Source organism: Enoplosus armatus, chromosome 8 (genome assembly GCF_043641665.1).
Source record: "Enoplosus armatus isolate fEnoArm2 chromosome 8, fEnoArm2.hap1, whole genome shotgun sequence".
NCBI lineage: Eukaryota > Metazoa > Chordata > Actinopteri > Centrarchiformes > Enoplosidae > Enoplosus > Enoplosus armatus.
Genome location: NC_092187.1, coordinates 26153474 through 26225562, shown reverse-complemented (window position 1 = coordinate 26225562; position 72089 = coordinate 26153474). Strand labels below are relative to the sequence as shown.

Below are 72089 nucleotides of genomic sequence, written 5' to 3'. Positions count from 1 at the left end.
TCAGCAACACAATGAACAGCACCCTGCAGCCACACATTACCCACAATGCCTCAGTGCAGAGTCCCACTACCCACAATGCTATAGTGAGTCCAGGCAGGCGTCCTCGTCGCTCCTCTTCTTCCCACCTCCCCTCCTCCCCTCTGGTCTACAGCATCCTGGTGGAGGACAAACAGGTACGTCTGATCAGATTATTGATTATTGACGACTGTGTGAAAGTGAAACTCATAAATATTTAAACGGTAAATGCAGCGCAGATTAATTTGAGTTAAAAAGGCAGATGTTTTTGAAGTCATGTCACAAACACACTCATTCAAACAGGCGGAGCCCGCCTTTGCACGTGCACATGGTACACACACACACACACACACACACACACACACACACCTCTGACCTCTGCTCTTCTCTCTTTTCTCCTGTATGTATCTTCACCTTCATCGTCTTTGTCCTGATTGGCCAGCCTCGTTACAGCCTAAGGAGCAGAAGATCAGAGACTCGCTGAGTGTCAGACTGACTTCGTCTTCTCTGCTGAATGTTTTAAACACAACATTTTTTCTAAATATTAATAAAACCAGAATTTTAGACTTTAAACAGAAAAGTGAAAGTGTTATTGATGCATTGGTGTGTTCATCACTTTAATGTTGCTGCAAAGTAACTAAAGTAAGTTGAGTAGAAGTATAAAGTAGCACAAAATGGAAATACGTATGTCAAAATTGTACACAGCACTAGAGTAAATGTACTTGGTTCAACTGTCCAAGATCCTCCATTAACTTGTCGGCTGGAGGACGGTGGAAGCAGACAGAGCTGAATCTGAAAACAGGTTTATGTTGTTTGTTTTGATGTATTTGTGCTAACCACTGCAACTCCATGCCACCCTAACAGTCAGTAACAGTAACTAACAGTCAGGAACAGTAGGTAACAGTAACAGACAGTAGCAGTAATAGTAACAGTCAGTAATAGTAGCAGTCAGTCAGTAGCAGTCACAGTCAGTAACAGTAACAGTCAGTAACAATAACAGTCAGTCACAGTCAGTAGCAGTCAGTCAGTAACAGTCAGGAGCAGTAACAATAACAGTCAGTAGCAGTAACAGTCCGTAACAATAAAAGTCAGTAACAGTAACAGACAGTAACAATAGCAGTCAGTAACAATAACAGTGTAGCAGTCACAGTCAGTAACAATAACAGTCAGTAGCAGTAACAGTCCGTAACAATAAAAGTCAGTAACAGTCTGTAACAGTCAGTAACAATAACAGTCAGTAACAATAAAAGTCAGTAGCAGTAACAATAACAGTCAGTAGCAGTAACAGTAACAGTCAGTAACAATCAGTAGCAGTAACAATCAGTAACGTAACAGTCAGTAGCAGTCAGTAGCAGTAACAGTCAGTAACAATAACAGTCAGTAGCAGCATCAGTGAGTAACAACAGTCAGTAGCAGTAGCAATCAGTAGCAGTAACAGTAACAATAACAGTCAGTGACAGTAACAGTCAGTAGCAGTAACAGTCAGTAACAGTAACAGTGAGTAGCAGTAACAGTAAGTAACAATAACAGTCACTAGCAGTAACAATCAGTAGCAGCAACAGTCAGTAACAGTAACAATACCAATCAGTAACAGTCAGTAACAATAACAGTCAGTAACAATTAGTAACAATAACAATCAGTAGCAGTAACAGTCAGTAGCAGTAACAGTAACAGTCAGTAACAATAACAGTCAGTAGCAGTAACAGTCAGTAACAATAACAGTCAGTAACAGTAACAATAACAATCAGTAGCAGTAACAGCCAGTGGCAGTAACAGTGAGTAACAATAACAGTCAGTAGCAGTAACAATCAGTAGCAGTAACAGTCAGTGACAGTAACAGTCAGTGACAGTAACAGTCAGTAACAATAACAGTCAGTAGCAGTAACAGACAGTAACAGTCAGTAACAATAACAGTCAGTAGCAGTAACAGTAACGGTCAGTAACAATAACAGTCAGTTGCAGTAACAATTACAGTCAGTAATAGTAACAATAACAGTCAGTAGCAGGAACAGTAACAGTCAGTAGCAGTAACAGTAAGCAACAATAACAGTCAGTAGCAGTAACAGTCGTCACAGTAAGTAACAGTAACAGTCACAGTCAGTATCAGTCAGTTGCAGTGACAGTAACAGTCAGTAACAATAACAGTCAGTAGCAGTAACAGACAGTAACAGTCAGTAACAATAACAGTCAGTAGCAGTAACAGTAACGGTCAGTAACAATAACAGTCAGTTGCAGTAACAATTACAGTCAGTAATAGTAACAATAACAGTCAGTAGCAGGAACAGTAACAGTCAGTAGCAGTAACAGTAAGCAACAATAGCAGTCAGTAGCAGTAACAGTCGTCACAGTAAGTAACAGTCACAGTCAGTATCAGTCAGTTGCAGTGACAATAACAGTCAGTAGCAACAGTCAGTAACAATAACAGTCAGCAACAGCAGTAGCAATAACAGTCAGTGACAGTAACAGTCAGTAGCAGTAACAGTTAGTAACAGTCACAGTCAGTAACAGTCAGTAGCAGTGACAATAACAGTAAGTAGCAGTAACAGTAACAATAACAGTCAGTAACAGTAACAATAACAGTCAGCAGCAACAGTCAGTAACAATAACAGTCAGCAACAGCCAGTAGCAGTAACAGTCAGTGACAGTAACAGTAACAGTGAGTAACAATAACAGTCAGTAGCAGTAACAATCAGTAACAATAACAGTAACAGTTAGTAACAATAACAGTCAGTAGCAGTAACAGTCAGTAACAATAACAGTCAGTAGCAGTAACAGTCAGTAGCAGTAACAGTCAGTCACAGTAAGAAACAGAAACAGTCAGTCAGTAACAGTCAGTAGCAGTAACAGTCAGTCACAGTAAGTAACAGTAACAGTCACAGTTAGTATCAGTCAGCAGCAGTGACAATAACAGTCAGTAACAGTAACAACAGTCAGCAGCAACAGTCAGTAACAATAACAGTCAGCAACAGCAGTAGCAATAACAGTCAGTGACAGTAACAGTCAGTAGCAGTAACAGTCAGTAACAGTAACAGTCAGTCAGTAACAGTCAGTAGCAGTGACAATAACAGTAAGTAGCAGTAACAATAACAGTCAGTAACAGTAACAATAACAGTCAGCAGCAACAGTCAGTAACAATAACAGTCAGCAGCAGCCAGTAGCAATAACAGTCAGTGACAGTAACAGTCAGTAGCAGTAACAGTAACAGTTAGTAACAATAACAGTCAGTAGCAGTAACAATAACAGTAACAGTTAATAACAATAACAGTCAGTTGCAGTAACAGTCAGTAACAATCAGTAACAGTAACAGTCAGTCACAGTAAGTAACAGTAACAGTCACAGTCAGTAACAGTGACAATAACAGTCAGTAGCAGTAACAATAACAGTCAGTAGCAGTAACAGTAATAAGTCAGTAGCAGTAACAGTCAGTAACAATCAGTCGCAGTAACAGTCAGTAGCAGTAACAGTAATAGTCTGTAACAATAACAGTCAATAACAGTAACTGTCAGTAACAATAACAGTCAGTAGCAGTAACAGTCAGTAACAGTCACTGAGGAACCTGCAGAGCGGTGGTGCCCCCTGCTGGGTGTGAGAGACTCAGATGATCCTGAAACTGATTTAATCCCTGCTAGTTCAAACTTTGAAAGTGTTATGAAAGTAAAGCTGTGATGAGGAGGAGGAGAACCAGCACAGCTCAGACCGACTTTTTGGCTTTGATGGAAGAAAAAGAGAAAAATAAAAACACTGTTGGAATTTTTCTCCAGTTTTCCTTTTGCTTCAAATTTCAGCCTCAAGAAAGCCAAAAAGAGAGAAAATGAGAAACAGATCTCAGAGGGAGAGAGAGTGAGAGGAGGGGGAGAGAGAGGGAGCAGGCCTGGGATCAGATGTCTGGGAGGAGGAGGAGGAGGAGGAGGAGGAGTTGTGGTGTCGGTCTGCAGCTCAGATCAGATTTTCTCACAAAAGCTGAAGCTGCTGAGCGAGACGGCTGACCGTCTGTCTGTCTGACCGACTGTCTGACCGCCTGTTTGGACACACTGACGCTGGAATGAAAGAAGTGAAGCTGAAGCGGCGGCAGGCGGAGATTTCAGGAAAAGTGAAGCCAGTTCTGCATTGGAGCTGAGTCGGCACATTCTGGATGAAAACTTCTGCAGAAACAGAAGAAACGTTTGATTTCATGAGATGACATCAACTCTGGATCATGTTTCAAGTTATTTTTCCCTTTTTCTTTGCTTTTACTCTGATCTGATCTCTGAGCAGTTAGAGCGACAGGAAAGCAGCTGAGCAGCAGCAGCAGCTGATCTGGAGATGGTTTTTATTGTTAAATCACGAGTTGGATTCTTCTGACTGATTCTGAGAGGAGACAGAGATGGAGAGGAGACGATCGTTCAGTTTTCTTAAAGAGTAAAAGACGCAGAAGAAGAGGGGAAGATGGGAGAGAGGGGGAGGATGAAGGAGGGGAGACTCTTCTGCTCCGTCCTGACATCCTCACGACTTCAACCAGAGAACAAACAGCAGAAACATGAGGTTTGTTCTGTAGATGGAAGACAGAGTTCATCATGTTGTGAAGCAGATACACGATGCTGACTGCTTGAAACAGACTTCATTTGACCTGGTGATGAACTCTGAGTCAAACAGGAAGTGACAATCAAAACTGATTTCAAGCAGAAAATTTCAGATGAAGTTTTCAGTAAAACACAGCGAAACATGAAGATGAACTAAAACGCATCGAACAAACACAAACCTCTGACCTGCGTCCAGGTGTCTGACGTACCTGTGCAGGTGTCAGGATGCAGCTGAACCAACCTCACAGCTGCCCGCACGGGTTCAGCCTCCCTCCTCCTCCTCCCCCTCCCCCCTCTTTCTCCAGTCAGTTCAGCACTATGAGGTTCTCCTACCACCTGAGCACCACCTCACCACCACCACACAGCAGCTCTACCTGCAGGACCGGTGAGTGAACTGCAGCTTCTGTGTTTATGTGTATGCAGTTGTGTTTCCACCACTCTGCGTAATAAATGATCCATGCAGAAGTTCTGCAGCTGTGAGGAGGTCAGACTTCGCATTCAGATTAAATCTAAAAAACATGTTTGTTGATTAAGTTGAATTTCTTTCTTTCCTCTGGTTTCTTTCTTGTGTCTCTTTTCATTCATGAAGTTATGAGAAACTGAATTCTAGCTGAAAGTTGAAACATTTTCTAATTGAACAGATTTAGAGACAATCTGTCCTCTTGTTTTCAGCAGAAACATTTATATGTTGAATTTGAGATCAGACTTATTTCCACCTCCAGCAGCTACAGAGTAACATGGTCCTCCATGTGGAGTCGTGTTTGTGTCCCCTGATGAATGAAGTCCAGTCTTCTCTCTCTGTTATCTCTGGTTCTGGTCTCCTCCACCTCCTGAGGGACACATCAGTCTCTTTAGCTGCTAAAGGCTGCACTATGTTCAGCAGCTCGTCTTTACCTGAGTCTGTCTGCTGTCGAGCAGCTCGTGTTCAGTGGCAGTGTAAAGTCTATGAGCTGATGAAAATCAGAGTTAAACCCAAAGAGAAGCCACTAATGTACATTAACAGGTCAGAGGTCAGGAGGGAAAGAGACAGACAGAGAGACAGAGAGAGAGAAACAGACAGAGACAGACAGACAGACAGAGAGAGAGAGAGACAGGGAGAGACAGAGAGACAGAGAGACAGGGAGATAGAGAGACATACAGAGAGACAGAGAGAGGGAGAGAGATGGAGATACCGACAGAGAGACAGAGACAGAGAGACAGATAGACAGTTGGAAGTCCCACCACTGCCTGAGACTGCTAAAATCACCCTTCCTCTGTCTAAAAACACCCCAGAAATACACAAGAACCTCCCTGAACTTTTTGTCAAATGTTAAAACTGAATTAAAATGCCAATACGCACTTTTTGGCAAAATATTTCAAATAAAAACACAACATAAAAGCAGGGAATGATCCGTAAAACCACCAGGTATAATTCTGCACATTCTAAGTATATTAAAATGATGCTTAAAACAATAAATACGGTCAAGTCTGGCTGAGGAGATCCTACTCTCTCTGAGGTGGGACCATGTGTACTGTCTGCTGTCTGCATGCATCCTCCACACGTCCACCAGGCCATGAGAGTGGACCAGCTCAGAGCATGCTGGGATGCTGGATGAGGCTCTGCATCGTTGCGATCTAAAGATGCATTTTCGGTGCAATTAAAAACCCCACCCAAGAATAAAAAATCCTCTGAGGCACAGCTAGTTAAGACATTGTTGACTTTTTGTAAAAAACAGCTTCCTCTCTGCACCGTTTGTTGGAGCGTACACGTTGATAAAAACAGCAGTGAAATGTTCAAACCGAGCTTTAGTTAAAAGTAACCTCCCCTCAATAAAATGCTCGACCTCCAGCGAGACTGGAGAGAAGTTCCTGGAGAAGAGGAAGCCCACTCCTCCACTTTAAAATGGCTTCCCCTTCCCACTCTCTCCTCCAGTCTGCCTCATTTCCAGTGTCACTGTGTGTTTCTTGTAAGAACATGACATCAATGTGTTATAATAATAAGTGCTCTTTTTCCTGCTTCTCTGTCACATTGACATTTAAACCCCCCACTCTAAAAACGTCCATGTTAAGTGAGATGTTAAAAACAACATTTAAAACCAATAAGTTCATTAAAACACACATTGGAGCAGCGTGCACTCAGACAGAGAGACAGAGAGAGAGAAAGAGAGAAAGATGTCCACCAAACCAAACGTGTGAAGCTATTCTTTTTAAAAGGATCTCATGTGATTTTGGACATGTGTTTAGTAAGTGACGTTAGTGAAGTGGTCTCACTGCCCCCCCCTTCTCCTCCCAGCATGCCGTGCAGCTGGAGAGGCAGATATGATCAGATATGAATGACGAGCTGAAGGTTAAAAATAAACGCCTGGTTGAGCTGCTGAACAGGAACAGAGTGTGTTACTGTTGGTGGGAGCCGCTACAGAGATGCCTGCTGATACTGCAACAGTCGAGGCTCCTTTACTCTTGTTTCTACGTTGTTTTTACATTTTTCTATTATTGTTTCAAGACTTTCAACTGTTCATTTTGGATTTTCTAGTGATGTTTATAGAGTTTCCACTGTGGTTTCTACTGATGTTTCACATGAATTAGATTAAAACACACTCAATTCCAGCTGGGACTTTTGTTACATGTTGGATGCCTCATATGTCTCGACTTTAATATACATCAGCTGTCCAACAAAGCCCCCTCCCAAAAAATACAAATAAATAACTGTCAGCTACAACATAAAAGTGTTCACATCCTCTGTTCTCAGTTTTAAACCAGACGAACAGCTGAACTGTGTACACACACACACACACACAATCTCTCTCTCCATTCATATGTCCTGGGGGGATGGACGAGCGAGCTTGTCTCTCTTTGGGTCACTGGGTCACTCACTGTTGCTCTGGGGGGAGGGCAGCTGTGTGTGTGAGGTCAGAGGTCAGCCTGTAGTTTCATCTCCTCCCCTGCTAGATGATAACAGTGTTTGTTTTTTCAACCCTCAGATTTGTTGAAGTGTTTGGGTGTGTTTGTTTCTCAGCCTCAGAGAGAGGGAGCTGGGTGGAGTTTAACTGTCTGTCAGCACTGACAGTTCAGTAACCGTAGGCTGCGTTTAATTCCTTGTTCTACAGTCGTCATTCTCCTCCACCTCCTTCTTCAGTAACCGGGGTGTGTTTGTTTTATGTTACACTGACTGGTGTGTTTGATTCAAACGTAGACAATGACAACCTGGGGGTGGGGGGTGGGGGAGGTTTGTTTTTGCTGTCTTCTGATCAGGAACGCTTGTTTTGCTGCAGGGAGCAGCCTGATGAGCAGCACTCAGGAAGAACACATTTAATTTATGAAATTCATTCATCCGTGTGAAAGACAGTTTTAGCTCCTGGTGGGCTTTTAATTTGAAAAACCTGCACGAAGTTTTGAGTTTCAAAATAACAGCTTTACTGTATTGATGTGGAAATAAATATATAAATATGATAGATATCATACTGAAGTGCCCGCTAACTCCACCTCTAAATGTGTTGACCAGGGCTTTATTAGAAACTTGGCTTTTATTTGATAATTATAATAACGGTGTTTATGTTATATAGAAATAATCTGGAACATCGAGTGTGAACACAGAGACGTGGATTAAATGAAGGAGAGCAGTTTTATCTTTTTAACACAATACAATCAATCAGTGACACTGTGTGTGTGTTACTGAGTGTGTGTCACTGTGTGTGTCACTGTGTGTGCGTGTTACTGTGTGTGTGTGTGTCACTGTGTGCGTGTTACTGTGTCTGTGTCACTGAGTGTGTCACTTTGTGTGTGTTACTGTGGGTATGTTACTGAGTGTGTCACTGAGTGTGTGTTACTGTGTGTGTGTGTGTGTGTGTGTGTGTGTGTGTGTGACTGTGTGTGTCACTGTGTGTGTGTGTGTGTGTGTGTGTGTGTGTTACTGTGGGTATGTTACTGTGTGTGTGTGTGTGTCACTGTGTGTGTGTTACTGTGGGTATGTTACTGAGTGGGTCACTGTGTGTGTGTCATTGTGTGTCACTGTGTGTGTCACTGTCTGTGTGTGTTACTGTGTGTGTGTGTCACTGTGTGTGTGTTACTGTGGGTATGTTACTGAGTGTGTCACTGAGTGTGAGTAATTGAGTGTGTGTTACTGTGTGTGTGTGTGTGTGTGTGTGTGTGTGTGTGTGTGTTATTGTGTGTGTGTTACTGAGTGTGTGTGTGTGTATGTATGTGTGTGTGTGTGTGTGTCACTGAGTGTGTCACTGAGTGTGTCACTGTGTGTGTCACTGTGTGTGCGTGTGTGTGTGTGTCACTGTGTGTGTCACTGAGAATACGTGTTACTGTGTGTGTGTGTGTGTGTGTGTCACTGAGTGTGACACTGTGTGTGCGTGTTACTGTGTGTGTCACTGAGAATACGTGTTACTGTGTGTGTGTGTGTGTGTCACTGAGTGTGTCACTGTGTGTGTCACTGTGTGTGCGTGTTACTGTGTGTGTGTGTGTGTCACTGAGTGTTTCACTGTGTGTGTCACTGTGTGTGCGTGTTACTGTGTGTGTGTGTGTCACTGTGTGTGTCACTGAGTGTATCACTGTGTGTGTTACTGTGGGTATGTTACTGAGTGTGTCACTGAGTGTGTGTTACTGTGTGTGTGTGTGTGTGACTGTGTGTGTGACTGTGTGTGTCACTGTGTGTGTGTGTGTGTGTGTGTGTGTGTGTGTGTGTGTGTGTGTGTTACTGTGGGTATGTTACTGTGTGTGTGTGTGTGTGTGTCACTGTGTGTGTGTTACTGTGGGTATGTTACTGAGTGTGTCACTGAGTGTGTGTTACTGTGTGTGTGTGCCACTGTGTGTGTCACTGTGTGTGTGTGTGTTTGTGTGTCTTACTGTGGGTATGTTACTGTGTGTGTGTGTTACTGTGTGTGTGTTACTGAGTGTGTGTTACTGAGTGTGTGTCATTGTGTGTCACTGTGTGTGTTACTGAGTGTGTGTCATTGTGTGTCACTGTGTGTGTGTGTGTGTGTGTGTGTGTGTGTGTGTGTGTGTGTGTGTCACTGTGTGTTTGTGTGTTACTGTGTGTGTCCCTGAGTGTGTCACTGTGTGTGTGTTACTGTGGGTATGTTACTGAGTGTGTCACTGAGTGTGAGTAACTGAGTGTGTGTTACTGTGTGTGTGTGTGTGTGTGTGTGTGTGTGTTATTGTGTGTGTGTTACTGAGTGTGTGTGTGTGTGTGTGTGTGTGTGTGTGTGTGTGTGTGTGTCACTGAGTGTGTCACTGTGTGTGTCACTGTGTGTGCGTGTTACTGTGTGTGTGTGTGTCACTGTGTGTGTCACTGAGTGTATCACTGTGTGTGTCACTGAGTGTGTCACTGAGTGTGTGTCACTGAGTGTGTGTTACTGTGTGTGTGTCACTGAGTGTGTCACTGTGTGTGTGTGTGTGTGTGTGTGTGTGTGTCACTGAGTGTGTCACTGTGTGTGTCACTGTGTGTGCGTGTTACTGTGTGTGTGTGTGTCACTGTGTGTGTCACTGAGAATATGTGTTACTGTGTGTGTGTGTGTGTGTCACTGTGTGTGTCACTGTGTGTGTGTGTCACTGTGTGTGTTTCATTGTGTGTCACTGTGTGTGTCACTGTGTGTGTCACTGTGTGTGTCTTACTGTGGGAATGTTACTGAGTGTGTCACTGTGTGTGTGTGTGTGTGTGTGTGCGTGTGTGTTACTGTGTGTGTGTCATTGTGTGTCACTGTGTGTGTCACTGTCTGTGCGTGTTACTGTGTGTGTGTCACTGAGTGTGTGTGTGTGTATGTGTGTTACTGTGTGTGTGTGTTACTGTGTGTGTAACATTATGTGTCACTGTGTGTGTCACTGTGTGTGTGTTACTGAGTGTATGTGTTACTGAGTGTGTCACTGTGTGTGTCACTGTGTGTGTGTGTTACTGTGTGTGTTACTGAGTGTGTGTGTGTGTGTGTGTGTGTGTGTGTGTGTCACTGTGTGTGTCACTGTGTGTGCGTGTTACTGTGTGTGTGTGTGTGTGTGTCACTGTGTGTCACTGTGTGTGTGTGTTACTGTGCGTGTGTGTGTCACTGTGTGTGTCACTGAGTGTATCACTGAGTGTATCACTGAGTGTGTCACTGTGTGTGTCACTGTGTGTGTGTTACTGTGTGTGCGTGTTATTGTGTGTGTTTCATTGTGTGTCACTGTGTGTGTCACTGTGTGTGCGTGTTACTGTGTCTGTGTCACTGTGTGTGTCACTGTGTGTGCGTGTTACTGTGTGTGTGTGTGTCACTGTGTGTGTCACTGAGTGTATCACTGTGTGTGTCACTGAGTGTGTGTCACTGAGTGTGTGTTACTGTGTGTGTGTCACTGAGTGTGTCACTGTGTGTGTGTGTGTGTGTGTGTGTGTGTTACTGTGTGTGTGTTACTGAGTGTGTGTGTGTGTGTGTCACTGTGTGTGTGTGTGTTACTGTGTGTGTGTGTGTCACTGTGTGTGCGTGTTACTGTGTGTGTGTGTCACTGTGTGTGTCACTGAGTGTATCACTGAGTGTGTCACTGTGTGTGTCACTGTGTGTGTCACTGTGTGTGCGTGTTACTGTGTGTGTGCCACTGAGTGTGTCACTTTGTGTGTGTTACTGTGGGTATGTTACTGTGTGTGTGTGTGTGTGTGTGTGTGTGTGTGTGTGTGTGACTGTGTGTGTGTGTGTGTGTGTGTGTGTGTGTGTGTGTTACTGTGGGTATGTTACTGTGTGTGTGTGTGTGTGTGTGTCACTGTGTGTGTGTGTTACTGTGGGTATGTTACTGAGTGTGTCACTGTGTGTGCGTGTTATTGTGTGTGTTTCATTGTGTGTCACTGTGTGTGTCACTGTGTGTGCGTGTTACTGTGTCTGTGTCACTGTGTGTGTCACTGTGTGTGCGTGTTACTGTGTGTGTGTGTGTCACTGTGTGTGTCACTGAGTGTATCACTGTGTGTGTCACTGAGTGTGTGTTACTGTGTGTGTGTCACTGAGTGTGTCACTGTGTGTGTGTGTGTGTGTGTGTGTGTTACTGTGTGTGTGTTACTGAGTGTGTGTGTGTGTGTGTGTGTGTCACTGTGTGTGTGTGTGTGTTACTGTGTGTGTGTGTGTGTGTGTGTCACTGTGTGTGCGTGTTACTGTGTGTGTGTGTCACTGTGTGTGTCACTGAGTGTATCACTGAGTGTGTCACTGTGTGTGTCACTGTGTGTGTCACTGTGTGTGCGTGTTACTGTGTGTGTGCCACTGAGTGTGTCACTTTGTGTGTGTTACTGTGGGTATGTTACTGTGTGTGTGTGTGTGTGTGTGTGTGTGTGTGTGTGTGTGTGTGACTGTGTGTGTGTGTGTGTGTGTGTGTTACTGTGGGTATGTTACTGTGTGTGTGTGTGTGTGTGTGTGTCACTGTGTGTGTGTGTTACTGTGGGTATGTTACTGAGTGTGTCACTGTGTGTGTGTGTGTTACTGTGTGTGTGTCATTGTGTGTCACTGTGTGTGTCACTGTGTGTGCCTGTTACTGTGTGTGTGTCACTGAGTGTGTCACTTTGTGTGTCACTGTGTGTGCGTGTTACTGTGTGTGTGTGTGTGTGTGTGTGTGTCACTGAGTGTGTCACTGTATGTGTCACTGTGTGTGTGTGTGTCACTGTGTGTGCGTGTTACTGTGTGTGCGTGTGTGTGTCACTGTGTTTGTGTGTGTCACTGTGTGTGTGTCACTGTGTGTGTGTGTGTGACTGAGTGTGTGTGTGTCACTGTGTGTGTGTGTGTCACTGTGTGTGTGTGTGTGTGTGTCACTGTGTGTGTGTGTGTGTGTTACTGTGTCTGTGTCACTGAGTGTGTCTCTTTGTGTGTGTTACTGTGTGTGTGTGGGTGTGTTACTGAGTGTGTGTGTGTGTGTGTGTGTGCACGTGTGTCTGTGTGTCACTGTGTGTGTGTTACTGTGTGTGTGTCACTGAGTGTGTCACTGTGTGTGTGCGTGTTACTGAGTGTGTGTGTGTGTGTGTGTGTGTGTGTCACTGTGTGTGTGTTACTGTGTGTGTGTCACTGTGTGTGTTACTGAGTGTGTGTGTGTGTTACTGTGTATGTGTGTGTGTGTTACTGTGTGTGTGTTACTGAGTGTGTCACTGTGTGTGTTACTGAGTGAGTGAGTGTGTGTGTGTGTGTGTGTGTGTGTGTGTGTGTGTCACTGTGTGTGTTACTGTGTGTGTGCGTGTTACTGAGTGTGTGTCACTGTGTGTGTGTTACTGAGTGTGTGTGTGTGTGTATGTGTGTGTGTGTGTTACTGTGTGTGTCACTGTGTGTGTGTTACTGAGTGAGTGAGTGTGTCTGTGTGTGTGTGTCACTGTGTGTGTGTGTATGTGTGTGTGTGTGTTACTGTGTGTGTGTTACTGAGTGTGTCACTGTGTGTGTGTTACTGAGTGAGTGAGTGTGTCTGTGTGTGTGTGTCACTGTGTGTGTGTGTGTGTGTGTACGTGTAGTATGTGTATGAGTGTATAGAGCAGAGACAGATTAAATGTTTTTTATATTGTTTCATACTGATAGAGTGAGGGGGTGGGGCTTATCTCAGGTGCTCCGCAGTATCAGTCCTGATCAGGTGACTTATCTGTGATCCATCAGTTTAAATGCTGATATGTCTGAACTCACAGAAGAGCAGCTGTCATGAACCTTATTATATCATAAAATAATGATTTGTGCGTGTTAACTTGCGTGACTATTTCTGTTCCATCCTCGTTCAGTTGTCATGACAACAGAAACAGAAGAAACTGTGAATGAGAACGACGTTATGTTGAAATGAGCTGCTGAAACACAGTGAGGTGTTCAGGTTAACACTGGGAGTAACAGACTGTCTGCAGCTGCAATGTAAAGAGCAACTTCTTGTCGTCTAACTGTCTCTGTGATCAGTTTAAATATTGATCCATTGATCACACAGCTGCTGACAGGATCTGGATTCATGTTGATTTTGTCGATGACCATGAAATTGTTTCGCCAGCTGTCTGTCTCACTCCTTTTGTTTTGCTGTTGTCCACGTGTCTCTCTGTGGACAGACGTCTCTACTAAACCACCTTGAAACTCTGTTAATGTGGACGCAAATCATTCTCACATGAAAACAATGTTTTTAGATTTAGACGGCTTCATGTAGTTTTAGACAAACCTAAATTGATATTGAAGTTAGACTTGTACTGGTGTATTGCTGAAGATTGAGGTTGTCACTTAGACTCCATGTTCAGCCCTCGATGTGGTCCTGGTCTCTGGGTGGTGACTGACAGAATGAGATGGTGGATCCAAGATGTTGGACTGAGTTTCCTCTGTTGCTGATGTGATGAATGTTACATTTTCCAGGTAGCTAAGCTAAAAGGAGCTATATCCGGCATAATATATCAAAAAATGTCAGTAACGTGTCAAAAACATATCAGAATCAGAAATAGTTTGTTGGTCCCCAGGGGGGAAATTAGACAAGTTATAGGTGCTCCCATTCAAGAGTAGAAGAAGTAGCGCTAGCGTAGAGCTAGAAATGGGACGTATGTAAAAATATAATATAAAATATAAAAAACATGTACATTTGCTGTATTTAAGTGAAAAATAAAAATATATACAATAACCATGTATATGTATTTTGTGAATTATTGCACAGATTATTGTAATTTTAAGTCAATAACAGTCAGTAGTACACAGTTCAAGTATATATATAAATAAATAAATAATAGTGAGGTAGTATATGGCAGGTGAAGCAGGTCCAGAATCAGTCTGTGTTAGTCTGACACTCAGAGGGAGGAGCTGAACAGTTTGATGGCCACAGGCCACCACCGTCAAAGAGAGTCCAGCTCCACCCCCACAACCTTGCGGCTCAGTTTGTTGAGTCTGTTGGATATCAATAACATATCAATAACATGGTAAATGGACTTCACTTATATAAATCTTTTCAAAGCACTTTACAGATGAAGCCACATTCACACACCGATGGCGACCGAGCTGCCATGCAACTTAGGGTTCAGTGTCTTACTGACGGGGGGGGGGGGAGCCGGGGATTGAACCCCCAACCCGCTCTACCTCCTGTGCCACAGAGCAAACAACTGCACCACCATGACGCCCATGACAATAACATGTTAGCTCTCTGTCTCTCTCTGCCCCCCCTCTCTTTCTCTCTCTCTGTCTCTGTCTCTCTCTCTCTGCCCCCCCCTCTCTTTCTCTCTCTGTGTCTCTGTCTCTCTCTCTCTCTCTCTGTCTCTCTCTCTCTGCCCCCCCTCTCTCTCTCTTTCTCTCTGTCTCTCTCTCTCTCTCTGTCTCTCTCTCTCTCTCTGCCCCCCCTCTCTCTCTCTTTCTCTCTCTCTGTCTCTCTCTCTGCTCCCCCCTCTCTCTCTCTGTCTCTCTCTCTCCCTCTCTCTGCCCCCCCTCCCCTCTCTCTCTCTGCCCCCCTCCTCTCTCTGTCTCTTTCTCTCCCTCTCTGCCCCCCTCTCTCTCTCTGTCACTCTCTCTGTCTCTGTCTCTCTGCCCCCCTCCCCTCTCTGTCTCTGTCTCTCTCTCTCTCTGCCCCCCCTCTCTGTCTCTCTCCCTCTCTCTCTCCCTCTCTCTGCCCCCCTCCCCTCTCTCTCTCTCTCTCTCTCTCTCTGCCCCCCCCCTCCTCTCTCCCTCTCTCTCTCCCTCTCTCTGCCCCCCTCCCTTCTCTCTCTCTCTCTCTCTCTCTGCCCCCCCTCCTCTCTCTGTCTCTTTCTCTCTATCTCTCTCTGTCTCTCTCTCTCTCTCTCTCTGCCCCCCCCCCCTCTCTGTCACTCTCTCTGTCTGTCTCTCTGCCCTCCCCCCTCTCTCTCTCTGCCCCCCCCCACTCTCTCTGCCGCCGCCCGCCGCGCACACCGGGCAGCCCTCTGAACCAAACCGAGCGGATCTAACCTACTTATCCATCTTACAGCAGCAGCCTGTCGGTCTGTCAGCAGGTCCGTCAGCCGGTCCGGACCGTCGGTGTGTCTGTGGGTCCGAACCGTTCCGCTCCGGTCCGGTGTGTGTGTGTGTGTGCGTGTGCGTGTGGAGCTGACCCGGTTTCTTCTCCGTGCTGTGGACCGGGAGAGCCGCTCTCTCCCCGCACCAACATTTTCTTTAATGACCGGATTTGTGTTTTGCTGCGCGATGTACATGGACAGAAGCAGCCTGACCAGGGGTGAGTCTGCACACTGTCACAGATAGGCTGCACGTACATCTGCACCGTGCACGCACAGATACCTGCTGATAACCGCTGCACTCGCACTCGCACACAAGCACACGCACACGAGCTCGCTCACAGCTGCAGCCTCATCACACCACTGCATCTTATTTTTATTTGTTTTCTGTCGTTAAATAATCATGATAATGATAATAATCCATGGTGTGTGTGTGTGTGTGTGTGTGTGTGTGTGGGGGGGGGGGGGGGGTGACATACGCTCGTTCACACGGGCTGCCTTGCACGCGCACACACTGACCGACATCTCGCCGCAGTGAATGTAGGCTAGTATGGCTGCATGATACTGCGTCTGCCAGATGTGTGAGTCTCCGCTGCTCTCCGGTCAGTTCAAATGATCTTTAATCAAATACAACATAATGTTACTGGTTGTGATGCAGACACGTGACACATCTGGTGATTATTATTCCACTATGAATGATCCGATCAGCTGATCAATACTCTGCTGTCTGTATGTTTCATTTCATCATTGACACGAAATCCACTTCAGTCCGATTTTAAAGACAGGATTCAGTCAGGAGGTCTAGTTAAAACCCAGATTGTGTGTGTGTGTGTGAGAGAGAGAGAGAGAGAGAGAGAGAGATTTTATTGATTGACTCCTAATCCATTGATTTTAAATGGGCACGCTGATTGGAGGCTGATGGAGATGAACAGCAGGATGGAGGTGGTGTCAGTGATTATTGTGTTTCTGTGTGTGCAGTGGGTTTGTTTCTGCAGACAGACAGACACACCCCCTCCACCACTCACGCATACACACAACCTTGTACTTATATGCTTGTGAGGACCTTCATTAACACATTGCATTCTCTAGCCCATTACCCTAACCCTCAACCATCACAACTAAACGCCTAACCCCAACCCCAACCCTTACCCTAACCTAAACCTAATTCTAACCTGAACCTTAAAACCAAGTCTGGACCTGAACAGCCCTTTGAATGTCCTCACTCCCAAGGTCTAAAATTAAAATTAGTACTCACAAAGATAGCTGTACAAGTACATGCACACACACACACGTTCTGCAGTTGAATCTGGTGAATCTGACAGGGTCTTCTGTGTTTGTGTAGCTTCTCTGTCTGTCTGTCATCCTGTCTGTCTGTAACTTGCTTGCAGTGAATCCTCATTGTTACTCATCATCTGTTGACCTCGTGTCCACCTGTGATCTGTACCTGGTATCTGATCTGGATCAGGACAGACTAATGTTAATGCAGCAGAACACCTAATAAATCCAGATCAAATCGTCCAGACCACATCTGGAAGTCTGGCCTGTAATCAAAGATAATGTATCCAAATACAGACCAACACCCTAAAATCTCCTTAAGGCCCTCTAAAACTACTTAACAGATCCAAATAACCAAAGACAACTACAACTTCCTGCAAGATGACATGAACCATAACCTCCAAGGCGTATTCAGTGACCACTAAGACCTTCTAAACCTTTTTTTCAAAAGGGCCTCTGCACTGACATCACATGTCTCTACTGACATCACATGTCTTTAGTGACATCACATGTCTGCACTGACATCACATGTCTGCACTGACATCACGTCTTTAGTGACATCACATGTCTGCACTGACATCACATGTCTGCACTGACATCACGTCTTTAGTGACATCACATGTCTGCACTGACATCACATGTCTCTACTGACATCACATGTCTTTACTGACATCACATGTCTCTACTGACATCACATGTCTGCACTGACATCACATGTCTCTGCTGACATCACATGTCTCCACTGACATCACATGTCCCCATTGACATCACATGTCTCCATTGACATCACATGTCTGCACTGACATCACATGTCTCTACTGACATCACATGTCTCTGCTGACATCACGTCTCTACTGACATCACATTTCTCTACTAACATCACATGTCTCTGCTGACATCTCATGTCTTTAGTGACATCACATGTCTTTAGTGACATCACATGTCTGCACTGACATCACATGTCTCTGCTGACATCACATGTCTGCACTGACATCACATGTCTCACATGTCTCTACTGACATCACATGTCTTTACTGACATCACATGTCTCCACTGACATCACGTGTCTCTACTGACATCACATGTCTCCACTGACATCACATGTCCCCATTGACATCACATGTCTCCATTGACATCACATGTCTGCACTGACATCACATGTCTCTACTGACATCACATGTCTCTGCTGACATCACATGTCTCCATTGACATCACATGTCTGCACTGACATCACATGTCTCTACTGACATCGCATGTCTCTGCTGACATCACATTTCTCTGCTGACATCACATGTCTCTGCTGACATTGCATGCCTGCACTGACTTCACATGTCTCTGCTGACATCACATGTCTGCACTGACATCACATGTCTGCGCTGACATCACATGTCTCTGCTGACATCACGTCTGCACTGACATCACATTTCTCTGCTGACATCACATGTCTCTACTGACATCACATTTCTTTAGTGACATCACATGTCTGCACTGACATCACATGTCTGCACTGACATCACATGTCTTTAGTGACATCACATGTCTGCACTGACATCACATGTCTTTAGTGACATCACATGTCTGCACTGACATCACATGTCTCTACTGACATCACGTCTTTAGTGACATCACATGTCTGCACTGACATCACATGTCTGCACTGACATCACATGTCTCTGCTGACATCACATTTCTCTGCTGACATCACATGTCTCTGCTGACATCACATGTCTCTACTGACATCACATGTCTGCACTGACATCCCCCTGTGACATGTTGTAGATTCAGTTCATCATCACCTCTCTGAACTCAACAAAGTGAGAGAACTGAAGTCTGTATGAGTGTGTGTTGATTATCAAGCTGTTTGTTCTAACACAGTTTATATTCTGCAGTGTTCATTTATATTCCACACAGAGATCTTACAAATACACTGCTGCACAGAACAAAGCAACGCCTCTATGCTGTTCTGTTCTGTGCAGTAGAGACAGTCTCTGCTGCAGCAGCCTCTTCTGACGTGTTGCCTGTCTGCAACACAACATATATCACTGACATACGTGTGTGTGTGTGTGTGTGTGTGTGTATGTGTGTGTGTGTGTGGAGGGGGAGGGGTTTGCTCAGTAGAGACATGAATGTGTGTGTGGTACAGTCTGTGATGCAGGACTGTTTCTGTTGAAGCTAAATGTAAACGTGTGTGTGTGTGTGAGCTGTGAAGGTGACAGTGGTGCTGCAGCAGGCTGGATGTATTAAAGGAACAGTCCAACATATTCAGTAAATCCTCTTGTTCTCGGTCTTCTCCAGACTCCAGATGTTTCAGAGCGATGTAACCTTCTTGTCTGTATGTCCAGAACAGAGAGAGTTCCAGGACGTGATTAGCCTAAGACTGGCAGGGGAATCTGCTATCCTAGCTTAGCACAAAGACTGGAAGCAGTGGGATTTTCTGGGAATTCTCATCAATATCAGTGTCTGTGTGTTTGACTCAGCATTTGCATATTGAAAATATTCACGTGTAGTGAAACGAAGACGCTGATCTACCAATCCAGCTACTCCAATCCAGCTAACAAAACTATCTCCCTACTGACCAACCTACAACCTACTGAACTACCCTCCTTTGGACTGACCTACCTACCAACTCACTACCAACCGACTTGCCTGTCTACCTACCTATTGTTCTACTGACCTACTTACTGGCAGGCCCGACTACCTAAACCACCTGCCCACCAAATACCTGCCAATCTACCGAAAGAACAATGTATCTATGTATGTTCCAACCTACTGCCTTGCCCACCATATTTTATGTATTAATATTGTATGAACTACAACAGCCAACAAGCCAACTACCTGACAATCGAACTACTTATAGTGTGGCTGACATACTGACCTGTTACTTGACCCCAAGACCAACTGGCCCGTTGCCCTACACACCTTTGACCAACTATTGAATACTTAACTTCCAAACTGCCTACTACCTGAACTAACTACTGACCTACCTACCCAGAAATCTACAGATCTACCTGCCGAATTACTGATCAACCAACTGACCTACCCATCTACCCACCTACCTACCCAAACAACTAGATAACACACTGTCTACACACACACTCATAGCTCCCATTACTGTTACTATTATTATTGTTATTTTTGGAGTAAATCTGCTTTATCTGTATTATTGTTTTAAGAACAGAAAATGTGTTTTATCAGACAGTGTGTGTGTTGATGTGTGTGACTGTGTTTTTACAATCAGCTAATTTCATCCTTCCACACACTGCCCACATCCATCTGTCTGCCTCTCTGTCTGTCTGTCTGTCTTTCTCTGTCTCTCTCTGTCTCTCTCTGTCTGTCTTTCTGTCTGTCTGTCTGTCTGTCTCTCTCTCTGTCTGTCTTTCTGTCTGTCTGTCTGTCTCTCTCTCTCTCTTTCTGTCTTTTTCTCTATATATCTGACTCTCTGTCTGTCTGTCTCTCTCTCTGTCTGTCTGTCTTTCTGTCTGTCTGTTAATTCAATAAAAAGAATACGATCAATATATTCATTATCAGTTCCACATGTCCTTTTTGATCTGAGTTTGATTGTTTCAGGTTTCTGATCCGTTCTTTATTTCTTCTCCTTCCTGTTGACCTACGTGACGAGCTGCTGCTACAGGTCCATTTAGTAGCTGTTGTGGGGCTTTCTATCACATCACATGATTTTCATCAGCAGGTGTACTTTTCTCTGTTATAATTGAAGGAGAAGGACTCACAACATTCACTGATGGTCAGCTATGTTGTGGCATGTACTTCACCTGAACACAGGTGTGTGGAGTCAGACTATGTATTGGTTTGTGTTCATCGTGAGGAAGACAAGCGTGCCGACACGTGTTGGTGTATCTTTACAATGTCGCAGTCTTCTTTGAAAATAGAAAACACGAGTCATTTGTTTGGTTTGCTTTTCTCATGAAAATCAAAAAAGGCCTTTATTTTGGCAGTCTGTGGGTGTGGCCTTTATACCATGTGATTACCATTCTGACCTATCTGTTCCCCCTCCTCAGGTCCCTCCTCCTCCAGTCCCACATTGCTGACTAAGAGTCTCTCTCTGGAGCCGTCCTGCTCTCCATGCGGCCACCAGGGGGCGCTAGACGCTGACACTCCCCAGCGGCTGAGCTCCGACCCGGGGCCCAGCTCTTCCTCATCAGGCCCCGCCTCCCTGGGGGGAGGGGCTGAGCTGACGGAGCGCTGTGGCTCTGCTAACGGGCTGCTGCTGGTCAACGATTCGGGGCCACCGGGACTGCCAGTTACCACAATAACACCACCGAGCAAGAGCAGGCCGCCGCTGCCTGGGCCGAAACCTCAGGGTAACAAACTTTATTTAAATTTAAATATTCACATTGATTTTATGTAAGATTGAAGAGATTGATGAGTTTATGTCCTCACACTCTACAGTCCCCCCAAAGCCCCCCCACCTCCAGCAGCAGACGGGGGTGTCAAGGCCACGCCCCAGGGCTCCAGACAAGCCCCTCCCACCTCCCCCACCCTGCAGACCCCTCCCGGCGGACCCCAGGGGGGGCCGGACTCCCCCCACCCGCTCTGACGGCACCGCCTCCCCCACCTGTGTCCTGTCACTCATCGAGAAGTTTGAGCGGTGAGTTGTGATTGGTCAGAGGAGGAGTGATGTCATCGTTAAAGCATTTATGGAGATTTTAATGTTTGTGTGTGTGTGTGTGTGTGTGTGTGTGTGTGCAGCGAGCAGATCATCGTGGTTCCTGACATCACTGGGGGGGCTCTGTGTCCCCGCCTCCCTGACCCTCCCTCCTCCCTCACTTCCTCCCGACCTTCATCACCAACATCATCGTCATCACCCGCCCCTCCCCCTCCTGATGAGGAACCGCCCACTGAGCTCAAAGGTCATGATGACACACTGGGGGGTGAGGGGGAGGAGGGTGACGGCAACCTGCACGATGACCATGATGATGATGATGATGATGATGATGATGAAGAGCTGGTGGCGGCGTGTCGTGATGACCTCCATCAGAAGCGTCTCTCCATGGAGTCGGGTTACAGCGCCTCAGAGAAACACCTCGAGGATGATGTGGTTGCTGTGGAAATGAGGGAGCAACAACAGCAACAGCCACTGTTGATCGACCAATCAGAGCTCCCCTCGGAGCGTCTGTCCCTCCCCTCCTCACAGACGGATGGGAAGCTGGCCAATCGGGACAGTGGCATTGACAGCATCAGCTCTCCGTCACACAGCGAGGAGCTGTGCTTTGCCGGCGTGGATGACGGGGGCGTGGCTTATCCCTGCAGCCCCGCCCTCCTGCCCCGCCTCTCCAGCTCATCGTCGTATGCAGGGGAGGGAGGGGAGGGGGAGGGAGAGGAGGCGCGGGGAGGAGCCAGGAGGAGGAGGGAGTTCTCTGAGGAGGGAGACAGTGACCTGGAGGAGGAGGAGGAGACTGAGCTAACACTGGTGCTGCCCCCCCCAAAGACAGACAGACAGGACTCTGCTGAGGTGAGACAGGAAGAGAAAAAAACATGGCGCTCAGCACTTTACTAAGAAAAAGGACTAGATGTTTTATGAAAGCAACATTCAGGTCTCATCAGACAACAGCCCCCCTACAGTCAGGAGGTCACATGACACAAAATGACACTGTTATCATCCTTCAGAGCCTTTAGAGTTAATTTACACCAACAGATCTTTAGAGGGGACCTATTATGCGTTTCCTTGTTTTCTGTCATATATATATAATGTTACAGTGTCGGATGTTCACATCAAACATTGCCAAAGTTTCAGATAATGAGGTAAACGTATGTAAAAGTAATCTCTGTGAGCAGAAAGCTTCAGGCTGCTCTGAACACGTTTCAACTTTGGTGTCGAGCTGACGTCAGATAGACACGGATGTCCTTATATGGTCATCTGCTCCAGACACAGCAGTGACAGCACGCCTACGAAGAAGAGGGACGCCTCGTCCACCCGCCCAGTCTGTCTGAGTTATTCTGCCGCTCTGCTCAGGACGACTCTTCAGCTGTTTGCAGGTTGTTCAGTTTGTCTCAAAGAAAGTTGGTCAGTTTCTTGATGGACAGATGGCTTTACTTGTTGCTATAGTCATTGCTAACTACTGCTAACTGTAGCTGCAGAGATCCTAGTCCGGACAGAGTCAGCTAAGCTAATAGGGCTGCCAAAAGCAGGGCTAACTGAGCTAACTGGGCTAACTCAGCTAACGGCAGCTACAGTTAGCAGCAGTTAACAGTTGCTTTCTAAAGGTTTCTGTCCATCAGGAAACTCCATAAATCACAGAGAGTTGAGGCAGCCCAGTCCCCAGAAACACTATGGTCTGATAAACAGGAAGTTCATCACATTCAGTCCCCATATCTCTATTTTCCAAGCTAAGTTACTGTTGCTGTCCTGCAGTCGGCCACAGCGGCTCAGTATGAAGCGGCGCGCTGTGCTCAGGGCTCAGAGGCGTCTCCCTGGTCCTCGTGGGCTGCAGGCCGGCCAATCAGAAGAAAGTGGGCTTTTAGGGAGGCGGGCCTTGAAGAGACAGGAGCTCAAACGGCTTGTGTCAGACAGAGGGTGAACTGAGGGGCCGCATGAAGGGCCACAATAAGATTAATAAGAATTTTAACTGTGAATCATGCAAAGCTGCTCTAGTGGAGTCCCAGAAGAAAGATATAGAAATGAGCATAGTAGGTCCCCTTTAATTAACCACAGGGACTGAAAAATAATAACAAGATGGAGGCTCCACATGTAAGAATCTCATATCACACTCACCACTCTGGAACTTTGTTCTATTCAATTCAATTCAATTAAATTTTATTTCTATAGCGCCAAATCACAACAAAAGTCATCTCATGACACTTTACAAATAGAGCAGGTCTAGACCGACTCTTTATAATGTTATTACAGAGACCAACAGGTCCCACCATGAGCAAGCACTTTGGAGACAGTGGCAAGGAAAAACTTCCTTTTAAGAGGCAGAAACCTCGAGCAGAACCAGACTCTAGGTGGGGGGGGGTCATCTGCTTTGACCGGTTGGGTTTGAGAGAGAGAGAGAGGGAGAGAGACATAGAGAGGGAGGGAGAAAGAGAGAGGGGGAGAGACAGATAGACAGACAGAAAGAGACAGAGAGAGAGAGAGAGATAGACGTAGAGACACAGACAGACCGACCGACAGACAGACTGACAGGCTGACAAGCAGACAGGCAGAGATGTATGGCAGCACTAGCAGTAGAAATAGCAGCTATAATTATAATAATAATGGAAATATGACTGATAATAGTAGTTACAGCTGTAATAATAGCTGAGATTAATAATAGCAATAACAGCTTTAATAGCAACAGAACTACGACTAAACATAATAACTGTAGTGATGAGAGTCAGGCAGGCCCATGGCAGCAGCAGCCAGGCGTACCAGGACCATGATCCACAGGAACCTGCGAGACGACAAAGCACAAAAAAGTTCTGACTCACTGAAATCTCTTTGTCAGTTTTTGATTTGGAGTTGAGCTCCTGTCAGATGTTTAACACAGTCTTTCTTTCTGTCCAGCTGTCTGTCCAGCAGAGAGTCTTCAACATCGCCAATGAGCTGCTGCACACAGAGACCGCCTACGTCTCTAAACTCCACCTCCTGGACCAGGTGCGTCACCTGAGCTCTGACCCTGCTAACAGCCAGTGTCTGGACAGGTCGCCAGTTTATTGCAGGGCTAACACATAGAAACAGACAAACCATTCACATGCACACTCAACCTAACCTGCAAGTCTTTAGATTGTGGGAGGAAGCCAGAGCGCCCGCAGAGAACCCATGCAGGCACGGGGAGAACATGCTTTCACAAGACTTTCACATTACTGATTATGTCACTGTTACCACGGAAACCTAAAAAGTATTTACCCTGCAGGACTGACTGCTGTGTGAACTATTTCCTGTTTATTTCTCCTCCTGCAGGTTTTCTGTGCCCGACTCCTGGAGGAGGCTCGGTCTCGCTCCTCCTTCCCCTGCGACGTCGTTCAGGGAATCTTCTCCAACATCTGCTCCATCTACTGTTTCCATCAGCAGTTTCTGCTGCCAGCACTTCAGAAACGGATGGAGGAGTGGTGAGGACGCTTCTCCTCTTCTTCTCCTGCTGGTTCTCCTTCTTTAGCAGCTGCTTTGACTTCATTCCTCTTTTGTGTGCAGGGACCTGAACCCGCGGATCGGCGACATCCTGCAGAAGCTGGCCCCCTTCCTGAAGATGTACGGCGAGTATGTGAAGAACTTTGACCGAGCCATGGAGCTGGTGAACACCTGGATGGAAAGATCGGCTCAGTTCAAGACCATTATCCTGGAGATCCAGGTCCAGATTCACTGCTGCTCTCAGTCTGTCGTCTGGATGTTGTTTTGTTTGTTTCTGTGTTATAATGTTTGTGTTGTGGTTGTCTTTATGCAGAGGGAGGAGCGCTGTGGTAACCTGACTCTGCAGCATCACATGTTGGAGCCGGTTCAGAGGATTCCTCGCTACGAGCTGCTGCTCAAAGATTATCTGCACCGACTGCCAGAGGACGCGCTGGACTACAGGGACGCCCAGAGTACGTAAAACGAACACACACAAACACAAACATCAGGGCAGTGACAAGGATGCCCACGACTTCCATTCATGTTCTATGTTGACATTAAGTGCACTCATATTTTAATAACACATTGTCATCGATCAGCTGCAATTACTTCTGTCCCACTGCAGGAACTCAACAACCTGTCATCTGGTTCTTCACAGAAACCGAACCTCCCAGAATTTCACTGTATTTTACAAATTGGGACATTTCAGGAAACAGTCGTGTTCATGTTTATGACAGTGAAAGGCTGCAGGACAGACAGTAGAAAAATATAAGTTGATATTGTTATTGATTTTCTTTCAACACAAGCTGGGCACTGGACCAAAATAAGCATCCAGCTCGTCGAACCACTTCGTAGTCATTCAGTTTGCTCTGCTGTATCGTTGTGGTCCTTCATGTGTCTGTAATCGTCTCCAAAGCGGACTTAGGACAGTGGAAACAAAGACAGCAGTTTGTGTTCTTGCAGTGGAAAAGATCCAGAATCACCGCCCTCGTTCCTTCAGGACACAATCAAAAGTAAACATGGAGGAGCTTTCTGTGTCTTTAATCATCAATCAACAACAAATCAAACTGATTATATGTAAATCAAACCAGCATCCAACGGCACAATGAAGTCACCTCAGTGTGAATACATCTAAAAAATATCATGTTGAGATCGCTGCTGTGATCGGTAATAATATTGGTAATAATGTTAAACCGCCGTTATTGTATTTAATAAATGGTCTTTTTGGGGTTTCCTCTTGAGTAATATGTATATTTATTTATTTATGTTTCTCTCTGCAGAGTCTCTGGAGCTGATCGCCACGGCAGCAGAACACTCCAATGCTGCCATCAGGAAGATGGTAAGTTTCACACAGTCGACACCCAGAGCTGTCAGCCATAATCAGCATGGTCATCATGGTCTGCCACGGTTCAGACCACATCACACACACAGTCAAATACATGTGGCTAAGACCAGATTAAACGCTGTCGGTTTGTCATTAAACTTCATCTTTAATTAAACTTCTCTGATTCCGTTCAACAGTTCAGTTGCATCATGTTTAGTTCAGCTACATCATGTTTAGTTCTGCTGTGTCATGTTTAGTTCAGCTGTGCTGTGTCATGTTTAGTTCAGCTGCGTCATGTTTAGTTCAGATGCATCATGTTTAGTTCAGCCGCATTGTGTTTAGTTCAGCTGCGTCATGTTTAGCTGCATTATGTTTAGTTCAGCTGCGTCATGTTTAGTTCAGCTGCATCATGTTTAGTTCAGCTGCGTCATGTTTAGTTCAGATGCATCATGTTTAGTTCAGCCGCATTGTGTTTAGTTCAGCTGCGTCATGTTTAGCTGCATCATGTTTAGTTCAGCTGTGTCATGTTTAGTTTAGCCGTGTCATGTTTAGTTTAGTTCAGCTGTGTCATGTTTAGTTCAGCTGTGTCATGTTTAGTTTAGCCGCATCATGTTCAGTTCAGTTGCATCATGTTTAGTTCAACTGCTTCGTGTTTAGTTCAGTTACATCATGTTTAGTTCAGCTGCGTCATGTTTAGTTCAGCTGTGTCATGTTTAGTTCAGCTGCGTCATGTTTAGTTCAGCTGCGTCATGTTTAGCTGCGTCATGTTAAGTTCAGTTGCATCATGTTTAGTTCAGCTGCGTCATGTTTAGTTCAGCTGCGTCATGTTTAGTTCAGCTGCGTCATGTTTAGCCGCGTCATGTTTAGTTCAGTTACGTCGTGTTTAGTTCAGCTGCGTCATGTTTAGTACAGCTGTGTCATCTTTAATTCAGCTGTGTCATGTTTAGTTCAGCCGTGTCATGTTTAATTCAGCTGTGTCATGTTTAGTTCAGCTGCGTCATGTTTAGTTCAGCTGCGTCATGTTTAGTTCAGCTGAGTCATGTTTAGCTGCATCATGTTTAGTTCAGCTGCGTCATGTTTAGTTCAGCCGTGTCATGTTTAATTCAGCTGTGTCATGTTTAGTTCAGCCATGTCATGTTTAATTCAGCTGTGTCATGTTTAGTTCAGCTGTGTCATGTTTAGTTCAGCTGCGTCATGTTTAGTTCAGCTGTGTCATGTTTAGCCACATCATGTTTAATTTAGCCGCATCATGTTTAATTCAGCCGTGTCATGTTTAATTCAGCTGTGTCATGTTTAGTTCAGCCGTGTCATGTTTAGTTCAGCCGTGTCATGTTTAGTTCAGCTGCATCATCTTTAGTTCAGCCACATCATGTTTAGTTCAGCTGCGTCATGTTTAGTACAGCCGTGTCATGTTTAATTCAGCTGTGTCATGTTTAGTTCAGCCATGTCATGTTTAGCCACATCATGTTTAATTTAGCCGCATCATGTTTAATTCAGCCGTGTCATATTTAATTCAGCTGTGTCATGTTTAGTTCAGCCGTGTCATGTTTAATTCAGCTGAGTCATGTTTAGTTCAGCCACATCATCTTTAGATCAGCTAATTTGCTATGAACTCTGGGTAAATTAACTTTACAACACCTCATCAGATCACTCAGCTGTGCTCACTCCACAACATGCTAACAAACCACAAATTATCAGCCATGTTTTCCTTTGTGTCACTGATTGTTACCACGGAAACATGGCTCTTCATTTTAATTTGGAGGAAGGATGGCTAACATTTTATTATTGAAATAAGTTTTCATTAAACTGATCTGAGAGCAAAGTTAAGATCAGTCTGAAGTGTGAAACCAGACTTCTGATGTTCAGTCTGTTTCCACACAGACGTTTTCACCTAGATTTAAAAACTAAAAATGTCTTTTTATTCTCTTTGCTGTCTCTACCTGTCTCTCTGTGTCCACCTTTCTCTCTGTCTCTACCTGTCTCTCTGTTTCCACCTGTTTGTCTGTCAGGAGCGAATGAGGAAGTTGTTGAAGGTGTACGAGTTGTTGGGAGGAGAAGAAGACATCGTTAACCCGACAAACGAGCTCATTAAAGAAGGACACATCCTCAAACTGTCCAATAAGAATGGGACCACGCAGGACAGATACCTCATACTGGTACTCTACTGTCTTCTACTCTATGCTACTGGATTGTTGATGCAGTCTGCAGTGATAAGTGACGCCAGTCTCTCTGCAGTTTAATGACAGGTTGCTGTACTGTGTCCCGAAGCTGCGTCTGATTGGTCAGAAGTATGGTGTCCGTGCTCGCATCGATGTGGACGGTATGGAGGTGAGACATCATCAGCTGATAAACACAGATTACTGAGTGGAGCTCCGCCCTGATTAAACCTGTCTACCTGTCTGTCCACCTGTCTCTCTCTCTCTCTGTCTGTCCACCTGTCTCTCTCTCTCTCCACCTGTCTCTCTGTTCACCTGTCTCTCTTTCTGTCTGTCCAGCTGAAGGAGACCAGCAGTGTTGCAGTTCCCAGGACATTCCTGGTGTCTGGGAAACAGAGATCCCTGGAGCTGCAGGCCAGGTACAGACAGACAGACAGACATAGACAGACACAGACAGACAGACAGAGACATGGGCAGACAGACAGACAGAGAGAGACAGACAGACAGACAGAGTCTTTTGTGACCTGAGTGATGTCATCGGGACAGAGGTTCTAGGGGCTGATTTCCTTGAGCAAGAATGTAAACAAACATGGCATCCGAAGACAAAAAAGACAGACGAATCGACTGCGAGCTTTCTTCTGTTTCACAGTTCCAACAACACTTGTGTACAGGTGAAGAGCACTCTGTGCTCTCATTGGTCAACGTCATAAACACGTCTTGGAACAATTCTGACACGCTCGACTTTCTGTTGGGACGTCGGTTCTGATAAAACCATCAACAGTTGTGTCGTCTGAAGTCTGAACCCAACAGAACTTGAGTTTGTTTTGCAGTTCATTTCAGTATTGAGGTGCATGTTACTGGAACGCAGTCATCCCCACAGACAGATGGTGTTTTCTGATTGGCTTTCTGTGTGATTGTGTCTCTGTAGGACGGAGGAGGAGAAGAAAGACTGGATACAGGTAACACTGTTCACAATGCAGCTTCGCCTCACAGACAGGTGTAATTCAACACCTCCCTGAAAATCTGATTTCTGTTGACCTCCAGTGGTTCAACTTACTTACTACCTCACCTTGCTGCCGTGATGTCACGGTGGACTGGAGTACACATCAACAGAGCACATTTCTGAGCACATTGATCAGTGATTCTGGCTGTGAAACAGCCTGCGCTGAAGTTGTAGGAAAGAGTGCAAATATAAAAAATATATAAACAAGGTAAACATTAAGCATCAAGTTACTCTTCAAGCTGATGTCAAATAACAAGCAGAAGCTCAAAGTATGTATCTCCCCTTTTCAGGCAGGCTTTTAACGTGAAACGTCTGCAGGAAGTGTTTCTCTGACAACACTTTTTATCACTTTATTATATGTTTATTATATGTTACTCCAGACTGGCGTTTATTTGTTAGTGTGATTATTTTATTTGTGCGTGTGTGTGTGTATTGTCAGGCCATCCAGGCTACCATCCAGAGACACGAGCAGACGATGGAGAGCTTCAGACATCTGAACTGTTCACTACGAGACGACGAGTCCACACCACCTCACTCCCCGGTAACATGCACACTAATAACTGTTCACAGATCAGAGCCTCGTTCCAAAAGCATCTTAAGACTGAGATGATCTTAGAATCCATCTGATGAACCGTCTTAAGATTTAGAGACATTTCCCAAAAGCATCATAACTGAAGAGGCTTGAAATGAAGACTGTTCACTCCAGGATTGATTTCAGTTTTTATAGTTTTTGTTCATTTTGAACTCTTTTATCACAAACACTGATGTTCTTTAAGTGACATTTGATGTCAAATGTGTGAAAATATTTGTTAGAAAATAAGTTGTCCTTCTCTGATATCTTCATCTCTTCTGGCTGAAACTTTCCTCGTGACATATTTTCAGTTTCATATCTTCTGTTTTCTTTCTGTCATTTATGGTCACGTGTTGAAATCCAGATGAGCTGCATTTTCATTAACTTATAGGAACCAACGCTGCTTCCTCTCAGGTTTAATGTGAGTTTCAGAGTAACGTTATCCTGCAGCAGATAAACCAATCAGAGTTTCTTAAGCTGACTTTACCCTGGAACAAGAATAATAAATTGGCAGACGGTTTACTGACATTAAGCTTTGGTTACCCCCGTAGAAATTTAAGAGCACAGCGTGGAAAACCCTCTTCATTTCTAATGTTGATCGTTATCGTCCCTGTTCAGTGTGTCAGGGTCAGACCTGCCGCCTGTTTGTCCCGGTGGATAACTGCAGTACTGCAGGCAGGAGACCTCCAACTGCAGAAAAGGTAAATTATAACTCTTCATCGTTGTCTTTCTGTCTCAGAGCTGTGTGGAGTTGGGAAAGAGAGCTCCGACTCCGATCCGAGAGAAGGAAGTCACTCTGTGTATGAAGTGTCAGGAGCCATTCAACTCCATCACCAAGAGACGACATCACTGTAAAGCCTGCGGACACGTATGTTCACGTTATCCTTAACAGCTGCTGACATTTAGAACATCTGCAGGTCGGCTCCAGACCACGTTCAATGTGTGTGTGTGTGGATTATATATCTTTAATGAAACAATGGTTAACTTCAGCTTCAGGACCGTCATTTATCAGCTGTTTGTCCGTGTTGAATCCAGGTGGTTTGTGGGAAATGTTCAGAGTTTCGTGCTCGTCTGTCATACGACAACAACCGAACCAACCGTGTTTGTGTCGACTGCTACGCCATGCTGGTAGGAGTGTCACCCTCCCCCACCACGCTAACCAGCAGCACCCACAGAAGGCGCTCCATCCTGGAGGTTAGTGTGACATCACTGTGATGTCACCATTTCTCTGTGTGTGTTTTTGGGGTCCGTATATGACAACGTTTGTCCCACTGACAAATTCTAGTTTCTTTTTCATTGCTCACTTTCCAATGTGAAGTTTTCCAGCTTTCAGCTCTGTAAGCTTTTAGGAATTTAGAGTAGTTAGCACAAAGTACTACCAGAGAACTATAAATTCTATATTACATTTGGCAGTTTCGTGATTTATGATTTGGCGCTATATAAATAAAATTGGATTGAATTGGAATGCTAATATTACCAAAAGGTACAACAGATAATAAAAATAGAAGAACAATGACATCACTGAAAACTCAGAAACAAGATTGAGTCAGAAAACTAATGCATTCTTCATGTGTCTCTTGTTGCCATAGAAACAGGCCTCCCTGGCAGCAGAGAACAGTGTGATTTGTAGTTTTCTTCACCACATGGAGAAAGGAGGGGGGCGGGGCTGGCAGAAGGCCTGGTTCGTCATCCCTGAAAATGAGCCGCTGGTGCTCTACATCTACGGAGCTCCACAGGTACGTTAATATAAAACACTGTGCAGCAGCCGGAGAACACATGCAGGACCAACCAGCCAACCACCCAGAATGCAACTACAAACCAACCAACCAGAACACAACAGGAAGGAAATGATGATGATGATGGTTTTAGGTTTTCGTTTCCTTTGGCCATGGTATAATGATGCACTCTAAGGCGTCTCCATGTAGAAAATAATGGACTATTTATTATCTTCCCACCAGGACGTGAAGGCGCAGCGCAGCGTGCCTCTAATTGGCTTCGAGGTCTCTCTTCCCGAGTCATGTGACCGCCTGGAGCGGCGCCACGCCTTCAAGATCTCCCAGAGTCACCTGACTCTGTACTTCAGTGCTGACGGAGAGGAGCTACAGCGGCGATGGATGGACGTCTTGTCAAGGGCTGGAAGGGGGGAGGAGCATCAGGTCCACCGGTCAATCGTGGAGAGTCTGGAGGAGGAGGGGGAGGAGCTAGCAGCTGCAGCACAGGGGGATAACACGTGATTCTATTGGACGAGGAAGGATGGCGATGGTGAAGGCAGGATCTTATCAATATCTAATGGAAACCAGTACAAAACCAGTACATACAGTCGAAGCTGATATTTAACACACACACACACACATACACACACACACACACACACAAACACACACTCTGAAGCTCTCTGTGTATTTAAAGTTGCGTGGTTCGTCTGCATGATTCCTCCCCACTCTCAACACAAGATGGCGTCTCTCTCTGTCTTCACCTTTTTTTCACCTGTGTCATATCACAGTGAGGTGGGCGGAGCCTCTTCTCCCAGTAACAAACAGTAACATCAGAACACAGAACCACTGCTGTTTTTCTCCCCTCAGTTTGGTCTGTGGCATGGCTTCAAACATTACAGTACCCATAAGCCTCAGCTGCCGTTGCTATGGAGACACCTCCACCCAGAGCTGTGACATCATATTCAGAAAACTGATGCAAAATTATGATGAAATTGTGAATGAATGAAGGTTTTAGTCTAAAGCTCTCTGATTGGACGTTTCCTGGAATACAAACAACAGGTTTTGCAGAATCGTCTACTGTGACCGTTCCTATGTGACCATGGGGCTGATATGATCTGGACCCGGACTGACTCAGGTCCATGTTTTGGTCTCTGATGCGAGAGTGTGAAGACTTCTACTTTCATCCGTCAATGAAAACACGAGCTAAACGGAGGAACAAGCACAGAAACACACGGAGTCGACCTGGACAAAAGGTGGATCTTCTGCTGTCGCTGTCGAGGTTAAAGAAGAGATTCTCCCCGTTTTTCAAAAGATTAACAGTGCTGTTTCCTGAGCTCAAACAGAAAGTTGATAAAGTGTCAGACTGTTGAAAGAACAGAGGAAACGCTGGGAGACTTTTAAAACACGAAGGAAGAAAAAGACTGATGTGTCCTCAAAAGACTTTTCCACTTTTAATCCCAAATTTCCCCTGAAGACAAAACTCACCAGATTTCTTTTTGAATCTTGATTCTTGATTTTTAAACTTCCCCTCAGTAACCCCACTGCTGCTGTCTGGCCTCCACACCTGCCAATCAAATCACCTGTCTGAACTGCATTTCCCAGCAGCCTCTGCTCTGAGGTGTGGACTCATTTTACCTGAAGCCTCTCTGCCCCCAGCTGCTGAAGTCGGGTACTGCAGGATTTTATACAGTCACTGAGGCGGCTCGTGGCGGTCCTGAAGAAATCTCACTCAAACATTCACTGCCTGCAGGTTTATTTTTCTAACCTCAGTTACAGATTTTCATTGTCAGTTTATCTACACATTATTAGTATAATATGTCTTATAATATTATATATTATTCATATTTCTGTTTAGTTCTCAGAGTTCAAACTGTTTCTTCAGTCAAAAACACGAGAAGATTCAGTTCATAAATACAGGAAGAAACTGGAGATGACATTTCAAGAGAAATGACTCATTATTAAAACTGCTCTTTGTTATAGCGCCCCAAATCCCCAAACTTCCTCCAAGATCACTTTGGAAAAAAAGATGAAAAGTTTGGAATGATACAAAGCATTTTTATTTTATTTGTATCATTCCAAACTTTTCATATTTTACTCTAATAAGTCAAGATTCGGACTTTCAAAGTCATTTATAGTGATTAATTACAGCTTGCTGTTTTCTGGTGGTTGTGTATCTCAGTGAACTGAATCTCATTGTGCTTTGGACAAAACAAGACATTGTCACCGTAGACTGTGAGGGACATTTACTGACCTTTATTGAGCAGATGACTAATTGATTAATTGAGAAAATAATAACTGAAAATGATAATAATCATAAGTTGCAGCCCTAATAACCTGTAAGATATGAGGCTTCTGCAGGACTCTGATGATCCCAGTCCTAGATGATGATGTGTGGTAGTGGGTTTTTTAATTTTTGGATGTAAAAAGTTTGAAAGAGTTTTTAAAGATGAACGGAGACATGAAGAGTCTCTGAGAGGAACCAGAAACCAGACTGGACTGTAAACCTTCATGTTTCTGCGGAGTTCAGACTGAACACTGAACCATTCCACGTCAGATGGACTCGATGGTTTCTGTTTCCTGGATGCTGGAAATTAATCCAGCAGTTAGACGGAGCCGATCTGAACTGAACCCAAAAGAAAAAAGTTTAGTTGTTTTTATCATCTTCCCTTCCAGTGGTACAGTATTTCTCTCTGTCTCTATAAACACCTTTTGGAAAAAGTGTTTTGATAGTGAAAAGCAAATATTATTAATATTGATATTGTTATTCTGATGAATCTATCTGATGATATGATGAACTGAAAAGACTTCTTGTTGGATATTTCGTGATTATGAGTCGGGTTGTATTTCATGTTTGCTTGATGCAAGTTGATGCAAGAAGAAAAAAGAGCTCAACGTTCAACTGTGTCAGAGTAACAAAGAGTAAAGTTTTTGTAAATATAATTTATTCTCCTGTTACCCCTCGGTCATGTGACTATGTAAAGGTTAAAGGTTAACGCTCGCTGTTCCTCCACACTCTGCAGACCTCCACAGAGCCAGAGCCAAACAGACAGTTTGGGTTTCAGTGGCAGCCATGTTGCTCCACAGTTTAGATTAACGGCTAACAAGGTGAAGGTTAAAGGAACAATCTGACATTTCAGTAAATTCTCATGTTGTCTGGCTTCTCCAGAGTCAGATGTTACAGTTTCATCTCTGCGTACCCAGTACAGATACAGGACCAGGAAGTGACTCTGTTCAGCTAGCACTGCTTAGTGTGCAACCTTAATTTAGCATTTAACTAGTTAGCTGCCAAGTTCTATACTTTGACCTAAAGGATGCAGTTTGTGCTCTATGCTAACAACACAATTCTAATCTCTGGCTAAATGGTAAACACTAACCCAGTGCTTTGTTAGTTGTTGTTGGAAGGTGAAACTTTCTCTTTTGATGGAGCTAGGTTTGCAGTTTCTCCCTGCTTCCAGTCATTGTGCTAAACCAGACTAAACATGTCCTGGACACACAGATTGGAAACTGATATCCATCTGAAACATCTGACTGTGGGTTACAAAATGTTTTGAAAACTGGATTTCTCAAAATGTTGAAGTCTTTCTTTAACTTCTACCTCAGCTCTGTCACGAACATGGTGCTCAGTCTGTGCATGGCTCTGGTTATCACAGCGTGTTTTTAGCGTGTTTCTGGCATGTAAAGCAGACTGCAGTGGTGTGTTGTCCTCCTCCCTCAGTGGGAATGGAAGCAAATGGCCAGTAACGCAGCCTTATAGTTCCCATCATCATCATCATCTGTCTTGATGTGGTGAAACAATGCTTTTAACTTTCAGTCTGAATGATTTGTGTTGGGGAATTGTTGATTATTTTGCTTCTTTTTATGAGTTTTATTTTTTGGGAGACTGGTTCCAACCAATCCTGACTGGTTCTGACTGGTTCTGACCAGTGTGTGTATGATATAGTTTAACAGTGGTGTGTTGTATCAGTCCAGTGTGCACTTTCTCTTTGTGCCAAAGCACGTATTCAAAACTATACAGTATTCAGTACACAGCGCTAGTGAAGTTGTTGGTTAATATATCAGATCTGCATTATGTATTTAAGTATTTCTTGTTGTTTCTTTTTTTGGGCTGGATACCACACGTCAGTTTATAGCCTGTTACAGTTTCACTTTGAGCCACTTATAACTAGAGATGAGCATCATTCAATTATTATTTAGGTGTGAAATTATCAGCTAAGAGTTCTAATATGTGGTTGATTTCTCAATATAACGCCTACTGGAATATTTGTTTTTGGAGATGTGAGGGCCCATTGTGCAAGCTAGCTCTAGCTAGGAGGCCAGCTACCAAAATGACTCACCACACTTAATCAATATTAATAAGTGTATATAATTGAAAACAAATAGAGGCAGTGTATATTCTATTTTTCTGCACCCTGATTTAAACTTGCCAGGTTCAGACTCCCAAGAACATGATTAGGAATGCGATGCACAACCTCAGTTTCCCAACAAGCAAACATTGATTACCATGTTCGCTAAATATTCATGATAGACCTGTCATGTTTTTTAGCTATGGGCTTTATACCACTGGGCACTACAAGCTAATGTTAGCTGACTCTTGCTAGCAGACAGATTTTCCCTGTTGTTTATAATGGTGGAGCTGCCACTTGTCAGCAGGCTAACAGTATTACTTTATTTTGCTTATTAGTACAGTAGTTTTTTAGTTATTGTTATGCAATAATTCAGAGTTGTGGTTTATGAAGACGTGTCCTTCTTTCAGAGAGAGACAGACCGGACAGAGAAGCTTGGTGATGTAGCGACTACTAGAGCTAGCGACAGTAGAACTAGTTGGCAAAATAGTGTAGCTGACAAGCTAACTGCTAACTTGCTAACCAGCCAGGAACATTACAGCACTAGTAGTCACAATTCCCTTAATGTTAAGACAGTTAGTGTTGGTCACTGCCAGAAATTACTGTCAAACTTCAAAGTTAACTTGACGTAAAATATTTATATGAATTTACTTTGTCTTTACGTGCGAATCCGCTAATCGTAGCGATGTGAGGTATAATTTAGTTTATATGCACATCAATGGTCTGACACATAATCTCATTTTTTAAATTTTACCCTGCTGTGATCTACTGTAAGGCCACACCCATTTAAGTGTGTGATGAGGTGCAGCCAACTATGACGTGTCCATATTTCTGAACAAAAGCATTTCGTGTAGTCGTTTTTATTACTGTCCATTTAAATTTCAGTGTAAAAACTGGATTTGCTCGTCTCTAGTTATAACCTGTCATCTCCTGTTAGCAGCAGTTACAGTAAGCTAGAGACAGTTATTGCCTGTTTAAACCAATATAACAAGTTTTAACTGGTTTAAGCAGTTAGAAAGAAATATTTACAGCCAGTCTGGACCAGTTAGAGCCGGCTCTAGTCAGCTATAACCAAATGCAGCCAGTCAACGTGAAACTACAGTTGTATTTACCACAGCTGGTTAGAACTGGTTTTAACTGGTTCTGTCCGGTTAACGCTGGTTCTGTCACACTGGACTACTGTTCTTTGTCAGCCTGGTTTCATTACAGTTGATTCAGTATTTCGCCTTACAGTTTCTGAATTCTATTGAACTTTTGCTTGTGCCAAATCAGACGATGCGGTCGCTGTCAGTGTTCAACAGTTAACGTATTCATTCATCGTTTTTAATCCAAAGTGTTATTATTGATTTTGTTTTTTACTTCCTGTTCTGATCTCAGTGGTTTTCAGGAGGGTTCTGTGTGTTTCTATCGTCACACTGTTAAATCAGTCTTGAGTGACACTTCTTCACCTTTTCAAACCATGTCAGTCTGGTTCCTCCTATCAGAGGGTCACAGTGTTGTGGACTGTTATTGGCTGCTGTTACCATGGAGACCATCAGGACTTTCACCTCCATTTATATTCACACAAGCGTCATTCGCTAAGATGAAGCTGAAACATGCATGAAACAAACCAAATTTGTTTTTTTGGCATGTGGACTGTGAACGTCACCAAATATTTAAAATACGGAGAATTATTAAGAACCAGTGAGAGGAAGACTGGGCAGTGATGTCATTAAAAAACATTGTTTTCGTAACCAAACCTCTTATCTCCTGACTCGTTGCCATGGGAACCGCTGGGTTTCTGGAGCAGTATGTTACCACAGGAACCACCAGGCTCCCAATCCTCATTCAACCTCTGAGTTCCACAGCTGCTGGCTTCACAGTGCTGTGGGGTCTGGAGCTGCCAGCCCCATGTTACCATAGCAACCACTGCACTCTAGTTACCATGACAGCAACATCCACCATCTTCTCTCTCTCCGGGTGTAACAGCAGCATGGTTGTGTATTCTTCTTCTTCCTGTTGTAGTTCTGGTATCTTGTTATTATTGATTATTGATTATTGATTGATTGCAGGTTATTGGTTAGTGGCCGGCCACTGCCTTCCATCCTGTCCATGTCTGTTTCCCATCATGCCCTTCTGTAAGAAAACACAATGAGAGATGTTTATAAGGTTAGAAATGAAATAAAAACATAAAAACTGACCATGTGACTGTCTCGAAGTATATTTACAACTACTACTACGTTTATCACTACCTCTACTACTATTTCTTTCAGAAAACGTTTCTGTGATGCTATAAAACCACTTAGGAATGAAGCAACAGCACCATCCAGTGACGAGACAAGAAAAGAGTGATACATGAAAGTTCAACTGAGTGAATACATAAATAAAAGCAGGTGCAAATGTGTTATATATGTGTATATGTATATTTGTGATATTAATGGCTTTTATGTTTTTTATGGGGGGGCAGGGCAGTTGTAGCTATATAATATTCCTTAAAATGGCCTTCAAAGAAAAAATATTTATAATATTTTTTACATTTTGCCATAAACAAGAATCAAATTTATAAAGAAAAAAAACATACATACAGTTAGGGCCAGAAATATTTGGACATGATTTGACTCTGCATGCCACCACATTGGATTTGAAATTAAACAACTAAGATGCAATTGAAGTGCAGACTTTCAGGTTTAATTCAAGGGGTTGAAGAAAAATATCCTATGAAACATTTAGGAATTGTAACCATTTTTATACAAAGTCTCCTCATTTCAGGGGCTCAAAAGTAATTGGACAAATTAACATTACCATAAGTAAAATGTTCATTTTTAATACTTTGTTGAGAATCCTTTGCAGGCAATGACTGCCTGAAGTCTGGAACCCATGGACATCACCAAACGCTGGGTTTCCTCCTTTGTGATGCTTTGCCAGGCCTTTACTGCAGCGGTCTTCAGTCGTTGCTTGTTTGTGGGTCTTTCTGCCTTAAGTTTTGTCTTGAGCAAGTGAAATGCATCGATGCTCGATCGGGTTGAGATCTGGTGATTGACTCGGCCACTGCAGAATATTCCATATTCTTTGCCTTAAAAAACTCCTGGGTTGCTTTCGCAGTATGTTTTGGGTCATTGTCCATCTGTACTGTGAAGTGCCGTCCAATCAACTTTGCTGCATTTGGCTGAATCTGAGCAGGAAGTATATCCCTATACACTTCAGAATTCATCCGGCTGCTTCTGTCTTCTGTCACATCATCAATAAACACTAGTGACCCAGTGCCATTGGAAGCCGTGCATGCCCACGCCATCACACTGCCTCCACCATGTTTTACAGAAGATGTGGTGTGCTTTGGATCATGAGCTGTTCCAGTTCTTCTCCATACTTTCTTCTTCCCACCATTCTGGTACAGGTTGATCTTAGTCTCATCTGTCCAAAGAATGCTGTTCCAGAACTGGGCTGGCTTCTTCAGATGTTTTTTGGCAAAGTCTAATCTGGCCTTCCTATTTTTGAGGCTGATTAATGGTTTGCACCTTGTGGTGAACCCTCTGTATTTACTCTCATTAAGTCTTCTCTTTATGGTAGACTTAGATACTGATACACCTACTTCCTGGAGAGTGTTCTTCACTTGGGTGGATGTTGTGAAGGGGTTTTTCTTCACCATGGAAAGGACCCTGCGATCATCCACCACTGTTGTCTTCTGTGGACATCCAGGCCTTTTTGAGTTCTCAAGCTCACCAGTGTGCTCTTTTTTTCTCAGAATGTACCAAACTGTTGATTTGGCCACTCCTAACATTTCTGCTATCTCTCTGATGGATTTCATCTTTTTTTTCAGCCTAAGGATGGTCTGTTTCACTTCCATTGAGAGCTCCTTTGACCGCATGTTGTGGGTTCACAGCAACAGCTTCCAAATGCCACACCTGGAATCAACTCCAGACCTTTTAACTGCTTAATTGATGACAGGTTAACGAGGGACGAGCCCATGCAGCCTTCTGAGTCAATTGTCCAATTACTTTTGGTCCCTTGAAAAAGAGGCGGCTGCATATTAAAGAGCTGTAATTCCTAAACCCTTAATCCAATTTGGATGTGAATACTCTCAAATTACAGCTGAGAGTCTGCACTTTAAGCCCATATTGATTATATAACTGTATCCTGAATATGTTTTCGTAAACAGCTAAAATAACAACACTTGTGTCACTGTCCAAATATTTCTGGGCCTAACTGTATTCATACAATCATAAACATACTGTGGAGACATTTTGAATAATACCTTTATTTTATATGAACATCTTGAAACTATTCACTGGATTCAGTTCACAGAATATTTCTTTTAGTACTGTGCTCAAATACCTTTGAGGTACTTGTACTTTACTTGAGTATTTCCACTTTATACTTATACTCCACAACATTTCTGACAGCTTTAATTACTTTGCAGATTAATTATTTTACAAAGAAGTAATATGATGAGTACGGAAGCTGAGAAGGACTGTGCTTGCAATTATTCTTCCGTTATTATTCGTTGGTTTCCTGCTGTTAGCCGACTCATGTTTCTCAGAGATCAGGAGGGCCATGAGAGCATGCAAAGATGGCGTCTGACAGGTTCACTGATTCAAGCTGAAACTGCACAGTGTTTGTGTTAGGAAACGTTCACATCATTTCAGGAGAATAACGAGACACCGGCGATGAACAGTATGCATGTAGGCATGAAAAAAAAAATTTAACTTCATTTTCTTTCAAACGTTCTTCACATGTCCACTCGGATGGACAGCATGCGTTTGAGTTTTCAACTGAAGAAATATGTATTTAACACACCAATGAATAAAATGGAAATTTTAACAATTGTATTACTCCTTAGTTGTTACTAGATGTTACCAAATGTTATTTACCTGCAATGGTGTCCTACTATAGAAGGATTGGCAAGGTATTCCTGAGCTGCTCAGCATTTCTGGCCTTCCGTTGGCCATCTTGGTTTTGAGACATTTGTGTTGCACTTACAACGGCTGGCCAGTGGGTGGCAGTGTATGGGATGACGCACTAGCGTCCACTGTGATGGTTGATGTGCAACTATACCATTAGAACTCATGCATATACAAGAAAACAGCTTTCGAATAGCTGTCCACTGTAGTGACCACTATGCGTGAAAGGGTTAAGTATTTTACTGAGGACACATTCTGAATGCGTATTATTGTTGTCTCATTTATTAATCATTTATTATTTATATTTACTTTTACTTTTAATTACTTTCATTTCTTCTATTATTACTTCGTGTGTCTGTGACGTCACCCCGTGCTGATGAAACTCTGTGTAATGTCTCAAACTGACAACAGCTCCGCCCCGCCTATCTCCCGCCCTCTGATTGGACGGCTTTCCTGTCAATCTGAGCTCGTCTGGACTGACGTCATCTCGGACTCCCCCTGCCCCCACCCACCCACACTCTCACTTCCCGTAACAGAAGAGACAAAAACAAACAAGATGGCGGACTCTGATGTGTAGCAGCAGCTCATTGGCTGTCAGCGACCCCAGCCACAGTCCTATTGGCTCTCAGTGAACAGAGCTGCAGCTTATTGGTCCGGGGGAGATCGGTCCAGGCGGCGAGACCCGCCTCCTGTAAATGACTCACACATAGAAACAGAACAGGTAGAAACATCTGGACAGAGCTCAGGTACTTTCCACAGCTGGATTCCTGTTTATAGAATATATTATGATATTAGAATATATATTAATATAATATTATATGTTGTAATGATTCTGTGGGATGAGTTATTCACACAGTGGGGGGGATGTAACTCAGTGCCTTTACTCAAGTACTGTACTTTTACTTTACTTAAGTATTTCCACTTTATGCTACTTTGTAGTTTTACTGCACTACATTGACCTGACAGCTGAGTTGGTGATTAATGATGATAACTGCGTCTGACTGGGCAGCAGAGGTGGAAACTTTCAACATATTAATAACAAGAAGAAAGAAAAACGAACCACAGACTGATGAAGCTCCAGAAAACAGCAAAGAAACATGTTTTCAACATGAATATGATTGCTTTATAAAATATACCTGAGGGTTTAATGAGCAGTTAATATTTGCTCTACTTCAACCAATTCAACATTGAAATACTTCCAATACAATAATGCATCAGTAACAAATCAATAATATTCAGAAATATAACACTGACTCTGCATTACAGTATTTTATAGTACATTTTACTGATAGTACTAATCATCCTTTAAAAGGGTATTTGTTTTTGAAATGTTTTCTTGTTATTTGGACACGGTATATTTAGTTATTATATTTATAAATGTGAAATGATTCATTCCCTTAGTGGAGCCTGACCCGGACCAGCAGCACACTGAGTGAGAAAAACCAGACTTCACGTATTCATTGAACTTAAGTGTTAAAAACTTCCCCGTTTACAGTCTGAACGTGTCTTTCGTTGTCTCCAACATTCATCTCGATGTCTGACTGAAATTGTTATTTGTTGTTTACAGCAGGATCTTCTTCTTTATATCTGTGTTGTTTTTTTAGAGACATCATTGTATTTATTACTATTATTAAGTGACGTTTAACGTTTAATGTCTTTTAGGCCACAAGTTGTTCAACACAGTCTGGTTTAAGTGTGACTGTCCGATCTGTTTGATGCATATCTGTGCGCACAGTGGCTGCCTGTCTGCCTGCCTGCCTGTCTGTCTGCGGTTCAGTGTGCAGGCTGCCCAGGTGCCTCTCAGCAGCTCCGAGGAGTCGAACCTGAGACCTGTTCCCGTCTCTCTGCTGAGCTCCTGTCTTCCTCCGGAGGTTGCGATCAGTTTGAATCAGAGTCAGTGAGTTGGGCAGAAACATGCTGCTGTGATTTCACTTCTGAGACTTTGATCCTCCGGTGGCTGCTGGGAAATAAAGCGCCTCTCTGTGCTTCAGTCTCTGTTCGTCAAAACGTCTCTTTCTCTGGAGAAATGTCAGCTGTCAGCTCGGACCAGATCCTGACCGGAGAGCAGAACCGAACCGGGGCCGAGCTGGAGCAGCAGGAGGCCGGGATCCTGCAGCCACAGACCGTGTTTGTCATCCTGGACTCGGCTGAAACGCTCAACTTGGTCCGGTGAGTCCGGAAGTTCTGGGAAGTACCGTTATTACCGCTGCGGAGAGAAGCTTAAGGCAAACTCCTTTTAAAAAGCTGTAATTTTTTTAAACCGCTGTGCTCATTGGTACCAAGACATAGCTAGCTGAACATGAAGACATCTGTCAGATCTGTAGTGTCTTCTGGTAAAATCGGCATATTAAGTACACTGCAAACGTCTTACCTTAATGATTATTTCGTTTTGCCATGTGTCTCTGATCAATGCCGAGTAGAATTGTAGTTCCTAAAGATCAAGGAAACACTTAAGTCTGAGTCTGACACTTAAGATAGCTACAAATACCGGAGTAGCAACTTAATTTTGAATTGCAGAATTTTCGAATGAAGTTTGGCTTGACGGACTGTCCATGCATCGGAGATTATAGCCTACGTACAGCTGTCAGTTAAACTCAGCAGATATTATGATACAATATATGATATAACAAGTATCCCGGTTATAGTAGAACTTTTATTAACATGAATTCGTCTTGGTGTAAACAATGAGAGCCGAATTGAAAAGTCTCATTTTGGACGTTAGGTTTTTAAAATACACTTTAAATTGCCGAAGTTATGAATGGAGTTTGGTGAGAAGTGCTCTTCAGGTGCGTGGGATGCCACAAAGAAGCAAGCAAAAAAGTGTAAGGTTGTAATGTTAAAGTGCTGAGTGTGAAGGTGATGAGGATGATGAACGTGATGAAGGTGATGACAGTGATGAAGGTGATGAAGGCGATGACAGTGATGAAGATGATGAAGGTGATGACAGTGATAAAGATGATGAAGATGATGAAGGCGATGACAGTGATGAAGGCGATGACAGTGATGAAGGTGATGACAATGATAAAGATGATGAAGATGATGAAGGCGATGACAGTGATGAAGGCAATGACAGTGATGAAGGCGGTGACAGTGATGAAGATGATGTCAGTGATAAAGATGATGAAGATGATGACAGTGATGAAGGTTGATGAAGGCGATGACAGTGATGAAGATGATGAAGGCGATGACAGTGATGAAGGTGATGTCAGTGATAAAGATGATGAAGATGATGACAGTGATGAAGGTTGATGAAGGCGATGACAGTGATGAAGATGATGAAGGCGATGACAGTGATGAAGGCGATGACAGTGATGAAGGTGATGACAATGATAAAGATGATGAAGATGATGAAGGCGATGACAGTGATAAAGGTGATGAAGATGATAAAGGCGATGACAGTGATGAAGATGATGAAGGCGATGACAGTGATGAAGGCGATGACAGTCATGAAGATGATGAAGGTGATGACTGTTGATGGCGATGACAGTGATGAAGGTGATGACAATGATAAAGATGATGAAGGCGATGACAGTGATGAAGGTGATGAAGATGATGAAGGCGATGACAGTGATGAAGGCGATGACAGTGATGAAGATGATGAAGGCGATGACAGTGATGAAGATGATGAAGGCGATGACAGTGATGAAGGCGATGACAGTCATGAAGATGATGAAGGTGATGACTGTTGATGGCGATGACACTGATGAAGGTGATGACAATGATAAAGATGATGAAGGCGATGACAGTGATGAAGGTGATGAAGATGATGAAGGCGATGACAGTGATGAAGGTGATGAAGGCGATGACAGTCATGAAGATGATGAAGGTGATGACAGTGTTGAAGGCGATGACAGTGATGAAGGTGATGAAGATGATGAAGGCGATGACAGTGATGAAGGCGATGACAGTGATGAAGATGATGAAGGCGATGACAGTGATGAAGATGATGAAGGCGATGACAGTGATGAAGGCGATGACAGTCATGAAGATGATGAAGGTGATGACTGTTGATGGCGATGACACTGATGAAGGTGATGACAATGATAAAGATGATGAAGGCGATGACAGTGATGAAGGTGATGAAGATGATGAAGGCGATGACAGTGATGAAGGTGATGAAGGCGATGACAGTCATGAAGATGATGAAGGTGATGACAGTGTTGAAGGCGATGACAGTGATGAAGGTGATGAAGGCGATGACAGCTGAGTCTGATGACATCAGCAGGTGAGCCTGGAGCTGCACCCTGAGAACCTGCAGAGTGTTTGTGTGTCATTATGATGAAGTGTGATTAGTTCAATGACTCCGTCCTCAGAGGGAGTTTTCAGATGAAGAGAACCTGAAGATAAATGACAGTAAACATCAACATCGACTCATATGAAAAATATTATGGTGAAAATATGTTTTGACACTTTGCTCAGAGAACAAAGTAAAAACATGAACTTCTACTTTCTGAAGTGTCATTTACACTGAAAACATAACATGCTAGTTAATGTTAAAGTTCATAGTTATTGATACATTAATGTTAATGTTAATATTAATGTTAATGATGAAAGCTGCTGAAGTGTCATTGAAAGAGAAGGAAGCAGTTGAAGTGAACTGAAATGAGCTGAACTTTCAGTCAAATTAAAAGTGATGAAAACAGTTGATGTCAGTTGAAGTGTGAGAACTAAAAGCTGTTAAAGTGTCGGCCATTGTAATTTCCCACTGCACTTGAACGTTGTAGTGTCAGAAAAGTGCTGAGTCACTTTGAGTCAGACGCGTTCAGGTGAAATCTGAAAACATCAGTACGGAGCAATGAGGAGACTGTAACCTTCCTCACATCATGTTCTCCACATGGTTCTCCATCATTTGAGCTTCGACTGGAGCTCTTTTAATGATGTCATCTCATCATGTCCTCGCAGTCTATTAGCTCCACCAGCTGTTTATCTCCATCAACCAGTGAACGGACACACAGCAGCAGTGGGTGTTCCTTCTTTGATGCTGACCATGTTCCTGCAACGTCCCTGGTTCAAATCCCTCCCCACTGCTGTGTGTGTGTGTTTCTGACTTAGGGTACCATTGGGGACATGTTTCAGACCAGTTAATTGGGGACGGCTTGTCCAACTGGGGAAAAAGCAGATTTTTGGGTCAGTGGTTAGAGTAAGTCTCTAGGGTCCAGTTCTGACAGTCCTGTTCTACTATGTCCAGCTGTTGCTGTAGTCCTTGTTCAGTAGGAGACAGTAGAACCAGGTCCTCAGCATGAAACAGAGACTTCACTCTCTGTCTCAGAGGTAAAGACCAGGAGCAGCACCCTGATCCACCGAACAGCAGTTTCATTTATAGACATTAAATACAGTGCCTGTCTCTCTCTGTCTGTCTCAGTCTGGCAGCTGATTGGTGTATCTTCTGTCTGTCTGTCTCTCAGGGTGGAGTCGGGTATCGTCGCTGACATTGAGGTCGACAGTTTGCTGCCGTCAGACTGCGACACCTTTTACCAGATAAAGAGTCAACCAATCAGCATCAGGTAACACACACAGTCTCTACGGTTTTAAAGAGAAGGACATTGATGATGTCATCAACTAACAGGAAGCTCTCTCTCTCTCTTTAGCACATCAGCAGCAGCTTCATCCTCCTCCTCGTCTTCATCCTCACTGCTGGCAACCATGTCGTCCAGGTAAAAACACAACAACACACAACAACAACAACAACAACAACACACCACAACAACAACAACACACAACAACAACAACAACAACAACAACAAACAACAACACACAACAACAACAACACACAACAACAACACCACACAACAACAACACCACACAACAACACACAACAACAACAACAACACACAACAAACAACAACACACAACAACAACAACAACACACAACAACAACAACACACAACAACAACAACAACAAACAACAACACACAACAACAACAACAATAACAACAACACACAACAACAACTCAGCCTGTTGAAGGCGGGACTGTTGCGTAGGAACATGGCTGGGGGGGTCGTGCTGTTCTGACGCCCAGCCGGCAGTGGAGGTAGTCCAGTCTTCTACAGTAGCAACCTGTATACTGTTTTACTCTCTTTCAGGGATAGCAGGAGTCTTTAGATTCTGTAGTAGAAAATGTAGAAAATGATTGGTCACGTCTGTGATGCTCTATGATTACACGCTCACTGAAATACAAGATCGACTTCAGATATAACTTGAAACTACTGACGTTTTTATCACACTGCTGATTGTAGTCGAGCACTGGGACGTACGGCCGTGTTTCTTTCTGCCTCTTGCTGCATGTCTGCTGCTTTAGCGCCCCGCACTGCACAGGGTTAAAGTCACGCATGACAACTATGACTTGTCAACAACAGCTACCCACAGCGCCCCCAGCTGCATAGCTGCAGTAGACGCACTGCCACTGCTTTATTACTGCACCGTGCTAAAACCACAGATGAACGATGAGCCGACAACCATGCACAGGGTCAACTCGACTGTTCTGTGAAACCTCTAGCCGCCATGTTCTCTAACGTCACACAGTGGGCAGCGTTTTGTCAGCGTTGTTTAGTTCAGTGTAAAAAAGCAAAGGCGGCGTGATGATGATGTTTAAAAAGATCTGTCTCTCTCTCCTCTTTCTCTGCCTGTCTGTCTCTCTCTCGCCTGTCTCACTCTCCTCTTTCTATGCCTGTCTGTCTCTCTCTCTCCTGTCTCTCTGTGTCTTTGTAACACTGTCTTCCAGAGGGCGCTGACACACTGTTGATAACCTGCCCCCCCCCCTCTCCTCCTGCAGGGTGTTAATGCGTCAGGATTTGATGCGTCAGCAGGCTCTAGAGGAGGAGCAGAAGGAGGCGCAGCAGCAGCTCCTCCGCTCGGCCGACTTGTCCTCCCCCATCCCTGTTTCAGTGTCCTCCTCCTGCACTCCTCCTGCTCAGGTCCCTGTGGAGGTGCTCAAGGTACTATGTGGGGGGGGGGGGGGGGGGGTTCGTTAGAGGGAAGAAGTGAAGATGACTCTTTTTGTTTCCTAAAACATTTCTTCAGACAGCGTTCCAAGCAAGACTGGAAGTCATGACGGCGGCGTTACAACATAAATCATAACTTAACATAACAACATGATAAATATATGTATTGAAAACACAGTTACAAAGTGCTTTACAATAGAAACAGAACACATCATAAAACATACAACTACGTACAACTTAAATAAAATCACCGAAAAGCAATTTTGAAAAGGTTAGTTTTTAAAAGTGTTTTTAAAGACGAGACAGAGTTTGTCACCCTGATCTCCACGGCAGGTAGCCAGTGTAAGGAGGCCATGTGGGTAAAATGTGCTCATGTTTCCTGGCAGCAGAGTTTTGGATTAGCTGGAGGCAGCAGAGAGATTCTTTACTGATGCCAGAGAGCAAAGAGTTACAGAAGTCTCATCCACATCGACTGAAGTTTTGATCAAAAACGACACCAAGTTATTGAACGCGACAGTGAACCGAGACTGTTTGATGTTACGATATTAATTATCTTGACCTATGATCAGTGTTTCAGTCTCATCAGCGTTTAGCTGGAGGACATTTTGTGACATCCACTTGTGGAATTTATATATAAGTTCAATTCAGCTTTATTGTTATTATACTTGTACAACAAAACTCTTGTCATTCCAAAATAGTTCAAGTTGCTAAAAATATTAGTAAAAAAAGTATGTAAATAAATGTAAAATGATGTGTAAAATAGTTTCAAGTAGCAGGAGAAATAAGTAAAACTTTATTGATGTAACACTTCAGCAGAGTTCCAGAGTGCTTCACAGTTATTTTATAATTAAAGTTTACATAGTTGTTTACTCTGTGAACATACAAGCGAAGTAATGATGCAAAAATGATTCACCTGGAAGAGTGTCTTTAAGCGTGTAGTGTAAAGTGTAAAGTGTCTTTTAGTTTTAATAGTTCAAAGAATAAATTATTTCCATCTAACTTTCTTTAAAAAAAAACATTTTTTTAAAATAAAAGTTTTACTTGTTAAATTCAGAATCATGAATGTGATATTTGTGTGGAAGCAACATTAAAAGTGAATCAAAGAAAGAGTCTTTAGTGAGTCTGAGATTAAAGACAGCAGAGGTGGACTTGTATTCCACTGGATCCTACATTTCCCATAATGCAACTGGATAGCTGCACTGAATAGATTGCTTCTCCCTGTGTGTCTCTCAGGTGCAGACTCATCTGGAGAACCCCACCAGGTATCACATCCAGCAGGCTCAGAGGCAGCAGGTACGTCAGTATCTCTCCACCACACAGACCACCGTCACCACCAAGACAGCCAATCAGGAGCCAGCTGGGTCGTCACCAAGCCACGCCCCCTACCTGGACTCCGCCCCCAAACTGCAGCCTGCAGACAACATTAATAAAAAGCAGGTGAATACATATAACACATATATATACACACATATCTATATATATGTATATATATATACATATATATATATATATATACATATATATATATACACTGCTCAAAAAAATTAAAGGAACACTTTTTAATCAGAGTATAGCATCAAGTTAATTAAACTTCTGGGATATTGATCTGGTCAGTTAAGTAGCAGAGGGTTAATCAGTGTTAATCAGTTTCAGCTGCTTTGGTGTTAATGAAATTAACAACAGGTGCACTAGAGGGGCAACAATGAGACGACCCCCAAAACAGGAATGGTTTTCCAGGTGGAGGCCACTGACATTTTTTCCCTCCTTATCTTTTCTGACTGTTCTTCACTAGTTTTGCATTTGCCATTGCCAGAAGGTTTGCTGTGTCTCCCAGCACAGTCTCAAGAGCATGGAGGAGATTCCAGGAGACAGTACTGTAGGAGAGGTGGACAGGGCCGTAGAAGGTCCTTAACCCATCAGCAGGACCGGTATCTGCTGATGGGTTAACTGCCAGAGCCCTACAAAATGACCTCCAGCAGGCCACTGGTGTGAATGTCTCTGACCAAACAATCAGAAGCAGACTTCATGAGGGTGGCCTGACGTCCTCTAGTGGGCCCTGTGCTCACTGCCCGGCACCGTGGAGCTCGATTGGCATTTGCCATAGAACACCAGAATTGGCAGGTCCACCACTGGCGCCCTGTGCTTTCCACAGATGAGAGCAGGTTCACCCTGAGCACATGTGACAGACGTGAAAGGGTCTGGAGAAGCCGTGGAGAACGTTATGCTGCCTGTAACATCGTTCAGCGTGACCGGTTTGGTGGCTCAGTGATGGTCTGGGGAGGCATATCCATGGAGGGACGCACAGACCTCTACAGGCTAGACAACGGCACCCTGACTGCCATTAGGTATCGGGATGAAATCCTTGGACCTATTGTCAGACCCTACGCTGGTGCAGTGGGTCCTGGGTTCCTCCTGGTGCACGACAATGCCCGGCCTCATGAGGCGAGAGGATGCAGGCAGTTCCTGGAGGATGAAGGAATTGATACCATTGACTGGCCCCCACGCTCGCCTGACCTGAATCCAATAGAACACCTCTGGGACATTATGTTTAGGTCCATCCTACGCCGCCAGGTTGCACCTCAGACTGTCCAGGAGCTCAGTGATGCCCTGGTCCAGATCTGGGAGGAGATACCCCAGGACACCATCCGTAGTCTCATTAGGAGCATCCCCCGACATTGTCAGGCACGCTTACAAGCATGTGGGGGCAATACACAGTACTGAGTACCATTTTGAGTTGCTGCAATGGAATTTCAGCAAAATGGACGAGACTGCCGCATCATTTGTTCACTTTGATTTTCGGGGTGTCTTTGAATTCAGCCCTCTGTAGGTTGATAATTTTCATTTCCATCAAAAGATGTGGCATCCTTTCGTTCCTAACACATTACACAGTCCATATCAGTATAGATATCCATGAGATCTGATGTGTTTTCAAAGTGTTCTTTTAATTTTTTTTGAGCAGTGTATATATATATACGTATATATATATATATATATATACAGGCACATCTCAATGAATTAGAATATTGAGGAAAAGTTAATTTATTTCAGTAATTCAATTCAAAAAGTGAAACTCATATATTATATAGATTCATTACACACAGAGTGAAATATTTCAAGCCTTTATTTCTTTTAATTCTGATGATTATGGCTTACAGCTAATGAAAACCCAAAATTCAGTATCTCAGAAAATTAGAATATTATATAAGACTGATAAAAAAAGATTTTGAAGACAGAAATGTCGGCCTACTGAAAAGTATGTTCATGTATATGCACTCAATACTTGGTCGGGGCTCCTTTTGCATGAATTACTGCATCAATGCGGCGTGGCATGGAGGCGATCAGCCTGTGGCACTGCTGAGGTGTTATGGAAGCCCAGGCTGCTTTGATAGCGGCCTTCAGCTCGTCTGCATTGTTACATAGATTCTCTATGGGGTTCAGGTCAGGTGAGTTCGTTGGCCAATCAAGCACAGTAATACCATGGTCATTAAACCATGTATTGGTACTTTTGGCAGTGTGGGCAGGTGCCAAGTCCAGCTGGAAAATGAAATCAGCATCTCCATAAAGCTTGTCAGCAGAAGGAAGCATGAAGTGCTCTAAAATGTCCTGGTAGATGACTGCGTTGTCTTTGGACTTGATAAAACACAGTGGACCAACACCAGCAGAAGACATGGCTCCCCAAATCATCACTGACTGTGGAAAGGTCAAGCAACTTGGATTCTGTGCCTCTCCACTCTTCCTCCAGATTCTGGGACCTTGATTTCCAAATTAAATGCTAAATTTACTTTCATCTGAAAAGAGGACTTTGGACCACTGAGCAACAGTCCAGTTCTTTTTCTCCTTAGCCCAGGTAAGACGCTTCTGACGTTGTCTCTGGTTCAGGAGTGGCTTGAGGAATGCGACAGTTGTAGCCATGTCCTGGATACGTGGTGGCTCTTGATGCACTGACTCCAGCCTCAGTCCACTCCTTGTGAATCTCCCCCAAATTCTTGAATGGCCTTTGCTTCACAATCCTCTTAAGGCTGCGGTTATCCCTGTTGCTTGTGCACCTTTTTCTACCACACTTTTTCTTCCACTCAACTTTCTATGAATATGCTTGGATACAGCACTCTGTGACAGCTTCTTTAGCAATGACCTTTTGTGGCTTACCGTCCTTGTGGAGGGTGTCAATGACTGTCTTCTGGACAACTGTCAAGTCAGCAGTCTTCCCCATGATTGTGTAGCCTACTGAACCAGAGGCCATTTAAAGGCTCAGGAAACCTTTGCAGGTGTTTTGAGTTAATTAGCTGATTCGAGTGTGACACCGTGAGTCTACAATATTAAACTTTTTCACAATATTCTAATTTTCTGAGATACTGAATTTTGGGTTTTCATTAGCTGTAAGCCATAATCATCAGAATTAAAAGAAATAAAGGCTTGAAATATTTCACTCTGTGTGTAATGCATCTATACAATATATGAGCTTCACTTTTTGAATTGAATTACTGAAATAAATTAACTTTTCCTCAATATTCTAATTCATTGAGATGCGCCTGTACAGTGCTTAACAAATTTATTAGACCACCTGTCATAAAAACGAGAAAACACAAATATTTTAGAAATCTGTCAAAAACTTGTTTCAAACTAAAAATTGTATTGTTATTTATTAGGCCAATAACAAACTGGAACAACTAAATAGTCCTTATTCACATATATTAACCAAAAATATTTTGTACGACCTCCTTTGGCCTGATAACAGCTTGCATTCTTGCTGGCATTGTTTTTATGTACTTTTCGACAGTCTCTTTTGTTATTGAGTTCCAAATAGTTTCTAGCTGTTTCCAGAGACTTGCTTTGGATGAAACTTTTGTGCGATCTGTTCAATAGGATTCAAGTCTGGACTTTGACTTGGCCAGTCATCAGTTCCAGAACTCCAGATTCCTTTTTCTTGGTCAAGTAGTCTCTGCACAGCTTTGCAGTGTGCTTGGGGTCATTGTCTTCTTGGTATATGAACCCACGACCAATCAGGTTCAATCCAGAGGGGATTCCATGATGCACCAAGATGTTGTGGTAGACCTTCTTGTTCATGATACCGTCGATTTTAACTAATTTGCCCATGCCGTGTCCACAAATGGAACCCCATACCATAATGGAATCTCCACCGTGTTTCACTGTGAGTGCAATGCATCTAGCATCAAAACGTTCTCCAGCTTTTCTGTGGACATAAACACGACGATGCTGACCGAAGAGTTCAAACTACAAACCAGCTCTTTCTTTCTCAGTGAGTTCCCTACACTTCACCATTTTGAACAGGAGTAGGAATTTCAAACTGAATTCATGTTTTTATACCCAAATTTGAGCCAGCACACTGGAATTCTCTGTCAGAGAGTCAGAAATTACAAAAAGAGAACATAAAACCACTAAAACAAAATTTTCTGTTCAGGAATGCAAGTAAATAACTGTAATTTGGCATCTCAATCAAAAAATAATAATGTGCTTTACTATTTTTTTCTGCTTTTTTGTAAAACAGTAAATTTGAAAACTCATGGATAACAACAATAATTATATTTTAGCATTAAAGATATCATTTTAATTAAAGAGCTTGCAGATACTGGTGGATTAACCATTACAGAAACATAAAAAAATATTTTGGTAATCAGCAATACTGTTAATTTAGGGCAGCGGTGGCAAACACCTTACACTGGGTGGTGGTCTAATAAATTCGTTAAGCACTGTATATATATATATATACATATCTCCAGGGTGATATTTAAAGGAGCATTCTCTAGTTTTCAGTTTTGAACTCAGCAGCTTCAGTGTTCTTCCTGCCTGAGTCACAGTCTGCTGAGTCAGCTGTTGGAGAGGATCTGAGTCAGCTGACTCAAACAGGCTTTCTGTTGTAATAGTTTCATGCAACTGAAAAGACTGTTTAACCTCCTAAGACCTGACATCCACATGCGTGGACATCACACTTTGGGTTATACCATAATACCTAATTCTGCTTATATGGAAATTCAAAATTGTCCCCGTATGCAGAACCACATCATGTCAACAGATGATGCTTAATTTTTATACTTATCAGGTCCCATTAAGCCCAAATAGCAAAGAGAAATTAAGATAGAGCTTGGGTCTTAGGAGGTTAAACAACACACACATATCAGCAGCTTTCATACATTTGATCTAAAACAGCCTCATATCTGTTATAATTCTGTCAGGGGTTAATATATTCATACTGACAGAACTCTGACCTTTCACATGTTCTGTACACGACCGTGGAGCGTCCACACCAACACATCACAGCAGGTAACAGTCATGTGACAGACAGGTACCTCAGCCACACACACAACAGATGTAAGGGGTCACATGACTACATATGACGTGTAGACATGGGTCAGTCAACACTGGTGTGATGACATACTTAAAGTTGTGTTTAATCATTTGATCGGTAAAGATATGAGGATTACTGCCTGATCCCATCTGATCTGTGATTGGTTCATTCAGATGGAAGAGACGGTCATCGATGACATCATCAGCCTGGAATCGAGCCTGAATGACGAGTTTCTGACGCTGATCGACTCTGGACTACAGCTCGCCAACACGGTAACACACACACACAAAACACACAGGAAACACGCAGACAACACACAGGAAACACACAGATAACACACAGGAAACACACAGATAACAGACAGATAATACACAGGATACACACAGATAACACACAGGAAACACACAGATAACACACAGATAACACACAGGAAACAAACAGGAAACACACAGATAACACACAGGAAACACACAGGAAACACAGATAACACACAGGAAACACACAGATAATACACAGGAAACACACAGATAACACACAGATAACACACAGGAAACAAACAGGAAACACACAGATAACACACAGGAAACACACAGGAAACACAGATAACACACAGGAAACACACAGATAATACACAGGAAACACACAGATAACACACAGGAAACACACAGATAACACACAGATAACACACAGGAAACAAACAGGAAACACACAGATAACACACAGGAAACACACAGATAACAGACAGATAATACACAGGATACACACAGATAACACACAGGAAACACACAGATAACACACAGGAAACACACAGATAATACACAGGAAACACACAGATAACACACAGATAACACACAGGAAACAAACAGGAAACACACAGATAACACACAGGAAACACACAGATAATACACAGGAAACACACAGATAACACACAGATAACACACAGGAAACAAACAGGAAACACACAGATAACACACAGGAAACACACAGGAAACACAGATAACACACAGGAAACACACAGATAATACACAGATAACACACAGGAAACACACAGATAACACACAGATAACACACAGGAAACACACAGATAACACACAGGAAACACACAGGAAACACACAGGAAACACAGATAACACACAGGAAACACACAGATAACACACAGATAACACACAGATAACACACAGGAAACACACAGGAAACACACAGGAAACACACAGATAACACACAGGAAACACACAGATAACACACAGGAAACACACAGATGGAGACAGCAGGACATCACACAGATAACACACAGGAAACACACAGGAAACATACAGATAACACACAGGAAACACACAGATGGAGACAGCAGGACATCACACAGGAAACACACAGGAAACATACAGGAAACACACAGATAACTCACAGATAACACACAGGAAACACAGATAACACACAGGAAACACACAGGAAACACACAGATGGAGACAGCAGGACATCACACAGATAACACACAGGAAACATACAGATAACACACAGGAAACACACAGGAAACATACAGATGGAGACAGCAGGACATCACACAGATAACACACAGGAAACATACAGATAACACACAGGAAACACACAGATGGAGACAGCAGGACATCACACAGATAACACACAGGAAACACACAGGAAACATACAGATAACACACAGGAAACACACAGATGGAGACAGCAGGACATCACACAGGAAACACACAGGAAACATACGGATAATACACAGGAAACACACAGGAAACATACAGATAACACACAGGAAACACACAGATGGAGACAGCAGGACATGACACTGGTACAGCTTTTCATGCCACTTCAGTCTCGTTCAACTGAACGACTCCACGGACTTTAAAGGCTGCCAGTTTTTAGACGAGCTAAATGATTGAAGTATCCTGCGGGGAGCTCCCTACAAACCGACTCTACAAGGTGTCGCGCAGACCTGAAGCGAGTTGGTTCCTGAAGTGTTTCTTTTCTCAGGACTCAGAGACTCAGGACGATGAATCATCACACAGGTTCATATTCTGACAAATTGTGTTTCGTCCGTAATTTGTCTTTGACAGTTTTAAATACTACAATACCCATGAGCCTCAGTAGCAGTTGGCATCGAGAAGGGTCCACTCAGCTACCGCTTCATTGTTGCCATACTTACTGAATTCACCCATAATTGACCCAGAATTTAAAAGTGATGTGATTAAAGCTGCAGATTGTAAAATCAGTCATCTGAAGGTTTTATGTGACTTTTGATCAAAGACGCAGATATTTTCTAACATAACTTGTTCAGCTTTTGTTCTGATGATTCGACAGTTTCATGTTGATTCAAACTGTCAACGTCATTATCTGTGAGACACACGAATGGGACTCACCCTGAGATAATTCCTCACACTCTACAAGCTGCGTGAAGTTAGCATGGTCATTAGCTGGGTTGCTAACAGGACAGCTGATGGTTAGTTAGCCGTCGTCCTCTTAGAACTTTATTTCCCTGTCAGAGTGAATCGGAACAGAATCAGTTCAGTTTTCCAGACTTCCCCGTTTCTGCAGCAGCAGCAGCTGTGGGTGGAGAGTGTGTGTGTGTGTGTGTGTGTGTGTGTGTGTGTCAGACAGATAAGCTCACTGGGAGGGTTTTTTTTGTTTCTTTCTTAAAGAGACGTTTCCTCATTTTTCAACAGTCGTCCAAACAGAAAGAGGAAGAGAAGCTGCTGTGTGAGTGTGTGTGTGTTAGTGTATTAGTGTGTATATCTTTATATATATATATGTGTGTGTTTGTGTGAAATCAGAGAAGATGAGGATTTTAGTTTTACTGCCGGACCATGAGAAGAGGAGGATCAAATCAGAGGTAAAGAGTTTTTGTTGTTGTTTCAGGTCAGTGTGTGACCTCTGACCTCTGACCAGCTGCAGACTTCTAATGTTACTACGAAGAGAGAACAGAGTAAAAGTATTATTAGCAAAATGTACTTAAAGTCTGAAAAGTAGAAGTACTCATTGAGCAGATTATCATGACAGATGTACTCTGATAATTTAACGCATTATATTTTATGACCTTAATCAAAGGAGTCAGTAACTGCAGGTTAATGCAGAGCAGCAGAAGAAGAAAGTAGCGTGTGTGACAGGATGGACTCAAAGAGCCACACATCAGGCACACCATTCATTGACATGAATTAATTATCATGACAGTAAATAAGTGGGAATCAATGGCTGCTCATAACAGCAAGAAAATACATGTAAAAACACCATATCTGTGTGTGTGTGAGTGTGTGTGTGTGTGTGTGTGTGTGTGTGTGTGTGTGTGTGTGTGTGGAGGCAACTGTTATCATTTCAGCTGGTTTCCTGTTCGATCAGCAGATTCCACCGTTTTTCTGGATGAATATGAACTGACTTCAGCTCAGTTCAGCTCAGCTTCAGCTCAGTTTAGCTCAGCTTCAGTTCAGCTCAGCTCAGTTTAGCTCAGCTTCAGCTCAGTTTAGCTCAGCTTCAGCTCAGTTCAGCTCAGCTCAATTCAGCTCAGCTCATCTCATCTCAGCTCAGCTCAGTTCAGGTCAGCTCAGCTCAGTTTAGCTCAGCTTCAGCTCAGCTTCAGCTCAGTTCAGCTCAGCTCAGTTCAGCTCAGCTCAGCTCAGCTCAGTTTATCTCAGCTTCAGCTCAGTTCAGCTCAGCTCAGCTCAGTTTAGCTCAGCTTCAGCTCAGCTTCAGCTCAGCTTCAGCTCAGTTCAGCTCAGCTCAGTTCAGCTCAGTTTATCTCAGCTTCAGCTCAGTTTATCTCAGCTTCAGCTCAGTTCAGCTCAGCTCAGCTCAGTTTAGCTCAGCTTCAGCTCAGCTTCAGCTCAGTTTATCTCAGCTTCAGCTCAGCTTCAGCTCAGCTTCAGCTCAGTTCAGCTCAGCTTCAGCTCAGTTCAGCTGAGCTGAGCTCAGTTTAGCGCAGCTTCAGCTCAGTTTAGCTCAGCTTCAGCTCAGCTCAGTTCAGTTCAGCTCAGCTCAGCTCAGCTCAGTTTAGCTCAGCTTCAGCTCAGCTCAGTTCCCACTAATGAAGGTAAAAATAACTATGAAACTACTGAACTTAAAGTTAAGAACATGAAAATAAAGTCTTGGAATTAAAAAGTTGATTTCTAGACAGCAGCTGAGATAGATGATGAACGAGATGATTGATCAATCCTATCTTCACTTCACAACTGATCTGAGGCCTGTTTCAAATGTCCAAATGTGCAACATGAGTTTATTTCACCAGCTCGTCACGTCAGGAGATAAAGAAACTTTCTGGGTTTTTACAAGTTGAGAAGACATGAGTCCTGGACTGAAGTTAGTTTGATAATCACCAGCTGGTTTAACTGTCAGTGTGAATCCAGCTTCATCGTCTGCTTAACATTTAATGGAATATGTGATATCTAACAAGTGATAAACTGAGGCTCTGTGATGACTGATGGAGACGTTATAATGTTATATATAATGAAGAAACTGACTGACAGTTTCTTCTGGATCTCAGATCTGTTTGTTGTTCTGATGTAGAAGGTCAGCAGAAGATGTTTGAGAGTTTGTTTTGAGGCATAAAATGATAAATAATCAATACTTGATCAGAGACGCTGCTGAAGGTCGTCAGTGTGTGTGTGTGTTGCCCTGGTATGCAGTGTTTATCAGCAGCAGAGAGTGAGTGAGGTAATCCTGCAGTCAATCACAGCGCAGGACGCTCTGGATATCCTCTGACTGTTCTCAGCCACTGATTGGCCACTGTCTCTGTCAACCACTGATTCTGAGCTCTGATTGGTCCGTTCCAGCTGCCGGTGTCGGGGAACATGCTGGACGTGTACGGTGGCAGTGGAGGGATGGCCACGCCCACCATCACTGTTAGCAACAGTTGCCCGGCCGACCTGCACACCATCAAGAGAGAGCTGAGCGGTGGGTGTCACACACACACACACACACTTCCATACTAGTGAGGACCTTTTATTAACATAATTCACATTTGAAGAGACTGTTGTGTGTTTACATCCCACAACAGGAAGTCTACACGTGAGGAAACACTAGTTAAATATACTGAAACAACCAAACTGAGAAAAACCTATAAACTATTTATTTTATTAATTAATCCATCTGGTGATACTCATAATCGATCTGTATAAACAATGTATATATTTGTGCAGATCATTTGGTAACCATGGTAACACGCTCGTTCCTCCCACAGGATTTACAGTTTAATAATACAGATAAAGTTCATAATCAGTTATTTATAAACAGATAAACACTCATCAGTGCTGAAATAACTGACGTCCGTCACCAGAGTGAGACGTCAGGAACATCCCAGACCTCACGCTCAGAGCTTCTTGTTGGTCGGCCAGGTAACAGACATTGCAGAGCTGATCGCTGATTGGCTCAGAAAAGTCTGATGCCAGAGCTCTGAGAGTTAAGCCCCTCCCCCTGTGTTTTCCTTTTTTCTGCTGTAAATCTGTTCTTCTTCAGTTTGATGAGTCAGCATCATGACTTCCTCTGAACACACTCAGCAGCCAGTTGTATTTTCCCACATCATCAGTTCCCACTTCCTGTTCAGTCAACATGAACGTTTCTGTGTTCCAGCTGAAAGAACAGACGACTTTCATTTTGTTTTTGAGCTTCTGTAACTGAACTTCTTCTTGGTAAAAACTTTCTTTTCAGTCTTTCATGTTCGTCAGAAAACAGACTCTTACCAAAACGTTCCAGTAACTTCTGGCAGGAAGTTGATTTTCATATTTTGCTGAAAACATTTAATTATGAAGTTCATTCCTCACCTCAGAAATAGTAGTTTGATAAAGTGATCCCACCTCAGCGTTTTCCAGAGCTTTAATCCATATCGCATGATCTTCATCAGTGTTTGCCCAGTTGTCATGGAGATGGATCTGTGAACATGTGAGGAGCAGATAAGGTTTCATCCACAGTACTTTCGGGACTTCTTTGTCCGTTGTTGACTTAAAGTTGAGCACAAACGTTTGTGTTTTTAACTTTTTTGATATCATTAAAAGGTTCCGAAAAACCTAGCAAGTGTGCCTTGAATAAACTATTAGCCTTTTTGTTATTGTTGTATTAAAACGTCTGAAACTGCAGACAGAAATTTTAATGTTACAAAATGTTCCCACTCCTCAAAAATGTCCTCACATTTCAAAATGTCCCCACATGCCTGTGTGGAGTCAGCGAACCACCTCGTTCAGTTTGTTACAGCAGTGTGATGATTGTCGTTGTTGTTGTAGATGTGGCGGCCAAAGCTCTGATCAAAGACAGACAAAAGAAAGACAACCACAACCTCAGTGAGTACTGCAGTATTACTTCACTCATAACTACTGTAATTACTACATAATGACAGTTAGTTGTATGTAAAGGCTTTTTCCCAACAGGTTGAGGTCTGTGGCTTCATGATTGTGTCCACCTGGGGAGAGTTTACATTGCTGTTAGACTTACACATGATGGTTATTTTACAAGCACATTTCAGTTTGTTTAGACCAGATATGCTTTCATTTCAACATGACATGGTGCCCATACAAAAACTTTGGTTAATATAAACATGGTTTGACCCTTTTCTTCTTTTAACAAAATGTTTGAAGAAGTAAACAAGTGTAATGATCACATTTCAGTTTGTACTTAATGTGTTGACGTCCAGGTTTCACTCTTCATTTATTATATTGTTTTTCTGGCACAGTTAGGTCTTCATGTTGGGAACTGAAATGTACAGAAAGGATAATTCAACTGGTAACTGAAAAATAAAACATGAAAAATCCAGATCATTTAAAAGACATAGAGATGGGAAAAGGTGCACTGGGGGCACTCAGTATTTCTAAAGTCCTGGAGACCTTGAACTTTCAGGGGTCTGAGTGGAAATGGAACAACCGATCTTGCTCCTGAAGACGGAAAAAAATCTGATCATATAAAATGTTGAAAACATGGTGAATATTTAACTTATTAATTTAAGGTCTGATATTTGTCGTTGAAGACTGTGATCAGCTGCAGACAGTCTGATTCTTATTTCTGTTTGAATCTTTGAATATTTGATTTCTGTTCCTAATGATCTGCTGCGGCTTTATTGCAACATTGAGTTTGATTGAAACTGTTGAATGAACAGCTGCTCATATCTGAGTCTTTAACCTTTACGTTTCAGTTGAGAGGAGGAGGAGGTTCAACATCAACGACCGGATCAAAGAACTCGGAGATCTCATCCCCAAATCCACCGACCCGTCAGTAAACTATCCATCCTCACACTCTGCTGTAGTACTTTACAGCGGTACACTATCACAGTACTTCATCCTACCATTTATTGCATGACGTCTGTCTGATCACATGACTTCATCAGCACTCTTTCTCTAGTTAACAACTTTTCCATCAATGAAACAAAATACAAAGGAACCAGAAATATTAGGGATGAGTTGTTATAAGAGATCACATTCAAGGCTTTTAATGTGAAACATCTGTTCAGGAAGTGTTAAGTCTGATTGAGACTGCATATAAAGATGGACGACGTGACAGCTCCCCAAAAGTGAAGCCAAAACATCTTGATCGCCCCCTGGTGGCTGGCTGTAGTATATGTCATAAGCCCCGCCCCCTCGATGTTAGCAGATGGGACATGGACCGAACTAACAAGTCAAAGTACACATCAAATAGATTTTCCCCAAAGATGGTTTCTGTCGTTTCAGGTAGTTCTTGGTTTTAATTAGTTATTTGATGCTATTAAAAACAGGAAACGTTATATGAAATGTCATGATTGACAGTGAGACTGACTCTGGTGTGCTCGCAATTGGGTCAGGTGGGTGTATGGGCGGGACCTCGGACCACAGCTCCACCCCCCCGATCACTACTGCACAGACTCTGGCTCCAAATTATGTCACCAGAGCAAGATGACAGGGCTTAATTTTTGTACAGCGGGAAGAAGAGGAGTCACGTCAGCCATCTTTATGTACAGTCTGCGGCGGAGACGCGTCGACCATCTTTATATACAGTCTATGGTGGAGACGTCGGCCATCTTTATATGCAGTCTATGTTGGAGACGCGTCGGCCGTCTTTAGATACAGTCTGGTGGAGACGTCGGCCATCTTTATGTACAGTCTGTGGTGGAGACCTCGGCCATCTTTATGTACAGTCTGTGGTGGAGACGTCGGCCATCTTTATGTACAGTCTGTGGTGGAGACCTCGGCCATCTTTATATACAGTCTGTGGTGGAGACGTTGGCCATCTTTATATACAGTCTGTGGTGGAGACGTCGGCCATCTTTATGTACAGTCTGTGGTGGAGACCTCGGCCATCTTTATGTACAGTCTGTGGCGGAGACGCGTCGGCCATCTTTATATACAGTCTGTGGTGGAGACGTCGGCCATCTTTATGTACAGTCTGGTGGAGACGTCGGCCATCTTTATATACAGTCTGGTGGAGACGTCGGCCATCTTTATGTACAGTCTGTGGCGGAGACGCGCCGGCCATCTTTATATACAGTCTGGTGGAGACGCGTCGGCCATCTTTATGTACAGTCTGTGGCGGAGACGCGTCGGCCATCTTTATATACAGTCTGGTGGAGACGTCGGCCATCTTTATGTACAGTCTGGTGGAAACGCGTCGGCCATCTTTATGTACAGTCTGCGGCAGAGACGTCGGCCATCTTTATATACAGTCTGGTGGAGATGTCGGCCATCTTTATGTACAGTCTGGTGGAAACGCGTCGGCCATCTATATGTACAGTCTGCGGCAGAGACGTTGGCCATCTTTATATACAGTCTGTGGCTTAAAGAGTCTCACCTTCAGTGATATCATGGTGTACTCCAGGACCCTGTGACATCACTGTTGGTTGATGTCCACATCCACCGTCCACATGTTTAAGTGTTGAAGTCCATTTACCATTTAAAAATATTATAATATTCTTATACAAGAGAGATTTGACTGTAAATACAGCACAAATCATTTATTAGTAATAAATGTCATATTTCATGTGGTCAGTTCACAGTCAGCTGGAACAGAGACGAGAATTTATTATCGAGATCCTGATCTTAAGAAAACAACCTTTTGTTTTCCTCACGATAATGATATAATTAACTTGTCATTGCTAGAAAATAACTTAATGAGATAACTAACTAAGGATTTTTTTAAATAACATAAGTAATGGCAAATAATTATTACTATTGTTTGTATACGGACAGCACCAAACTGTAAGTCTGTAATAAAATCCTATTTAATGAATGATGCACCTCATTAAGCTCATTAATGTGTGTTAACGAGGCACTGCCTGTGATTGGTTGATCAGGGAGACGAGGTGGAACAAAGGTACCATCCTGAAGGCGTCGGTGGATTACATCCGCAAACTGCAGAAAGAACAACAGAGAGCCCGAGAAATGGAGGAGAGACAGAGGAGGCTGGAGAACACCAACCACTCGCTGCTGCTCCGCATACAGGTGAGGAGGTGGGGGGTCCCAGAAACTAAAACAAAAAACTACAATACATAAAATGTTTGGAATGATAAGAATAAAAAAACTCTTATATATTCAGTCTGTGACATCACTACCTGAGCCCCGCCCACCTTAAAGATGATCCAATGAGGTCATGTGAAACAACTGAATCTGTTGGCAGGAAACATTCTGACTTCCTGTCGGTTTTCTTTCTTTTTTGTAGGAGTTGGAGCTTCAGACTCGCCTCCACACCCTCTCTTCCTCCTCACCTCTCCCCACCCCCTCCCCCTCCTCCGTGGAACCCCAGGCTCTGCCCCCACCCCCACTGCCTCATCCCTTCTCCTCTTCCCCCTCCTCCTCCCTGGTCACCCCCTCCCTGGGTCTGGACGCCCTAAGCTTCGTGGAGCTGGACGATCCTCAGGGAGCCTCCACCGTCTTCTCCCCGGACCTGATGTCTGACGTGGGGCTAACGGAGCTCCACGGTCTGGGAGACATCCTGATGGAGGAGGGGGGGGGAGGGGTGATGTCCGACCCCCTTCTGTCCTGTGGAGCCTCAAAGACCAGCAGCAGGAGGAGCAGCTTCAGCATGGACGAGGACCTCTGATGACATCATCACACACACAGGGATCCTATTGGCCAGAGCTGGAGGCAGGACACCGCCCAGCCGGGAGTTTTTTTATTTCAATAGAACTATTTTTAATCAGTGACATCATCAAAACAAACAACGCACAAAGGTGACGTCACAGGGAACAGCTGAATCCTCCAGAGTAACCATAGTAACCGCCGTGTGTCCCAGAATGTGACGGCAGTTGAGTCTCAGTGTCGTCTCATCCTTGTAAACATGAGCCCAGAAACGACAGACTGAGCAGACCGGAAGCTGATTGGCTGGTAAAGAACTAGCTGACAGCTGATTGGTTGATAGAGGTGCGGCTAGTCTGAGCTTCAGGTGTCTGAAAAACAAAATCTTTGCTCGTGTTTCAGTTCAGGACGAACAACAAAATTTAAAGGAATTTTAGGCTCCAAAATGTTAAAGGCTCTGACCTCTGTGTTGTATTTGACCAATCAGTGACCTTCAAGACTGTAAGCTCCGCTCTGATTGGTCCTGGTCCTTCAGACAGTCAGCAGCAGAGACACCTTGAGTCCACAAGGTGTCGGAGAACCACTCCGGCCTGGAAAACACCAAACATTAAAAAACTTAAGTCCAAATTCTGACGGTTCTAATCGAACCACAGCAACTTTTAAAAGTCACATTTTTGATTAAAGAAATTGAAATGATGAGACACAAATTCAAAACTGTGAATTACTGCCTCATAATCTTGGCTGAGTAACTTTGTACTTTATCATTTGGACTGTGAGTTTTTCTTCACTCAAACTTTCTGTGCATTTCTTTCTGGCTGCAACGAGCTTCCCCACAAAGGGAGAACAAGTTCATTATTTCTGGTTGAAAAGGGCTTCAAAGTGAAAGAGTTACCATGTTTTTATAGTATCTATGCAGCAGACAGCATTAATGTGTTCTCCTGCCTCGAATCAGACACACCTGGCCACGCCCCAGCTGTGATGTCACAACAGGTGTTTCACTTGCAGCAGCATCACATGATCCTCAGTCAGAAACCCAATGTAGAAATCAGATGTTAGATGATGATTCATATGTGTCTCACCTGTTCTGACCAGTTTAACCAGCAGGTGGAGCTAGACACGTCTGCAGAGACACAGGAGTCTTTCTGCAGGTGTATTCTCACCTGAGACTGGTCAGACTAAAGAAGGACTCTGGGAACTAAACATGCTACTTAGAGATTTTTACTGACTAAACAAGTAGTGTAAAAACAAAGAATCTCCAGATGAACCTGCAGCTCTGGAGCTTCTGTAGAAAAACGACGTTTAGAGGTTTTAAACTGTCCTCAGTTCAGTCCTGTAAATGATGAACATGTACATTAACACATAAATCTGTAATCACTGTGCTGGAAACACTGAGGAGATGTTTTACTGGATGATATCTCATCAGGTTCATTATTATATATAGTCTGTGTCATCTTTCTGTTGGATACATGAGCTTCAGAGGAAACAGAAGGGAAAGTGTAACTCAGGTTCATCGTCTGTTCTGCTCTCACGTAAACAGTTATAACGCTTTCGTTTCAAATTTCCAAAACCTGCTCATAAAATCATCCATCAGTTGTTCCATGAATTTTCTATGAAAACCAACCTGCAGTGTTCAGGAAACTTTTTCGTCATCTTAATTACATTTTGAGCAGAGTGTGTTTTAAAATCTCTTCTCATTTCAAACTTTGAGAGTCGACTGCTGAAAACAACCAAATTCACATTTGATCCTTTTCTCCACGTCCGTGTTTGATTGTGTGTCCTCTCATTGTAACAGAACAGAGTCCATAAATTAGGTTGACTAGCTGTTAGCTGTTAGCTGTAACTGGACTGTATTGTAGTTTGGAGCCGCCCGCTAATTTGCTGTTAGCTGTCATCTACAAACTCTACAGTCCATTCAGTTAAGAGTAAGCTAACTGGTAGCTATAGTTGAACTGTTTGAACTGCAGTGTGTGAACTGTTAGCTATAGCTGAGATGATGTTTATCCTGTAACTCTCTAGAATTCATAGCTAAGTAGCAGTTAGCTATGAATTCTAGAGAGTTACAGTTAGCTAGTATCGTCTCACTGTTAACTCATGTTTGTCCACAAACTGTAGTTTATACGTTGAACCAAAGAGCAAGTGATCAAACTGTATCTATACTCTTTACTTTGACGCGTCTTTGTGATTGGATGCTAGCTCCACCGTAGTGACTGACGTCGATGATAATATTACAAATATAAATATATTTTAAATCCTTTGCAACATTTGCATGTATTCATAACTATGACTTTATTCAAAGAACATATTACACTCAGTCTTGAACCATGTGTTGCCTTCAAGACAAAAACAAAGGGTTAGAGAAATAAATATGTGATAAATACGCTGGTCGCAGTCACATTATTTCTTCCTTACTTCTTGTGGACCCCAGGAAGAAGAGCCAGTGCTTATGCTGGTGCTAATGGGGATCCTTAAAGAAAGAAAGAGGTGCACTGGTTTTATTTTGATCATGCAAACTCCTCTTGAAATCATATTCTCTTCAAATGTAGTTTAGGGTGTCATTCGAGAAAGAGGCATTCTGCTCTCTCAGTTTGTTTCTGAAACGCTGTTCTTTCTTGCACAATCTCTTAAACCCACCACAGTACAGAGAAACAGGCCTGGTGATGGTGGTCTACATACAGCTAGTACGAACAGAGAGTTGAATTATGACACCCTCGGGTACCAGACACACTTTGGAAAATGCAGCGAGGAAACCTTAAACATGTGACTGATAGTAAGTAACTGAATCGCTTGGTAAAGGTAGTCTTTGTTCTCCATGTCGCCATCGCACTCACAGTTAGCATCCAATCACAAGGACGCATCGGCGTTGAATTAACGAGTTCTAGCCACAGCACAGTAGGGCGGGACTTGCTTGAAAACTAGTGCAAACTGAACTATAGTTTCAGCTGCAAAGTTAACTAGCTGTTAGCTATAGCTGTCTTTATTTGGTCATAGCCAACAGCTAGGTTAGCTAGCCAAGAACTGACAAGCTCACTGTTAACTACAAACTCTAGAGTTTATGCTGTCAATTTAAGGTAAAAGCAAGCTAACTAACTGTTTCTGCTGCGTTTATCTATAAATAGAATTCACAGCTAGCTGCTAGTTAGCTAGCTGTTGGCTAATGTTCTAAAGTTTAAAGGTGTCACGTTGGTGTTTGTGGCTCTCAAACACAGAAAGCATGTCTTAGTTTTTACTGAAGGAGAAATATTAAAAATCATCGTCAGAACAAAAAGATGTTAACAGGAGATGATGTCAGTGATGTGATATGACACCGGTTACTATGGCAACATCAGCTGAACTATAGATCCAACATGGCTGCCGGCTCAGCTGTCTGTCATCAGATAAAAAGGGATTTCTGTTTGTTTTTGATGTCGTCGTTCTGATTTATGACGTTTCTGTTTGTCTTCATGTTTACAAACATGCAGCATTTAGTCTGAATATGATCTCAATATGTTTCATTTAGCATCACGTTTGTTTTTATAAATTCTTTATGGTTCAGATTCAAACTTTTATATAGAAATAAAGTCATTTAATAAAAACAATTTAGTCTTTTGTATGTTTTTTTTCCTCAAACAGACAAGTGAAAGCAGCTGCTTTGTTTCTATAGCAACAATAATACATTTTATTCATACAGAAACCAACTTCAACAGTTCCTACAAAATAAAAGTCAGGAGGAAAAAACCCCAGTATGAATTAATGAGACAGGTTATTAATGACATGACCTCTCACCCAGTGCATGCTGGGAGAGATTCCAACAGCAGGTATACTGTAGAAAACAGAGGGATGGGTATAAATGAGTGATTGGATTAGTTACAGAAAATAAAATAAAAGAAAGTCTCAGTTTGATTATAATATAAATAAAATATATAAATATAAATGTATATATATATTAAAATAAAAGAAATTCTCTGTTTGATTTGGTTTAGTAAATGTATCAAGGTGAGTGACAGGTGAGGTTTTATCTAAAACAACGTTCAGCAAACTGAAAAAGGCTTTTGATAATACAAAATATAATTTCAAATTATGGCTCAAACAGACTCTTAAAACAAACCTCACATTAACAATTAACTGGTCATTGATAAAAAAGATATTGATAACTAAGTAATAACATAAGGGACATTAAGTTCCTTCATTTACAAATATATTTCAGAATCAGAAACTGTTTATTGCCAAGTAACATACATTACAAGGAATCTGCCGTGGTCTGATGGTGCTGACAACAAACGTAAAAATATAAAGGTAAAAGAATAAGATAAATAACAAACAGTGCAGTGACCAAAATAAAGTGTCCAGTAGGGGGTACGTGCGTTAATGTAACGCAGGGGGGACAGGGGCGGTGTACGTTAATATAACGTATAACTTGTGTTTGTGTTGGGGGGGGCGTGTTCGTCAGGTTGACTGCAGAGGGGAAGAAACTGTTTTTGTGGCGGGAGGTTTTGGTCCTGATCTATTTAATTTGATAGATTTGCTTCTGTGTTTTAAGTATTTCATCTATAAATCATAATATTAACAATACATTCAATCCCTCTGGCCTCCACAAGGAAGCTGTATTGAATATTTTCAATGCAAAAAGTTCCATCTTTGTATTTCTGAGTGTCAGGTGATGGTCCAGTGCTTTGGTCCTGCAACACACTGCCATCTGTGTCAGAAGAACATTTTAAATAAAGCTTTAGTGTGAAAAAAGACATTCTGACCACTAGGTGGCAGTAACTGATAAAGATCAGTGTTCCACCTGCTGCATGTAAAATGTTCCTGCAGTAAAAGTCTGTGAGTATAATCAGTAAATGTCCTTAAAGTACTCCAGCAGTCAGATGTCCCCTGTGTCTGTCCTCCTGTCTGTCCTCCTGTGTCTGTCCTCCTGTGACTGTCCTCCCGTTATAGATTCTGTCATTAGAGGATTATTCCTCATCATTAATGTGAAGCAGGATGTTGCTGTTGGAGTTGAGGTGGAGCTCATTCTGAATTATCAGCTAATGATTATTAGTTCGCTGTGGATGAATCAGCTGATTATTTTCTCCATTAATCGATCGATCGTGTGGTCACAACGACCCAGAGCCCAAAGTGACGCCTTCACAAAGCTCCACATTATTAACAAGACATTACAGTTATTAACAGCATTCAGAGGGAAAGCAGCACATCTGCATCTGAACAGCTGGAACCAGGAAATGGTTTCACACCATCAGTTCACTTCCTGTCAGTCCACTGATCCATTAATGGACTGATAGATTCAGCTGGACTTAATGATAAACTGGTTAATAACAAAACATCAGATTTAATAAACTCTTCATGTTTTCATCTGTAAAGTCACTGAAGTGTCAGATAAATGGAGTGAAGTGAAAAGGACAATATTTCCTCTGAGATGTGGAAGAGGAGGAGTAGCAAGTACAAGTACCTCAAATAGTATATAGTATCTTTTTCATATCTGTATTTTGTGTATCATGGATGTTTTTTTTACTTTGATTCGAATGATGTCATGAGCCCTCAGAGGGTCCTAACCCTCAGGTTGAAAACATCATCTGAAGCCCTTTGAACTGTTTGGAGATCAGTGTGAAAGAATGTGTGTGTGTGTGTGTGTGTGTGTGTGTGTGTGAGTGTGTGTGAGTGTGTGTGTATGTGTGTGTGTGTGTGTGTGTGTGTTTATGTATTAGTGTGTGTGTGTGTGTGTGTTTATGTATGAGTGTATGTGTATGTGTGTATGTATGTATGTATGTATCAGTGTGTGTTTGTATGAGTGTGTGTGTGTGTGTGTGAGTGTGTATTACTCATGTTGTGGGGACTTTACATGTGGACTGTTTACACAGTTACATTGTGGGGACTTGCCTTCCTTCTGGGGACCAAACAGTCCCCGTAATGTAAATCATTGCGTTTTAGGTTGAAGACTTGGTTTAGAGTCAGTCTCCAGGAAATGAATGTAAGTTAATGTAATGTCCTCTGAAGTGATGGAAACACAAATGTGTGTGCGTGTCTCTCTCTTTGATGTTGGGTGTCCTGTGGGTTAGGGGTCAAGTGGCGTTGTCATTTCAGGGATTTCCTATTTCCTGTTTGGACGTACTGGCATATCGCTTCAACAAACACACATTTCCTGTCTCTGCAGAACCCACTTCCTGTCCTGCCCCACCTCGCCCCCTCCTGAGCTGTCAATCATAGACGGAAACGTCCGTTTATTTCTTCTGCAGAGAAACGTTCGTCCTCTCTGTCAGAGCTAAGGCCCAACATGTAGAGAACGTTTACACTTATAATAAGGTACATCTACTCAAATATTTTACTGAAGTACAATTATGAGGTACTTGGACTTATTATATGGAAATATTGTATTTTTACTTTATTACATTTATCTGACAGCTTTAGTTACAGTTACAGTCAGAATTGAATATTAATAAAACATATGGTCAACTAATAAATGATGATGTAATATTACATATTAAACTACCCAGCTGTATTTAAAGTCATTAAAATGAGCTCCACCTTCACCAGCTGCAACATTAAACTGATGAACAATGCATTAATAATTATAATCCAATGATATCATATATATTAGTATGCAAAATGAACTTTTGGTACTTTACTGGCAACACTTTTACTTGTAACAGAGTATTTCTACACAGTGATATTAGCATTTTTACTGAAGCACTTCTACCTCAGTAATGCTGAACTAATCGAGTCGTGATGATTTAATGATGTATCACGACTTCCTGCTGCTCAACACTGGCGAAAGATCAAGTCACAATGACCTCCATTAAAAAGAGTCCGTTCATGTGAACTGTGGGACCAAAATCATCTCCAACGTTAGTTAAGGTTATGATTTATACTCTTATTAATAAGTTCACAATCTGATCAGCTACTAAATGACCTTCATGTGAAATTATTTATTACTTTTAATCTGAGATCTACACATGAAAAACTGTCTTTCTGTGAAGTAAAAGAGTTCACGTCTGGACATCAGGACAGTTTTTATTGAGACAGACGGACTGACAGACAGGTGGAGGGACGGACAGACAGGTAGACGAACTGACAGACAGGTAGACGAACTGACAGACAGGTGGATGGACTGACAGACAGGTAGATGGACTGACAGACAGGTAGACGGACACACAGACAGGTAGGTAACACGGTCTCCTGTAGGAAAGACTTCAGTCCTTTCATAATTTGTCCTTTCAATCATTTCATTCATGGAAAAACAAACAAACAAACAAAAAAGAGATAAAGACTTTGATTTCATCTCTTTGTGGGGATCAGACATGGAGATAACTCAAACTTTGTCCAGGACCAATCAGGTCGATGATTTTCAGACAGGGTTCTTATTTGCTCTTTCATCATCTTGTAGTCCTTCTCTGATTGGCTGCTCTATGTGGGGAAGCAGATGGAGCAGCACTCCAGACAGATCTCCAAGCAGTCCGACGAGCCGCAGCAGTCCTCCATTATCCCGCAATCCAACACGGCCTGGCATGCCTCCTCCGTACAGGCCGCCTCCACGCAGCAGCAGCAGCCAACCGCAGCGTTGCAACACCCGGCCCCGCCCACTCCACACGCCAGACACTCCCCCAGAGCCGAACACATCGACAGCGTCTCGCAGAACAGACAGGCCAGGAGACAGTGAACACAACAGTCTGCGGAGACAGAGACAATCAGAACAGACAGGCCAGGAGACAGTGAACATAACAGTCTGCGGACACAGAGACAATCAGAACAGACAGGCCAGGAGACAGTGAACACAACAGTCCGCGGACACAGAGACAATCAGAACAGACAGGCCAGGAGACAGTGAACACAACAGTCCGCGGACACAGAGACAATCAGAACAGACAGGCCGGGAGACAATGACTTTGCTGAGCTGCAGAGGAGGGACGACGTCCTGATATTTCATAAACATGACCGTCAGCTGAGCTGACTGTGGATTTAGTGTGAGCAGGAGCACATGAGAGTGTTGGATTATAAACATGTTCATTTATATTTAATTTCACAAACAATATGAACAGACTATAACTGATCTGAGGACTGACACTGTCTCACAGAGTCCTGCTATCATGGTGTCATTCTGCTGTGGGTCAAGGTGGGTGTTGGTTGGTAGAAACCAGACC

At 43.1% G+C, this 72089-nt stretch overlaps 3 protein-coding genes across 4 annotated transcripts in view; 2 read left to right on the top strand and 1 right to left on the bottom strand.

Moving 5' to 3' along the window:
• The first annotated feature begins 15607 nt into the window (after window positions 1-15607).
• Window positions 15608-32054, top strand: fgd1 (FYVE, RhoGEF and PH domain containing 1). The gene is made up of 18 exons (XM_070910226.1): window positions 15608-15665; window positions 20736-21038; window positions 21127-21325; window positions 21427-22189; window positions 24224-24313; window positions 24620-24768; window positions 24851-25007; window positions 25101-25239; window positions 26047-26105; window positions 28100-28246; window positions 28326-28418; window positions 28586-28665; window positions 29175-29205; window positions 29689-29811; window positions 30560-30688; window positions 30856-31014; window positions 31410-31556; window positions 31779-32054. The coding sequence occupies exons 1-18, from the start codon at window positions 15608-15610 to the stop codon at window positions 32052-32054; spliced, it is 3102 nt and encodes a 1033-aa protein (XP_070766327.1).
• A 10650-nt stretch (window positions 32055-42704) lies between these two features.
• Window positions 42705-64664, top strand: tfe3a (transcription factor binding to IGHM enhancer 3a). Its single transcript, XM_070910415.1, has 11 exons — window positions 42705-42924; window positions 46161-46259; window positions 46344-46409; window positions 47529-47691; window positions 48931-49134; window positions 54175-54273; window positions 58786-58906; window positions 60229-60285; window positions 61131-61206; window positions 63258-63405; window positions 63623-64664. The coding sequence occupies exons 1-11, from the start codon at window positions 42782-42784 to the stop codon at window positions 64001-64003; spliced, it is 1557 nt and encodes a 518-aa protein (XP_070766516.1). The 5' UTR covers window positions 42705-42781; the 3' UTR covers window positions 64004-64664.
• Window positions 64665-70942: 6278 nt separating this feature from the next.
• Window positions 70943-72089, bottom strand: part of LOC139289293 (myoD family inhibitor domain-containing protein) — a 6257-nt gene continuing 5110 nt past the window's right edge. For both annotated transcript variants that reach the window (XM_070910870.1, XM_070910871.1), the window contains exon 5: window positions 70943-71618. In XM_070910870.1, the coding sequence (XP_070766971.1) occupies window positions 71356-71618 (263 nt within the window). In that variant the 3' untranslated portion in view covers window positions 70943-71355. The remainder of the gene's footprint in view (window positions 71619-72089) is intronic.

Excerpts from the sequence above, each read along its gene's own strand:
- tfe3a (XM_070910415.1), top strand. The coding sequence starts at position 42,782 with ATGTCAGCTGTCAGCTCGGACCAGATCCTGACCGGAGAGCAGAACCGA. Across the intron at positions 42,925-46,160 it reads GAAACGCTCAACTTGGTCCG|GGTGGAGTCGGGTATCGTCG; the intron begins GTGAGTCCGGAA and ends TCTGTCTCTCAG. Across the intron at positions 63,406-63,622 it reads CGCTGCTGCTCCGCATACAG|GAGTTGGAGCTTCAGACTCG; the intron begins GTGAGGAGGTGG and ends TCTTTTTTGTAG.
- fgd1 (XM_070910226.1), top strand. The coding sequence starts at position 15,608 with ATGACCGGATTTGTGTTTTGCTGCGCGATGTACATGGACAGAAGCAGC. Across the intron at positions 28,247-28,325 it reads AGGACAGATACCTCATACTG|TTTAATGACAGGTTGCTGTA; the intron begins GTACTCTACTGT and ends GTCTCTCTGCAG. Across the intron at positions 31,557-31,778 it reads ACATCTACGGAGCTCCACAG|GACGTGAAGGCGCAGCGCAG; the intron begins GTACGTTAATAT and ends TCTTCCCACCAG.